Consider the following 72,089-nt stretch of genomic DNA (forward strand, 5'->3'; position numbering starts at 1 on the left):
TGAAAATAGTTTTTTAAAAACATTTTTAACATTTATTTTCTTCCACAATTGTCTTGCAGGCATTACATGTTTTGTTCATTGTAAAATGTAATGCAATTGTACAATTGTTTTCCCTCCCTCTCCCCTCAACCATCTTAACCGTTGGCTTCCCATTTTCTGGGTAGAAGACATTGCTACTTTAAATATTTATAACATATATCTTCCAAGATGACAATGCTAAGTTGAACCCTCTGGCTAAATGTTGTTTGTAAATATTTCTAATACAGAATTATTCCTCTTTCAAACTTATTTGAAGCGCTTGATCCAAAATTGTGTGCCTTTCTCTCTTTTTTAATAAAGTTCAGCAATGGTTCTCAGTCCTTTTGTATTCACTTTGATTTTTTCCCCTGAGCATCATTTGTCAGGGACAAATTGTTTTTAAGAAAATTTCTTTCGTAATAAAGAACATTATCCTTCTTTTGAAACAGAGCATATAGTTTGGTCTGTACATCAGGCATTTTCTATGTTCCCATATCTCATATAAATCTATCTATACTGCACTTTAAATGGCATGTGCACAGGTATCTTGAAATAGGCACTAGACTTGTGCATGTGGCTGAACCTTGATCCATTTCTGCTGGCCGTATTCCAGTAGACACCCCTCATCCATTTTCACATGCCTCCCAAAAATCAGTGGATAGCTGGATATCCTTTTTTGGTCTGTACCCCCCCCCCCCCCAAAAAAGATAAGATTCGGCCCACTGGCAGCATGGGGAACTTATGGGACCCTTTCCTTTTTTCCTTTCAAGGGAGCCTGGGTTTCAGCAATGAGGTTAAGGAAGCATCTTATCTGGCCCACTATGGGGAGAACTTCTCAGGCTTCCCTTCCTGTCATTGTAAGCATTTGTCTGCCAACCCACGAAGAAACACACGAGAATAAAAGACACAACACCAATGCGTTGGATTCAAATTGGGCAACTTTTATTTAACGTTACCTATTTAAGTTCTTAACTTAACTCAAGGGTGTAAGGAACTGGTGTCACCTAACCCAGGTAGTATCACTACCCGATAATAACAATTTCCGGGCGAAGCACCTGGGTTTCGGTAATCAAACCGTATCACCATCAAGGGAAAGGAATGAGGAGTCTCTTCCAGAGCTCTTGTATCGAGACTCCTTCCCATTAAAGGCCATTAACAACACCTCACCCCTTTAAACTGTAGGTGAGTGTTTAACTTAAGGGCCTTTCACCCCTTAAGGGGTGCCCTAGGTGCACACCGACTAAAGGAATTTCCCTATCTATTTACGCCTGGCCTATTTAAAGCGTAGCCCACTTCCTCTATCTAGCCCCTAAACAGTATAGGGTAGGCAACCCCCCCCCCCCCCTATAAAACAAGAAGAGGAAAAAATTCCTACCCGGTTCCGCAGGCAACCGCACGATATACTGTTAATGGGCGGGAGTGGTGGGCCAACTTCCAGGCACGGAATGAGCCTGGGAGGGCCTGGCCTGTGCTATCAGGCCACGCCCCCGGATGTTCTGGAGGGTTCCTCCAGAACTCCTCCCTGCCTCGTGTGAGGCAGACAAATGTTTTTTCTCTCCCCATTTCTTGGGGAGAGGAAAACTGTTGTCTGCCAACCCACGAAGAAACACACGAGAATAAAAGACACAACACCAATGCGTTGGATTCAAATTGGGCAACTTTTATTTAACGTTACCTATTTAAGTTCTTAACTTAACTCAAGGGTGTAAGGAACTGGTGTCACCTAACCCAGGTAGTATCACTACCCGATAATAACAATTTCCGGGCGAAGCACCTGGGTTTCGGTAATCAAACCGTATCACCATCAAGGGAAAGGAATGAGGAGTCTCTTCCAGAGCTCTTGTATCGAGACTCCTTCCCATTAAAGGCCATTAACAACACCTCACCCCTTTAAACTGTAGGTGAGTGTTTAACTTAAGGGCCTTTCACCCCTTAAGGGGTGCCCTAGGTGCACACCGACTAAAGGAATTTCCCTATCTATTTACGCCACGGATTGGGGGCAAATGTCCATTTCGCCCCCATCCCCCACCAATTCCTCTAACACCCCTAAAATACCTTCCTGTAAATCTAACCGAAATCGTTGGTTGCCCAATTCCGAAAGACGTACTCCAAAACCCCGATACAACCTCTCGTCGTCACGAGTGATGTTTGGGTGCTCAATGTAACGACCCCTCTGATGGATCCGAACAATCACATGGCCCGAGTCACTCGTATTCTGGCTTTCTCAAGCCTTCCCATGTCGCCTCTGCACTTGCGACGAGGTATGATAGCGGACAAACGACGTGCACCCTGGGCCATGACCAACAAATCCTTCGAATGTCCACCCGTGGATCAGAACAATCACATGGCCCGAGTCACTCGTTTTGTGGCTTTCTGAAGCCTTCCCACGTCGCCTCTGTACTTGCGACGAGGTATGATAGCAGACCAAACGACGTGCACCCTGGGCCATGACCAACAAATCCTTAGAATGTCCGCCTGTGGCTCAGAACAATCACATGGCCCGAGTCACTCGTTTTCTGGCTTTCTGAAGCCTTCCCACGTCGCCTCTGTACTTGCGACGAGGTATGATAGCAGACCAAACGACGTGCACCCTGGGCCATGACCAACGGTGGATAACCAACACATCAGGAGAAACACCCACTCCTGGTAACAAACAACAAAGGGAACACAAACCGTCCCAATGCAATGCAGTCAACGCCGCTGCATGATATAACACCTGCTCATAAACTGATGTGTGCTAAAGCCGCCAGCCAGTAATTTGCTGCAGCTCTGTAAGGCTAACTTTCCAGCCAGCAACTAAGCGGACCCGCCTTGATTGGGCTGGGGCCCTTTTGGAACAGTAACCTGTCCAGGATTCCTTCTATTGAACTGGGCACCTCTTGGCCCACTTCTTGTGGGTTTTCCCTTGTAACAACTATTGGTTGCGTGGTTACCCTGGCATATTGCACAGGCGTGCTGATATTTACAGTCCTCGCGGGCGCAAGCTCCCTGGGCCGCGTATTCCCAGCACATAGCCTTTTGCCTTTGCGGCTGTTGTGCTGGGCCTCCCTGCCGAAAGGGCTGACTCTCTTTAGTGTTCTGTATAGTATGGCCGCTATCGGCCTTCTCACCAGAAACTGCTCTGGTTGTATTCATTACCTCCATCCACAATTGACTGTCGATGAGGTCCCATCGCTTGTTAGGCATCGTGGCAGCCTCAGAACGAAAGCGGCTATCGTAAACAAGCCACGCCTGACCAGTGTAGTTGACATATGCCCCATATATTATATTTTGATATTTAAACAAGGCCTTGGCCCTGTAAGGATGAGCTTCCACTAGCAGGGATGCATATATGGTATAACAAGCTATCCAATTTTTCCAATTCCGCTCAACCCGCCTTTTCTTTAGCTTCTCTTTATGTTCTTCGTCCAAATCCTCTTTTTCCTTTTTATCTAACTCCCTAAAGTATAATGAAAACATATCTATATACTCATTCCTGAGTATCTTGTCTATGGTTTTCTGTGACAAATGAGCCCCCAAAGAGGCTGAGGCTGCCGTAGGTACTATCGGCAAAACCCATTTATCGGTTCCCCAATACTGGTTATCATCCCCCGTCCTAGCCATTTCTAAGGTTATGGGGGCAACCGTAGGGACTTGAGGGCCAGCCTTTGCGACCGAAGCTCCTGTTGCCACCAGGGCCGGACTTGGGAGAGTAGGTGTTGTGTTTTGCGCATGGCACAGGCCCCAAGGCCAGACCAGTGTGGTGTTATTACCTGCGGATGTCGAAGGCCCGTCCACGACGATGGCTTGTGTAGCAGGCTGACCAGGTGCCGCCCGCTCTGGCACAGCCGGTGACGCCGAAGGAGATGTCATGACCGGATCAGCCGGTGTGGTGGCCGATGGTGATGCTTTCTTCGCAGGCTGTACCTCCGCGCTAACTGGTTGAGACCAGGATACAGCCGGGGCCACGCTGGTCAGCGTTGTTGTTGCTGGGTTGTCAGCCGACACTTGACCCACGACCGTTTGCGGTGTCGGGGCCGGAGGATCTTGTTCCCTCTGATTGGGCTCCGGTTGGCTGTTGTGATCAACTTCTTGTGTCGCAGCTGCTCGGGCGGCCTCTAGAACAGACATGCGGGAGAGCAGATTTTTAAAAATTATCTTCCTGCTAGCCTGCCGCGCAGGGCGCGGCCCAGCCTCCCTCTTTGAAAGCCCCTTCTCCCTCTCAAATTTGTCCATCCTAGCCATAAGAGCATTCAATTCTTCGGCTGAAACGTCCTCCTCCTCCGATGATGATTCCCTAGGAGGGAGGGGACGCTTCGCCGGAGTCTTCTTGGCAGGTCCCTTTCCTTTAGGGCCGCCCACATTCTTCCTCGGCGTCATCCTGAAAGAAAAATTACCAGTGACTGTGTCAATAAGTATAAAGCGCCAGTAAAACAAGTTGACAATGACTTTATCACTATGTATATATATATATATATAGGGCAATGCAGAAATGCTTAAATTTATGCCTCGCCGACTGTTGTATAGTTATAACTTAAGTGACCTAAGGCTCACCTTAAGTTCCCCATGGAATAAACCACTGTTCAAGCAACTAATATGCTATTTACCAGCGTCCGCTTTGCCTAAAGGCGGAGCTCTCTAGTGCCTTCGTAAGGGAAGCCCAGGCTAGGCCGGGGCATATTGATCAACTCACATTTGCATTGAGTCTCGCTGTGAGGTTATCACAAGTTGGGGCTGACCCCAGAAGCTCACCCTGTACCCAAGTAGTCAGAGCCTACAGTTGGGCCTACTGATCAATTCTTATTTGCATTGAGTCTCACTGTGAGGCTATCACAAGTTGAGGCTGACCTCAGAGCTCGCCCGCACCCAAGTAAACAGAGTCTACCGTTGGGGCCTATGGATCTACTCACAATTGCATTTATTGCTGCTTAAGTGTTGATTTTTATTTTATATACATATGTATTGAGTCTCGCTGTGATGCTATCGCAAGTTGGGGCTGACATCAGGAGCTCTCCCGCACCCAAGCAGCCAGAGCCTACCGTTGGGGCCTATTGATCTACTCACATTTGCATTTATTGATGTTTAAGTGTTGGTTTTCATTCTATATATCTATGCATTGAGTCTCACTGTGAGGCTATCACAAGTTGGGGCTGACATCAGGAGCTCTCCCGCACTCAAGTAGACCGAGCCTACCGTTGGGCCTATTGACCTAATCACATTTGCATTTATTACTACTTAAGTGTTGATTTTTATTTTATATACATATGTCTTGAGTCCCACTGTGAGGCTATCACAAGTTGGGGCTGACATCAGGAGCTCTCCTGCACCCAAGCAGCCAGAGCCTACCGTCGGGGCCTATTGATCTACTCACATTTGCATTTATTGATGTTTAAGTGTTGGTTTCCATTCTATATACCTATGCATTGAGTCTCACTGTGAGGCTATCACAAGTTGGGGCTGACATCGGGAGCTCTCCCGCACTCAAGTAGACCGAGCCTACCGTTGAGTCTATTGATCTACTCACATTTGCATTTATTGCTGCTTTAATTGTTGGTTTTTATTTTATATACATATATATACACATACACATAGATATCCATATACATGGATACATACTTACAAACATATACATATATATATATACATATATATATATATATATATATATATATATATACACATATATACCTTTTTTTTGGTATCAGAAGCTGGATCAAACAGCAGGAGCTCCCCCTCTGATCCTATTTAAAATAATAATATTATTTGGGGTGTATCAGAAGCTGGATCTAGCAGCAGGAGCTCTCTCCCTGCTCCATTTTTTTTTTGCTATCAGAAGCTGGATCAAACAGCAGGAGTTCCCCCTCTGATCCTATTTAAAATAATATATATATATATATATATACATATATATATATATGTTGGTATCAGAAGCTGGATCTAACAGCAGGAGCTCTCTCCCTGATCCATTTTTTTTGGGAGCTGTGGCTAACATCGGGAGCTCGCTCCGCTCCCGAATAAGAACTATCGACCTTAGGTCAGCAACCTCTGTAGCCAAGGGTATAACTCCCCTATTACCTGTGTAACGTTGTATATTTAACATCATACTTACTACATATAACACGCATCCGGCCCAAAATAAAGTAATTGAAATACCTTTCACTTTCATTTTGCCCCATGTGGCAAACGAAATTGGGCCTATCCTAAAATGGCAGCCGCCCCATCTCCCACAATGGCCTCCATCAACGGCCCGGACGGCGACCAAAATTGACGCTGCGGGCCCCGGCAGTGACGGATGCCAATTCAACACGAACCCTATTGCCAGAACCCTCAGGTAGCTCGAGGCCGGGCCCAATCCTAGGCCACGGTGACCATGCGCCAGGGAATGTCGATGGCCGGCTAGCCGCCGGCCAAGTCGCCCAGCTCCAGGCCCCTGGCCACATGTGCCCTTGTTTGCCATAACCAAGGCCTCTGTGAAGGGCCCTGAAAGGCCCAGCCTTCGTCCGGGAGGGGGGTGGGTGGGTGAAGCCTCCCTCCCCCAGGACCCCTGTACAGACCTGTAGATGCTCTTCTTATCCCCTTAACCTCTTTTCTTCTCTTCTTTGCTGAACCTCTTCAGACTTCTTGTCTTCGCTCTTCTCTGCGACCTCTCTCCCCAACTTCCAGGCACGGAATGAGCCTGGGAGGGCCTGGCCTGTGCTATCAGGCCACGCCCCCGGATGTTCTGGAGGGTTCCTCCAGAACTCCTCCCTGCCTCGTGTGAGGCAGACAAATGTTTTTTCTCTCCCCATTTCTTGGGGAGAGGAAAACTGTTCTCATCCTTATATCCTTCATTAAGACCTGGATTAAAAGCATCAGAGTTAGATACCACTCTCTCTATAATCCTTTCCCTTCTGTCTGTAAAGGAGACTGCTTTTTATGCTTTGTTAAAGCTGTTTCTTTCTACTTTAGAGGAGATGGGTGCTACGGGCACTGTAGGTGTGGTGCTCTCACCCTGCGTGCAGCTTTCCAAGGCATTTAAAGGAAACTACCCACTTTCCATGGAAGAGAGCAATTGACCTGGAGCTATCTTCCTGGGCTTCCATTAAAAGGTTCTCTCCTTTCTCTTGATTTGCACTGCAGGCCTACATGGAGTGGTGCCTTTTCCCCCTCAAGCCTTTCTACTTCAGGTGTAATGCTTCCTTAAAGCTGTTTCTACTTTCTACTCTAGAGGAGAGGTAATTAGGTGGTATGTGAATGAGGCTTTACTTTGTGTTTGCTGGGATTACTATTATTAATTATTACTATTCTTTTAGAAGTATTTTCTGAAGGAGAGGTGAGGAGAAAAAGAAGCTAAAAAGGTGACTCTCCAAGCCTCCAAATGTGTTCACGCACCCCACCCACCCCACATATTCCCAACTCCCAGTCAGTCCCGCTAAATAAAAAAAATCAAGAAAATAAAGGAAAATCAAAAAGATCCACAAGAGAACCCAAGCCAGAAGCCAAGCCAGAAAATAAACTGAAGCCAATACACAACTGTGATGCCAAATAGGGGAAGAGGAGTTGTAATTGGCTGCCACATCATTTCTTTAGAGACGGGAATCTGTGACGGCTGTGCCCTTGCTGTTACAGCCACTGGGCCAAGCTGAAAAAGTCAGATTGGCTGAAGGAAAACAGCTAAAACGGATCCATACACAAGCCTAATAGGCATGTAAAAGTGGCACGGGGGCAAGAAGCATGTATTCCTCTAAGATTTCACTCTTGTGTGTATACATAGAGGGGGCAGAGAGGGAGAGGGAGAGGGGAGGGGGAGGGGAGGGGGAGGGGGAGGGGGGAGGGGGAGGGGGGGAGGAAAGGAAGATGTCACTCCTTTGCTTTTCTGACTCTGTTAACACCAAAGAAGGCAGTAGCAGCAGCTTAGTTCATTTGTTATCTGCAGTCATTCAGTGGCAGTCTAGTTTACTGTTATTTTATATTGGATTTGACATTAATATCTTTCACTTGTACTGGAAGAAATTTATTTCCCTCATGGAAACCAGAGCTGCTGTGCCATTAGCCTCAGGCTTGTAGAGTGCTACAACCAAACTGGTAGCAAAGGATAGGACTTGACTACACAATGCTGTTGCTGCTGTCTGCCGTATTGCACATTGAAAGGACATTTGGAAATGGAAGCCTGCCTCTCCTACATACTGAAGATCTTCAAACAGCAACTGCATTTTGGAGGGCTTCCCCATTTCATTCATTTGCTTTTTCTGCACCCACCCACCCCCCTTTCCCCTTTATAATGAAAATGTAATTTTGGGAGAAATAAGGGACGGGGGGGGGGGGGGGGGAGGGGAGCTCTCTTACCTTGCAGTGCTTTTATTTGTTGTGTTCCCTGTAATTCAAGTGCTGCTGGTGGCAAAAAAGGTGAGAATACTCGTTTCCCCTTAAAAGGATTATAAAATAAAATTATGGGCTAGATGTGAGTACTAAAAAGGCCCATTGGCTTTTATAACTAACAAGCTTTTTTACCAAAATAGGTTTCTTAACCAGCAATTCATCTCATTTCTTCATAACAAAAGCAAAAAAAAAATGCTTTGTGTCCTTTGCTGTCTGAGCCTCCTATTGCTGCCTATGCCACCTGAGAGTTAATTCTTATTTGTGAAGCAGGATATTCACCATTCATTTTGCTCTATCACCTTGACCTTTTATCCATGCAGATTGCACTGGATAAGTTGTATATCTATGCTCAGTATAAGTATGGCGTAAAACAGTGAGACAGGCCTAATGTGGGTCATAGGCTGCTTCCACAGCAATTTTGTGGATCTAAGAGGTCTTTGTGTAAAATAGACTGTGAACTGTTGATAAAATGGGGATTGGGTGGAGGGGTCTCCTACACCTGTGATTTAAATGAAAACCACTTGGATATGTCCCATGTGCCACATTAAGCACTACAGTTGACTAGCCACCTCTTCACATGGGCATTTTTGCCCTGTTTTCCTACTTTGCTTTGAGGTAAGGATGGGGCTGGTCATGCACCATCACATAACACACCGTAGGTTCCGCCCACTTTCCTCCCATAGTCAGGGGAAGCTCTGAAAGACACTTTTTCCATAACTATGGGGAGGAAAGTGTTTTTTGGATAACTCCAAGAGAGTTACCCACACTTTCCCTTCCATTTCCCCCATGTGATGGCAGAAAGGGCAGCAGGACAATGCACCTTGCAATGCATTGCTGCCCTTTCTGCCATCTAATGGGGGGGCGGGGGGAGAGATGCCAAAGCAATGGCACAGCCTGAAAGGGTCATGTGAAGAGGTCCTACTTCCAGTATTGGCATCTAATCCTAGTCCATGGATGTCCTGTATGAGCTAAATCCAAAATGATAGCCTTTTATTCATATGTCAGGTTTTGTTCCTTCTGCAATCCTTTGAAGCATCCAAAAACCCACTTTCCAGGTTTTGCCAGAAGAGAGGAACAGGCTTAATGGATGAAGCTAAAGAGAAAAAGGTGATCTCACACAAGCCTTCTGGTCATCAGTGACAAAACCCTACTACATCCTGGATCTATGCGACACATCTCATTCTCTGTCTGCTTGTGTGTGTGTGTCTATCCAGCCTTCATCAAAGCTCATCCTTCTGAAAGCAACATAAACTAGTTCTAACACTTGCTTTGAGTCTTCTTTGTGGACAGAAAAAGGGGGATATAAATTAACTATCAACTATCTTGTGGAATTAGTGAAAAGGAAGAAATAATTCTACAGTATTGCTAGCTGGAGCTAAAATAATGCTTTCTATGAAAGTACAATGCTCAAAAATCAAACTGGTAGTTTTTGTGGTTTGCTTGCTTGCTTGTTTTCCCAACTAACACTGAAGCTTTCATTAACTTCTCTACACAGAAGGATGAATTTTACACTTCAAGGGTGAAGTGGACATCTGAATTAATCCACTATAGCACCTATTTTTCTTTCTCTTCTTCTTTGAATTATGGAAGTAATTAGCTCTTTTGCCAAAGCAGATGAATCTGTTTGAGAAATGCAGCAATAAATGCTTTGCTTACAGCTTTAGTCAATTTCCCTGCATTACTGCTGCTAATTAAGCCACTGTTCTGCAGCACAACACCAGCATTTAGATTTCGAAGACTGGCACAGATGCGTCACTTCAGTTCATTTCAATGTGTTGCTTTTTTATTAAGAAACTGCAAAGAAGCCTAATTGCTTCATGGGGGAAACCAAAACCCGATGGAGAATCAGAAACATATGCACACAATGGGTATCTTAGAACCCAACTTGTAGATTGTACTACTTTAAAGTACTGCAGCCATATCGGGAGAATACCATGGGTTTAAACTTTTTTGAACTCAGCAAAGCCATCATCTTATGAATAAAAGGCTGGCTTCAAAAACACTGTCTGTGGGTTCTAAACATGTTCTGAGGCCAGAGCCTAAAAACATAACTTTGGGGGATTAAAGCTACCAAATTCCCTCAGGCACAATCTGGAGAGATAAAATTTTCCTTCAGTCTCAAATTTGTAGCAGCGCACTAACTTTAAACTCCAGTCTACTTCAGCATTTAGAAATTACGCTTTAGACATTCTGAGAAAAGAGGTAGGAGGAGTTACCAAGGGAATGTAAAACATCAGACAGATTTAGCAAATTTTTTGGAGACAATTTTCAGCCCCACTCTCTGCAATGCCAGAAATTTTAGGACTGAAGGAAAAATTGATCTGGTAGAGCCCAGACTTATAAATTTATGAACTTATAAACAAGGTAAAAGAAGAAAGTGCATAAGCTGAGTTACAGTTAAACATTTTAAAAAACCAAGATTGATAACTGGCAAATAGAGGGAGAAAACATGGAGGCAGTGACAGACTTTGTATTTCTAGGCTTGAAAATTACTGCAGATGCAAACTGCAGCCAGGAAATCAGAAGACATTTACTTCTTGGGAGAGCAATGACCAATCTCAATAAAATAGTGAAGAGTAGAGACATCACACTGGCAACGAAGATCCGCATAGTTAAAGCCAATATATTCCCCATCATAACCTATGGATGTGAGAGCTGGACCATAAGGAAGACTGAGCAAAGGAAGAGAGACACTTCTGAATTGTAGTGTTGGAGGAAAATTCTGAGAGTGCCTTGGATCGCAAGAAGATCAAACCAGTCCACACTCCAGGAAATAAAGCCCAACTGCTCACTGGAGGGAAGGATATTAGAGGCAAAGAAGGCTATTAGAGGCAAAGGATATTAGAGGCAATGATATGAGAGGCAAAGTACTTTGGTCATATAATTAGAAAACAGGAAAGCTTAAAGAAGACAATGATGCTGGAGAAAATGGCAAAAAAGGGAAGAGGGGCCGACCAAGGGATGGATGGATGTTATCCTTGAAGTGACTGGCTTGACCTTGAAGGAGTTGGAGGTGGCAACAGCCAATAGGTTGCTCTGCCATGGGCTGGTCCATGAGGTCACAAAGAGTCGGAAGAGACTGAACAAACAAACAAAAAAAGAACCCAATTTCCATTTGATAGGATGATATCCTCATTTTGGCTCCCATCACACCTGGAACTACATCTCTGATTGTGGAATTCTGGAAGGTCTAAAAAGTCACATTTCCAACTCTCCCTTTTCAGATTTCTTTCTCTGAAAAAGCCATTTTTTCCCAATGTTGAAAAGTGGGGGGAAATGGCAGAACAAACCACCCACAGAATGGTTGATGCAGCAAGAAGTGAAAGTTTTGGACTGGCAAGGGCAGCTTGCCCCATTCCTCTTCCAACCCTGTTGAAAATGGTTGCTAGCCTCACAAAACAACAGTTCCAGTGCATGTAATTAGCACAATGAAAAATAAAGCTATTCTATATATATATAATCCCATTCAAAGTAGACAATGTGGATTATCTGCTTTGATAATCTGGATTATATGGCAGTTTAGAAGAGGCCTAAATTGCATTGCAACTGTAGCACAAGGGACAACTCTACTCCTTTTGTGATCTAACTTATTCTAGCTAATTGAATAGTGAGAATGAGCATATGCATTATGCTTTGGATGTGTTTTGAACCATAAACCACATCATGTCTTAGAAAAAAACTAAAGCAAAATTATTTTGGTTGCTTTTTAGCAAGAATATAAATACTTCATTTCAAAAAGGATTTCTAACAATAATACATTATTTGGGGGAGTCTCACAGCTGCAACTGTACTTATTTTTAAAGTAACTTTCCACATTCTGTTTCATATCTCCCCAAAATATCCTTGAGTGACTTCCATACCATTCCCTGGTTTAAGAAAAACCAACTTAATATCCAGTAAGGAGAAGATGCAATCTGAAATTGTTAAAAAATAAATGTCACATTATAAATCCCACAATGCTCCAGATGTTACTGCTACTTCTACAGTGACAGCTGTCACAATTACAGTGATTTCAGACAATTACCTTTACTCCAAATAAATATAAAACAGCCAAATACATGTTTCAGCTTTGATGTGAAGTGAGACAGAACCACTGATAAATTGTTGCTCACAACTGCATGGCTAACGGGTGAATAACAAACCAATTCTAATATTTCTTTCTTTTTATGTTGCAAAGAGACTGATTTACTTTTGAAGATCTAAACACAGCCCAGCTTCTGCCCCTAGAGATAAGAAATGTCCTGGATACAATTATTATGAAGCTTAGTGAAACATCTAAAGGCAAGATATCTGCACCTAGATTTCTCAGTGCCTGGCATATTAAAAATACATAGATAAGAGTCTTCCCAATAGCCTTTTGCAGACCAATGTGCTATCTCATCTCCTAAGCTGATGCAAAACAACAACAGTCTTTACCTCTTAGAGAACATGTCCATAGGAGTCTGTCTTTATGAACTTAACAGACTGCCTGTGTTGCCTAGTACATATTTTGTCTGGTACATCAGACATTGGCCTGCGAACTAGGAGACTGCTGTCATTCTGTTCCTAGATTTTTTTCTTCCCCAATGGATGAATATAAGTGAGTTCACCTACCATGAGACCCAATCATTTTGACCATTTTTCCCTCTACCGGAACTGTGTACTTTGCATGAGAGCATACCAAACCTCCATATAGAGACACTCCCCTTATCTATCCATCTATCCATAATTTTAACTCATCTTTGGGGTCCACTACCATTAAATGGAGTTTCAAAAAGCTATCAGACATATAACATTGCTACTCTTGACCTTCAGGTAATCTACACCACGGCAATAGCTAGAAAACCTACTGAAGGGAGATGGGCAACAGAGGAAATTCTTTCCCTGCCTTCTCTGTTGAACTGGCTGGTCCACGACAACTGGAAGTTGTTTTGACCATCTTCTATACCTAGTCCAGATTCAAGAAACTTGAGTCTTCTTCTGGAATTCTTCTTGGTGGCTTGCTGCAATAGTGTTGTCCAATACCATAGTCAAGGAAATGCTGCAGAAGAAAGCAAAAAGTGATCATCCTTCCCCTGTTGCTGCAGCTATTAGCTGTCAGTGATTGGCTAATTTTCTCTGGCTTCTGGTATAATGGTTGTTGCCATCTAACAGCTAGGTAAGGGAGACTCCTGGAGAAGGTAGCTTATTAGCAGAACTGATAAAGCTCTTCTGTTCTTCACTTCCTTTGGCATATCCTAATGGAAAATAACACTTTTACAATGCCCATAGTGACTTTAATTAGTATTCTTAGAGAAATGCATCTTATGTTTTGTTCATGGTTTTGAAATACAGGAAAGGAGATTCTATCTGAACATTAGGAAAAACTGACCATAAGAGCTGTTCAGCAGTGGAACTCTCAGCCTTGGGGTGTGGTGGAAGTTCCTTCCTTGGAAGCTTTTAAGCAGAGGCTGGATGGCCATCTGTCAGAGGTACTTTGGTTGTGCTTTTCCTGCATGGCAGAGGGTTGGACTAGATGGCCCATGTGGTCTCTTCCAACTCTATGATTCTATGATTCTATGGTTTTACAGGATGCCATCACTTCCGGGAGCAAGACTGGCCCAGTTGTAAGATCACTGTGCAGTTGTAACTATGCGTGTAGATGTTGTTGTTCAGAACCATTTGTATGTCTTACCTGTGCTATTGTAGAAGGAAACAGATTCTTCTTACTGAAATCATACAGGAATCAAAGCAATGAGACTTGTTACCAGTTCCTCAAGCCTAGCCACTCTCATTTCCATAGTATAAGCTGCAAAGATCTTGGAAGATGCTCGCAAGCACAAGGCCAGCCTTGTCTGAGGCAACATATAGGGTAGAGTGTTGGAAGAGATATCCTTCATACTCAGATCCCAGAAAACAGCTCCCTGCAACTATGATCAGCCATGTTATCTGAACTTTCTCTCTCTCTCTCCCTCCCTCCCTCCCTCCCTGATAAGCTGATAAGCCCACTGCCTTGCTTTCCAACAAAATGAGATGCTATGGGAGAGGTGACCATAAAGACCACCTGTGCCACTGTCACCTGGTAATTCAAATAGATCTTGTAGCTATGCTCTGAGGGCTCTTTAAATTAGCTCTTAATATACAATGAAAAAAGAGCACACAAGGAGTGGGGGTGCTTTTGCACCAGTTCTGCTGTTTCATGGCCCTTTGAAGGTTACCAGCTACTTGTACAAAATAATATAAAGGCTCCATCTGAACATGTATATTTTATAATGCATCAATATGTTATATGCAAATGCATTTTAAAGAAAATACATTATTTACCTAATAGGCCATCATGATTCCTCCAAAACTGTTATGTTACATTATACATAATTTCTTCTGTCTTCATGGACCATTGGCATGATATATCCACTCCCTTCTCATTTTCCTGCAGGCTCCCATCTTCCATTATCAGTAATGAGAGTTACCCACACATGCCGAGAAGTGAATACATCTCTGCTGTCATATATTGTGCCATTACTCCAAAACATCCTTGGAAATACACCCCCCCTCCACCCCACCCCCCACCCCAAAAAAACCCCAGTCCCAAACTGATGTATTTGTAGGAGAACATAATCATGATAAATACTTATCAAAAATACAATCATGTCAAACAATATGATGAATTTGCATTTAATTATTGCATGGCTTCCTTTACCCCATCAGGTTACCTTTCTCTAAGTCATAGCTCAATATTAACCCTAAAGCAAAAATGCTACTGTTTATTAATCCTTCCTCTTCCTGAGATGGTAGGAGCAACAGAGAGGCAAGATCGGAAATGTGAAGTTTTCCTTTCCTTTCTCTGCAACCAAGTAACTGACAAAGGTATATATGATTCTCATACTGTGGTAAGTTCTTTTCAAGGAAATAAATAACCTCAAATAAATTGTTTTGGTCACAACTAAGTTTATAGTTAAGAAGTTTTTCCCCTTTATATTGTAGTTTTCCCTTACCTCAATACATTGATCATCTAACCCCAAAATCATTAACTAGAAGTCTGTCACTTGAAATTAATCGCAATGGAACAAGCAGTCAAGAGCAATGGGAACAAAAACCAATTTCTAATGGTCTGAGTTTCAGAGAATCAAGATGGCTTGTACACTACTAACCATAGCATGTGAGAGCGCTGAAACATAACTGCTCTCACATGGTCAGCTAATATCTATGCAACAGGCAACTTCTGACTCCCCAGGTGATGTTATACTACAATCCCAGCTCTAGCCAGCATAGCCAATGGAAATGAATGACTAGAACTGTTTTAAAATTGCATTTAGTTGTTTGCTAAGGAAAGCTAATGATATGAGTGAAAGTGAAGATCTATTTGCATCCATACATGCAAAGTCCTGATCTAGGTGTCAACAGTGCTGATCTGGGAAGCAGCAATGGTGGCATCTTTCTCATTAAGGAATGAGGCCCACCACGTCCATCCTAGACCCCTGCCCATCCTGGCTTCTGAAGGAGGCCGGAGGGGGATTGGCTGAGTGGGTAACGGTGGTGGTTAATGCCTCCCTTCGGGAAGGCAAGATTCCAGCAAGCCTAAAACAGGCTATTATAAAACCGCTGTTGAAGAAACCATCATTGGACCCCACCAAATTTGACAACTTTCGGCCTGTTTCCAATCTTCCCTTCTTGGGCAAAGTCATGGAAAGCGTGGTGGCCTCACAACTCCAGGTATTCTTGAGAGACATGGATTATCTGGATTCGGCACAGTCTGGTTTCAGACCGGGACATGGTACCGAGACGGTCTTGGTCGCCTTAGTGGATGATCTGCGCCGGGAGCTAGACAGGGGGAGTGTGTCCCTGTTGGTGCTCCTGGACCTCTCAGCGGCCTTCGATACCGTCGACCACGGTATTCTTCTGGGGCGCCTTGCAGAGATGGGTCTTGGGGGCACTGCTTTGCAGTGGCTCCAGTCATTTCTGGAGGGCCGTACCCAGAAGGTGTTATTGGGGGACTCCTGTTCAACACCACAGCCTTTGACCTGTGGGGTTCCTCAGGGCTCTATACTGTCCCCCATGCTGTTTAACATTTACATGAAGCCGCTGGGTGAGATCATCCGGAGTTTCGGGGTGCGGTGTCATCTGTACGCAGATGACGTCCAACTCTGTCACTCCTTTCCACCTGCTACTAAGGAGGCTGTCGAAGTCCTGAACCGGTGCTTGGCCGCTGTAATGGTCTGGATGAGGGCGAACAAACTGAAATTAAATCCAGACAAGACAGAGGTACTCCTGGTCAGTCGCAAGGCCGAGCAGGGTATAGGGTTACAGCCTGTGCTGGATGGGGTCGCACTCCCCTTGAAGGCGCAGGTTCGCAGCTTGGGTGTGACCCTGGATTCATCGCTGAGCCTGGATCCCCAGGTTTCAGCGGTGACCAGGGGAGCATTTGCACAGCTTAGGCTCGTGCGCCAGCTGCGCCCGTATCTTGGGAAGTCTGACTTGGCCACGGTGGTACACGCTTTGGTCACATCCCGCCTCGACTACTGCAACGCTCTCTACGTGGGGCTGCCCTTGAAGACGGCCCAGAAGCTTCAGCTAGTCCAGCGCGCGGCAGCCATGTTGTTAACAGGAGCAGGACGCAGGGAGCATACAACGCCCTTGCTGTCCCAGCTCCACTGGCTGCCGATTTGCTACCGGGCCCAATTTAAGGTGCTGGTGTTATCCTACAAAGCCCTAAACGGTTCCGGCCCAAAATACCTTGCGGACCGCATCTCGGCCTACCAGCCCACGAGGACCTTGAGATCATCTGGGGAGGCCCTTCTCTCGGTCCTGCCTGCCTCACAGGCACGCCTGGCGGGGACAAGAGAGCGGGCCTTCTCGGTGGTGGCCCCCCGGCTGTGGAACTCCCTCCCTGCTGAAATTAGACAGGCGCCCTCCCTTATGGCCTTTCGTAAGGGCCTGAAAACATGGCTTTTCGAGATGGCCTTCAACTGAGTGCTATGTTATTGGAAATGACGACCGGAATGAACTACGACTAGGAGATTGATTATGACCCCATGATAAGACGAAGCGGATTTTTAGTATAATTAGATGTTATGTATTAGTAAGATGTTGTTTTGTGGTCTTGACTTATTGTAAACTGTTTTTCTATGTTTTGTACACCGCCACGAGTCGCCCTAGGGCTGAGAGCGGCGGTTAATAAGTGCAAGTAATAAATAAATAAATAAATAAATAATTAACAGTTTTAGCAAGGCAAAGTTCAAGTTTGCATAGATCTAAGACATACCTTTACCAGGCTTGTGACTTGGAGCTTCCAGATCATATCTTCTTGTGGTTTCAAACCATAAAATATTTCTGTCAGCAGACCAACTGGAATGGAAACCTCTTGTAAACAGTACGCTAGAAGAGGAAAATTCAGTGTCTGCACCAGAGGATAAAATGAGAGACAGGGTAATGCTATTGATCAAAAATAAAGAGTGAACTGGAATTTGGAAACTATCACATAATGCCCCTTGGTGCTATCAGGCCTGAATTCCAAGATGGGAAGAATAGTGCCCAAGAAGGCAGCAATGGATTTGATCCCTTAAACCACCCTTAACCTATGAGAAAACACTTACCAATCAGAAAACAGAAAAAGGAGAGAGCTTGTGAACTAACTCCGACATACACAGAACATACCTAAGAAAATCTATCGAACCTGAATGGGACCTCATAAAACAGAAAGGGGGAACATGTGGTCCTCTATAAACTGTTAGATTACAATTCCTATCTCACCACTCATTATGCTACATATGGCTGATGGGAGTTATGATTCTACATGTAAAAGGCCATATCTGTGGCATATAACATGCTATGGTGCTGTCTCAAATGTAAAGTGGCCTCGGACAAGGCCTCAGATATCTTTTAGTGAATGTGAAGTGATATAAAAAGACTTCCAAAGTTTTTTGGGGTTTTTTTACCCTTTGGTGAGTCATCCATGCCACTTAATAATACTTGTGCCACATTACTGTGCATGTTGCAAAAGCAATGGATTAGAGAGCACCTGTTTAGCACTCATTACTCTTTGAACTTTGTCAACAATACTCTCCCCGCTCTCCTCCCACTACCAGTTACCCGCAATATAGCTTCCGAATACTGAGCTGGTGCCCCAAAGCAGGGATAAGTAAAGGCTAAGCTTGTCTTCTGGATGAATAATTAATTTATGGTTATCTAAATTAGAACTGGTGGATATGTGTCTCATAAGGGCTTAAACAGCTTCTGAGGGAGAAAATGGACTGATGCACACAGCATGCTAGGCTGAGTCTGGATTTGACGTGGAGAGACATTGTCTTTGTCAAACATTCTCAAGTCACCCATAGGGAAGGAAAATAGCCATTGCCCACATTGATCCATTATCTGCATGTAAATCTAATGAGAAAGTAGCACAATTTTTCTAATTTCAATTCTTCCTGAATTAAGGTGTAGAAAAGATAGACTAGCTGAATGATAATAAATTTGCTGTTTCTGCATTTGGTGCATTTTAACAATCCTGAGGTACTCTGGTAGTTGGATTATGTTGTAATATACTTGGTGAAGTCTGTCTGATTTTTCCCTCCCTCCCTCTTCCAGCCATCAGCAGATCTTTTCTGTTTAATTCATATTAACTGGATCAAAATTGGGCGGGGGCTCTTAGAGTTAAAAAAATACAAAGTTTAGATCAATTAAAATTGCACTACATGTGAATCATATGTGTTTTATGACCAATTATGTTTTCATTCCTGAATTACAAAGGTATTTACCTCCTATTATTTGTTTTCCTATCAGTGAAATCACAAGACAACACGACAGTGTGGGTTAACTATGGGCAACTTTTATTATATGTTACTAATCAATCTCTGTGAGATCTGCCAATTATTTAGTGGATGCTGCCCTAAAGACTCAGCCACTGCAACCCATTGTCTAGACCTTATGGGAATTTTAGCCAATTCTGCTGGAAGTGTGCAGATGGACCATATTAGTTAGCTGTATGGAAAAGCCATGCAGAGAACCCATCAATAGCACACCAAAGCAAACACAATACAGGTAGCAATACAGATTGTTAATGTCAATGAGGTTGCATGTCGCTGGATGCAATTTTAATGTTCACTTCATAATTTTAATGATAGATGCTGTAAGCAAAGCCCACTGTAAGAGATATTCTAAACCAACCATCTCTAATCTGGTACTTTTTGAATGTGGATGATTAAATTTCCATAAATCATTAATTTTATGTTTGGTATTTTGGAATTTGCATTCCTGTTTCAGAATTATGGGAGCTGTTGTTCAACACATCTGGTGAACAACAGGCTGAGAAAAGCTACCCTAAACTATAGATACTGCATACAAAGGAAGCATCCATCATGTGTAAATTATTCCAGGAGCAATTATTCCATTGTTCTTTCAAACTTGATAGAGGAATCTAATATTTCTTCTTTATAAATTTACTACAAAATAGATTTATTTATGGTGTGTAGAAAATTGCTGAATCCATGATTTCCACATTGGGGACATATTTTATCTACTATTTTGTAAAGTAAGCAGGTTCTAAGAATCCCACAGCTTCCAAAGACCATGACAATACTTCCCTGAGGAAAACTGTGGTCATTTTCTACCTGCAGACGCAAACACAAATGCCAGCACTCTTCCCAAGGTTGTCCTTCTACCACAAACATAGACTTCAGCTCTCCAGGTGTTTTGGACTTCAGCCCCCAGAAATCCCAGTCAGTTTACTGGCTTTTAGGAATTATGGGAGTTGAAGCCCAAAGCACCCGGAGGACTGAAGTTTGCCCATGCCTGTTCTATCATAATCTTTCCTACATCCATTTCCACTAGTGTGTGGTGGGGGAGGGTAGAGGGTTTTCTTCCGAGTTACTTTGGGCCCTTCCACACAACCCTATATCCCAAAATATCAAGGCAGAAAATCCCACTGTCAGCTCACGACAGCTGGGCTCAATGATGACACGAGACTTCCATCGTAATCAAACAAAGAACTTTACTATCAGATACTCAGACACAGAAAAAGCCGGGATTGCCTGGTCGCAGCAGGTAACCCCTTATATACACTCCCACTTGTTCGAAAGGTAGATTCCCACCAAACCCAGAACCCCGCGCAAAAGTTTCCCGCCACCAAACAACTGCCTTCCTTCAAGGCCACCAGCTGCAGGATCCTTATCAGGGTAATACGTCAGGAGTCTAGTTTTCGCCGCCAAAGTCTGGGCTCCGGAAACCGGATCCTGACACCCACATTATCTGAGTGTGGACTCAGATAACTCAGTTCAAAGTAGATATTATGGGATTTTCTGTCTTGATATTCTGGGATATAGGGTTGTGTGGAAGGGTCCTAAAATACACTTCAGAATAGCTCTGATAAGTACCAAGAAGTTAGTATGCATATGACTGCTAACAAATATATTTTTCTGAATACTATTTATTTATTTTTTAAAAATTCTGGACTTCACTTTTTCCAGACTCCTTCTGGAAAAAGTGGCCTTCCAGCCATTTTCACTTTTGAACTTATTTTTCAGCATTTTTCCTTATCTATGTGGGCCACAGAGGGTCCCAGAGGCAGGTACCATTGCTATATGGTGGGAGGAAAGGCACCCAAACTCTACTGCACAAGCCCTTGAATCTCTGAACTGGATTGTCTTCAAAAGCAATAGTGGGAGGGGGGGGGGACCTCATTCAGTCCTGCTCTAGAGTGTTGTTGGACTTCACAGATGGGACAAAGTCCTCAGTTCACAAGAATATATGTTAGAAATCTTAAAATACAATTGCCTTTTAAAAAAACAAGGATTAAACTGCAGTGCACTGAATTCTGCCCTTTTTTCTCCTTTCAGTTTAGCTAAGATGTTTGATACTTTGAGCTGCAAAAGAAAGAAAGAAAATGTGAAGGCATATTTTCTTGTCTAAAATGAGCAAGAAAGCTTCAGTATAGTTGATAATGAGCAGGAGCTCATCTCTGAAATATTTGTCACAAACAGTGTTTGACAGTGTGAAGCTGAATAGCACATCCACAAACTAAAAGCACATGAAATGTGATATAGAGTCTCACCTGAGCAACAACCTTGCTGCTTGCAAGATCAATCACAGTAGCATTCAGCATGAAAAAGAAAGGGAAGGATGGGGAAGTACCAGACCAGTTCTTTGCTTATAATCATGTTTAGGTGTGCTCGAGTAAGATTATAAACAGGCAAAAATTGAAACAGGTCTGGATCAAGGAACTTTTCTCTCCAATTTCCCTCCTCTCCAAACAAGGACATTTTGCTGCCTGGCATGGACTAAAAATCGGTGCTCCATCTATATCAAAGCCAGATATATTGTGTAAGACCAAAAGTATGAATATCAACTCAGTTATTTTGGCACCTAGGGTAGGGAACTGTAGTATTTCTCCTTGACATGTGTGTAAAAATGGAACAATGGTGCATGCATACTAGGGGTGGACTTCTGATGTGAGCAAACCTCCAGATATTTTTTTTTCATGTTAGAAGCAACTTGAAAAACTGCAAGTCGCTTCTGGTGTGAGAGAATTGGCCGTCTGCAAAGACATTGCTCAGGGGATGCCTGGATGTTTTTTGATGTTTTTACCATCCTTGTGGGAAGCTTCTCTCATGTCCCCGCATGGAGCTGATAGAGGGAGCTTATCTGCATAGGCCTGGGTAACAATGGAAAAAATTGTTTCTTGGGGTTTTTTGCGTTTCGTTATTTAAAATAATTACAAAATTTTCCTTAAAAAAAAGCCTTATATGTCAAAAACTCTTATGCTGCAGAAGAGATTCAAGACAGCAATCTGGGAAACCAGCTTGAAATCATCTGGATAAGAATCAAGGGAACTGGGACTCAAAAAGATGTCGTTGTAGGCGTCTACTACAGACCCCCAAGCCAGGAGGAAGAACTTGATGAAGTCTTCTGCCAACAGTTGACCAAACAGGCACAGAAAAGAGATGTAGTAGTCATGGGCGATTTCAACTATCCCGATATTTGCTGGAAAACAAACTCGGCCAAGAGTACAAGGTCCAACAAATTCCTCGCTTGCCTTGCAGACAATTTCATGGTCCAGAAGGTAGAAGAGGCAACAAGGGGATTGGCTACTCTTGATCTCATCCTAACAAATGCGGAGGACCTGATCGATGCGGTCGAAGTGGTAGGATCCTTAGGGGCAAGTGACCATGTGCTCCTGCAATTTGAGGTACAAAGGAAGGCCGAAACTAAGACAAGTCAAACCCGCATTTTGGACTTTAGGAGAGCTGATTTCCAAAAAATGAAGGAAACGCTGAGCAGCATTCCGTGGACACAGATACTAAAAGACAAGGGAGTTACGGATGGATGGGAATTTCTCAAGAGTGAAATACTCAAGACGCAATTGCAAACCGTGCCAACAAAAAGAAAAAATAGGACAAGTGCAAAGAAGCCAGAATGGATGTCCAAAGAACTTCTAACTGTGCTAAGACACAAAAGAGACATGCACAAGAAGTGGAAAAAGGGAGAAATCACCAAAGAAGAATTCAAACAAATAGCCAACACCTGTAGGGAAAAGGTCCGCAAGGCTAAAGCAAAAAATGAACTCAGGCTTGCCAGGGACATTAAAAACAATAAAAAGGGCTTCTATTCTTATGTCAGTAGAAAAAGGAAAAACAAGGAGGCGATAGGACCTCTTCGCGGAGGAGATGGGGCAATGCTGACAGGGGATAGGGAAAAGGCAGAACTACTTAATGCCTTCTTTGCCTCGGTCTTCTCACAAAAAGAGAGTCTTCAACCTCAGCAAGATGGAGTGGATGAGGGATTGGAGGACATCCAACCCCAAATTGGGAAAGAAGTCGTCCAGGAATACCTGGCCGCTCTTAATGAGTTCAAGTCCCCAGGGCCAGATCAACTACACCCCAGAGTATTGAAGGAACTAGCGGAAGTCATTTCGGAACCATTGGCAACCATCTTTGAGAGTTCTTGGAGAACGGGAGAAGTTCCAGCAGATTGGAGGAGGGCCAATGTGGTCCCAATCTTCAAGAAGGGAAAAAAGGATGACCCAAACAACTACCGTCCGGTCAGCCTCACGTCGATACCGGGCAAGATTCTGGAAAAGATTGTTAAGGAAGCGGTCTGCAAACACTTAGAAACAAATGCAGTCATCGCTAATAGTCAACATGGATTTATCAAAAACAAGTCATGCCAGACTAATCTGATCTCTTTCTTCGATAGAGCTACAAGCTGGGTAGATGCGGGGAATGCCGTGGATGTAGCGTACCTGGATTTCAGTAAGGCCTTCGACAAGGTCCCCCATGACCTTCTGGCAAGGAAACTAGTCCAATGTGGGCTAGGCAAAACTACGGTGAGGTGGATCTGTAATTGGTTAAGTGGACGAACACAGAGAGTGCTCACTAATGCTTCCTCTTCATCTTGGAAAGAAGTGACAAGTGGAGTGCCTCAGGGTTCCGTCCTGGGCCCGGTCCTGTTCAACATCTTTATTAATGACTTAGATGAAGGGCTAGAAGGCATGATCATCAAGTTTGCAGACGACACCAAATTGGGAGGGATAGCCAATAGTCCAGAGGACAGGAGCAGAATTCAAAACGATCTTGACAGATTAGAGAGATGGGCCAAAACTAACAAAATGAAGTTCAACAGTGACAAATGCAAGATACTCCACTTTGGCAGAAAAAATGAAATGCAAAGATACAGAATGGGTGACGCCTGGCTCGAGAGCAGTACGTGTGAAAAAGATCTTGGAGTCCTCGTGGACAACAAGCTAAACATGAGCCAACAATGTGATGTGGTGGCAAAAAAAGCCAATGGGATTTTGGCCTGCATCAATAGGAGCATAGTGTCTAGATCTAAGGAAGTAATGCTACCCCTCTATTCTGCTTTGGTTAGACCACATCTGGAATATTGTGTCCAATTCTGGGCACCACAATTCAAGAGAGATATTGACAAGCTGGAATGTGTCCAGAGGAGGGCGACTAAAATGATCAAGGGTCTGGAGAACAAGCCCTATGAGGAGCGGCTTAGGGAACTGGGCATGTTTAGCCTGAAGAAGAGAAGGCTGAGAGGAGATATGATAGCCATGTATAAATATGTGAGAGGAAGCCGCAGGGAGGAGGGAGCAAGCTTGTTTTCTGCTTCCTTGGAGACTAGGACGCGGAACAATGGCTTCAAACTACAAGAGAAGTTCCATCTGAACATTAGGAAGAACTTCCTGACTGTGAGAGCCGTTCAGCAGTGGAACCCTCTGCCTCAGAGTGTGGTAGAGGCTCCTTCTTTGGAAGCTTTTAAACAGAGGCTGGATGGCCATCTGTCAGGGGTGATTTGAATGCAATATTCCTGCTTCTTGGCAGGGGGTTGGACTGGATGGCCCATGAGGTCTCTTCCAACTCTTTGATTCTATGATTCTATGATTCTATGATTTACGAAATTTCGTAAATGGTAAAAAAATTACAAAACAATAACGAAACAATAACGAATCGATTCATTAATGGCGGCCGCAATCGCGCAATACGCTAAAAAAACTTCTGAAGCTTCCCTCTCCCTCTGTTGTTGACTGTTGGTGTGATATTATATATTTTTTTCACTAATTAAACAAAAAACAACTATAAAACTTGCCCCAGACATGCGGAAATAATAACGAAACGACCTCAAACCAATAACGAAACGAATACATAACGAAATACGAAGCATTTACAAAATGTATTTAAAAATTCGTTTCGTTTTTAAGTTGCTCCAGAATGGTTCGTTATCGCTTCGTTATTAAAAAATTAACGAATTTTTAACGTATTATGAATTAACGAAACGAAACCGCCCAGCCCTACATCCGCACTCTCTCCAGGTTGGATTTGATCCGGCAACCTTCAGGTCAGCAACTCAATCTTCAAGTCATCAGTCCTGTCAGCACAAGAGTTCAACCCACTGCACCACCTGGGCCTCCCAACCTCCAGATGAATGAGGCTGATTCAGATGACCTTTTTTCATACAGGTAACAGGCACTCTGTGTCAAAATACTGTTTATGTTCTTGATTGTGTATCAGTGTTCAGACAGGGTTATTCTCCTGAATGTAACTGTGCTGTTGATAAAAGTCTTCACCACAAGGAAACTGCATGTCATGAATATATATATAAGTCCCCATGGGAAGATAGGCCAGGATACAAATAAAGTTGGTTATTATTATTATTATTATTATTATTATTATTATTATTATTGAAACATATGTGTTATTTCTTAAGTTTAGTCAATCGTATAAATTTTAACTATAGGTTGAATCCAAATCAGTGCTTGGAAAAGTTACTTTTTAGACTACACTTCCTAGAATCGCCCAGCCAACATAATCACTGACTGTGATACCTGGATAATTTAGAGATGTGTGGCCTAAAAAGTAACTTCTCTATGCAGTAAATAATATTTAGTTTTTAGTTATACTTCATCTAACTCTGTTGGAATCAATAGGATTAGACAGTTGTAACTAACTGAAGTGCCATTGATTGCAGAGAAGTCTGCTCTAATCTGACTCCATCCTTATATGCAATAAATCAATATGTAGAATTGCTTTTCAAGAAGATTATGTACAATTGCTCTACCCACTACAGATTCAGAGTTTCCCCCCTGTCATGTCAGGTATGTTTCCCATTCTCATGAGAGTTACAGATGTCACACTCAACTCCTGGGACAATTCCATCAGCATTACCTCCGAAAAATCCTACAAATCTCTTGGGAAGACAGGCGGACCAATTTCAGCATGTTGGAAGATGCAAAGACCACCAGAATTGAAGCATTGCTCCTGTGCCATCAACTTCACTGTACTGGCCGCCTTGTTTGAATGCCCAATCATCGTCTCCCAAAGCAGTTACTATTCTCCCAACTCAAGAATGGAAAACTGAATATTAGTGGACAGGAAAAGAGATTTAAAGATGGGCTTAAAGCCCACCTTAAAAACTGTGGCATAGACACCGAGAACTGGGAAGCCCCGATCCTTGAGTATGCTAACTGGAGGTCAGCTGGGACCAGCAGTGATGCAGAATTCAAAGAGGCATGAATGGAGGGCAAAAGGGAGAGTCGTGCCAAGAGGAAGGTGCATCAGACCATTTTTGACAGAAACATTCTTTCACCTGGAAACCAATGGCCTCACTGTGGAAGAACATGCAGATCAAGAATAGGGCTTCACAGTCACCTACAGATCCACCACCAAGACACTACACTTGGAAGACCATCATATTCGGACACAATGGATTGCCTAAATAAGTAAGTATAAACATACCTTTTAGGTTTTATAACTAATGCGGTGCCAATTTCATTTTTCTAATATAGTTTCTGAGGGGAAAATAGACAGATTTCATCAACATTCTAAAAATGTACTTCTACAAACAATGAACATTTGATGGGAATAGCAAAAGACAGTGAAAATCTCACAATGAGAATAGAATTCTGAAGAAATTTCAGACCAGTATGTAAAACATTGTTTGCTAGTTTTTACCTGTTATTTGTGAGCAATAATCCACAGGAGCTGCCACTAGAACTACAATTAGTTACTGACATTGAAAGCTGCTTGACATGTGTTCCATAGGGCAAAGTCACATCCCTCATCTGTTCAGCTCATTCTTTTCATAAACTAGTAGGTGGACAAACTAACTGCTGCTTTCTTTTTTGCTGTCATCATTTCATCTGGCTTATTTACTGCATGCCCAACAGTAAGGTTTTTCTTGACCTCAGTTCAACACTTCCACAGGAATACTTCAGTGATCCTGTAGCTGCAAGTTTCATTGTGGAAATGATGGCCAACCCCATTCAAAGCAAACACTCAAAGTGAATGGCAACTTTCTTGAGAAAACAGTCTTTGTAATCAGAAGACCTAAAGTTCTGGATATCTTTGTTGACAAAGACAGAAAGCACAAACATTCAGGTGAAAAAGGTAAGAACATTGAAATGATTACTATGTAATCTGTATTTATTTATCATTCTGGTGATGGAGAACATGGAGACCTTTCAGACAACACAGTTATAGAACTTTAAGTGCCATGGACACATCCTTGAGAACCCTGTGTTTCTTGTTTGTACGCTGGCACATTTTTAAAATTTTATTTATTAAAATAAGCATTCAATGCAATGTTTGTGGCATACAGTGATAATATTGGAACTTCTATTATATTTTCAAACTGCTGAGTTTGTTAACATTTCTTAAATATTATCTATATTTAAGGACTCTCTGGCATCTGTGTGAGTAAGACAGATAAGAGATTTAGATTTCTGGACTCTGATCTCGGTTTCCTGTACTTTTGTTTCTGGCCCTGTTTGTATTCCATAATTCCTGGCATTGACTTTTGGACTGTGACAACTAAATCCCTGACCTTTGATTTATGGACATTTAATTAGCTTGTATTTCCGATTTCCTGGCTTGACTTCTGAACTCTGACTTTGGTTTGTATTCCTGGATTTTTTTTTCTTTGATTTATGAACCCTGAGAATTGAACTCCTGGCATCTGATTACTAGACTGTGACCTTGGCTATTGTTTATTGTTGTTTCTGACCTGGTTTGGTACTCCTTAGCTTATCTTCACTATAGGAGCCCCGGTGACACAGTGTGCCAGCAGGACTGAAGACCGACAGGTCACAGGTTCGAATTCAGAGAGAGCGCAGATGAGCTCCCTTTGTCAGCTCCAGTTCCCCATGCAGGGACATGAGAGAAACCTCCCACAAGGATGGTAAAACATCAAAACATCCTGGTGTCCCCTGGGCAACGTCCTTGCAGATGGCCAATTCTATCACACTAGTAGCAATTTGCAGTTTCTTAAGCCGCTCCTGACACGAAAAAAAAACTTCACTAATTGTACTTTTTACTTTGGTGATTGGATTGTGTTTCGCAATTCTCTTATCCTGGCCAGATCTTGAGACTTTTCTTTATAAATGAAGTATGGTCTTTGGCTTATCTTACCTCAGCCCTAATACCAAGACCCTCTTTGCAGACAAAACTCATGTTACTTGATTTTACTTGTTGGTAGAAGAAAGAGACACAGAAGATGCCCCTAAAACATTCCTTTACAAATGGTTCATCATTTCATTATTCACAAGTCTTCCTCCCAAGTCATAGAACTGACAAAGCTTCCAACATTTATGACTTATTTATTCCTCTGGATTTTTTCAGTAATACTAACCATAATCCAGCATTGGCCCCACAAGTGGAGGCCTTTCAATAGAATTCACTAGACCAAAATTAGCAATTTGCCTAATTCACATGTTTAATAGACTGTTACCAGGAGGTTTTTGATTTTCAACCTGGCCCACCATTTCTATTGGATTGCAGCTGTTCACTCAGTAGAGAACCAAAATAAAATTTAGGTGAAAGCTACAAGGCTGCGGAGTTCATAGAAAGAGCCACTGAATCGGTTCTGGGAAAATAGTGACTACAGTAGGGACTAGGGGCACAGTACTCCCATGAAAGCAGGAAAACTTCAAATGAAAAACCCTTTTTTACCTGAGAGAACAGGGTAAGCAATTTCCACTAGATGAAGTTTACTACAGAATCACCCCAAGGGACCTAGAACTTCCCAGGAAGAGCATATTAATTTAATATGTGAATAATCAAATTCACAAAAGTTAAACCTACAAATGTGGAGAGTTGAGTATACTGTTTTCCCAAAGCTCCTTGGGTATTGCATTTACAGCATGCACAGAAATTACCACTTTCTAACAAAGCTAGGAAGCAGCTATTGCCCTCCAAATGTTGTGAGATTTCAGTTCCCATCATCCTCTGTCCCTGTAACCATGATAGTTAAAGTGGAATTTTAATGGTCTAACTGTGTAGTGTGCTCTAGAAAGGTTGAACTGACAGTCATCATGGTATGTCCACAGGGATGGAGAAGTTGTCTTGACTCTCAGGGATAAAATGTATTGAGTTGCCCGGTTTGCCCATTCTTCTTGCAAGAAACTCAGAATGGTGCCCATGTAACTATATAATATTTATCCTCATAACCACTGTGGGAGTGTAGTCAAGCAGAGAAAAAGAATGAGAATGAAGAGGTTGCAAATAAAATTGCCATATCAAACATTGATAGTTTACTTGAATTAATGATGATAACAGGACTTGGCTAAACTGACATCTGAATGCCTTTGGCTTTCTAAAACCTACGCACTCTCATCAGCAAATGCCAGCCCAGCACCTTGCTCATTTTGTCCCTCTGCAATTTTAGATGTATTTGTGCTCTCGGCCAGAATAATGACTATGTGACCCACAGGACTGGCTGCTTGAATGACTGCTCTTTGAAGGAAATAACAGGTTTGGAACCTATTTGTTCCTTCTTTATGGCACAGGAACAAATATCAATAGTGCCCATTTGATACTGTCACTCAGATCAAAAGCAGCTTGGGAGCAAATGTGAAAGAGAGAGGGGAGAGAGAAAAAAGAGGGAAAGACAGGTCAATACTTCTTCATCATTTAACAAGGATGTGTAGAAAAGAACTTGGACCTGAGCCTGACAAGTACAGGTCAATGACAGAAATTTGTCATGCTGTCTTCAATCACATGACTGTGGACCATCAGGTGTTGATCTCAAGCTCCCATCAACCAATGGTCAGGGAGTGTGGGAGTCATCCTTGGAAAAACTAGATTATTATTGCTATTATTCATAATTATTTATTTATTTTTATCCCACTTTTCTCCCATGGGTGGGATTTAAAGCAGTGTATATCTATATCTTGGCCTTCTTCCAATGACTTCAGAACAGCATGCATGGTTCTCCTTCTCCTCACAAAATCCTATCAGGTAGGTTAGAACAAAGTGAACGTCATGGATCAATTGAGACCTGGATTGAATTTCTTAAGTTCCTTATTAAATATTCTTAGGACCATATCACATTGGCATATCGATTTGCCACACATTGTAGCAAATCTGTGGGGTGCTGGTAGGGGCATGGAGAACATTGCCCAACTTACAGCTGCCTTCATCCCATGGGTAGAAACATCTGCCACCCAGCTTTCCCCCATTGTTTGAAAGGCAAGCCTCCCATGTTGCTGCTGTGGTGTTATACATTGCTTGCTCTCCCCTTTTGCCATGGAGCCCGAATCAAAGTAGATGTGCATGTTGTAATGGCCTCCATGGCAAAAGGGGAAAGCATGCGGCATACAATGGGAAAATTGCCCCATCCAATGAGATCATTAAACATTACACTGCACTGGTTATACTAATATTTGTGCTCATCAGATCTCAGGTTTCATATAGCCAGAATTCTTCTGCATTTAATTAATAGATTCCCTTACCTAACTGATTTCTAAAATCAATGCCCATCAGCTGAAGTTATCCAACCAAAGAAGCTTAGTCTGTAAGTTCCAGTATTAATTCTGTTATTGCACTGTACTGTAAAGTGACAGTGATTGGTGAATTTGTCTGCCACAGTGGTCCTGCTTTTTCAAACTAAGGATCCTCGGATCTTTGGGGGAAATCCAGCTGAGTAAACTTTATCATACAATCTCTGCAGCACAAAATACTAACTTGTTAAAGTTTTGCCTGACCCAAAGTTCCTGAAAGCGCCAAAGCCTTGTTAGATAAAAAGGCTGCAGCAATCTTGGTTGTGTCTGGCAATTATATGCCACTGAATCAAAGTGATATTATCCTTTAACAACTACAAAAAAATCTGTGATGCTTTCAGAAAGGCTTATCAAAATATCAAGTCTAAAGGCTTGGCTCTGCCTTTGAGACTTTAAGTGGTGACTTAGATTAGGACCAGCTTTTAGGCTGAAATAACAAGCAGGGAGGCACACTAAGGAGCATTGCCATGTCAACAGAAAAAAAGGTAAGAATGTGTTGTGTTCATAATCAATTACTTTAAGAAACCAGTTTTAATAAAGTAATTATTTTAACACCTCCTTACAGGAAGGCAAGATTCCAGCCAGCTTAAGAGAAGCTGTAATAAAACCACTGTTGAGAAAAACATCATTAGATCCCACCCAATTGAACATCTTTTGGCCAGGTTCCAAACTTCTCTTTTTGGGCAAAGTCCTGGAACTCCAGTGGTTCTTGAAAGACACTAATTATCTAAACCCGGCAAAGTCTGGCTTTAGACTGGAACATGGTACTGAAACAGCCTTGGTCATCTTAGTAGATGGTCTATGCTGGGAGCTGGATGGGGAGAGTGTGTCCCTATTGGTTCTGCTGGACCTCTCAGTAGCCTTTGATACCGTTGACCACGGTATCCTTTTGGAACACCTCACAGATATGGGACTTGGATGTACTGTTTTGCAGTGACTCTGGCCCTTCCTTGAGGACCATTCCCAGAAGGTGTTGCTGGGGAACACCTGCTCAACCTCACAACCATTGACTTGTGGCGTCCTGCAGGGATCAGTATTATCCCCTATGTTGTTTAACATTTACATGAAGCTGCTGAGAGAGATTATACGGAGTTTTGCAGTGAGATGAGGGTGAACAAATTGAAATTGAATCCAGACAAGACAGAGGTACTCCTGATCAGTTGTAAGACCAAACAGGGCAAAGCAGGCCTGTAGCCAGGATTTTGTTTTGGGGGGAGCTGAGTTTGATTTGGGGGGGGGGGCTGAGTCTGAGTGAAAGAGGGTCTACCCTAGCAAACCTTTTGTATCATTACCCCAATACCCCCATGCATATGGGATATATTGAGCATGGTAATCAGATCATGATATGAATAAATATAACAGTTTAAATAATGTACCAGTAAGGCCTTCTCGCGGACTACCGACTACATGCCTGGGGCAAAGAGTTACAGCCTGTGCTGGACGGGGTCACACTACCCCTGAAGACACAGGTTCGCATCTTGGGAGTGATACTTGACTCATTGCTGAGCCTGGAAGCCCAGGTCTCAGCAGTTGCTAGGGGAGCTTTTGCACAATTAAAACATGTGGACCAGTTGCACCTGTATTTTGGGAAGTCACAGTGGTCCATGCTCTCATTACATCCCGAATAGATTACTGTAATGTGGAGCTGCCTTTGAAGACTGTTCGGAAGCTCCAACTAGTCCAACAGATGGCAGCCAAGTTGCTCACGGGAGCAGCATACAGAGAGCATACAACCCCTCTGTTACACCAGCTTCAGTGGTTGCCAATCTGCTACCGAGCACAATTCGAAGTGCTGGCTTTAACCTATAAAGCCCTGAACAGTTCTGGCCCAGCTTACCTGTCTGAATGTATCTCCTCTTTTGAACCTTTGCAAAGTATAAGATTGACGGTAGAGGCCCTGCTCTTGGTTCCACCATCCTCGTAAACGCAACTGGTGGAGACAGGACCTTCTCAGTGGTGGCCCCTCACCTGTGGAACTCTCTACCCAGTGACATTAGATTGGCTCCCTCCCTCTTATCCTTTAGATGAAACTCAAAACCTGGCTATGGGACTAAGTGTTCGAACACTAGAGGCAGCAATTTAGAATGAGACCCAATTTGTGTGAATGACAATGGACTGATCTGGACTATGATTTCAAACCTGCATGATTTAAATGTTTTAGTAATTTCAAAACATTAACAAATTATTTTAATTGCTTTTATTATTTATTACTGTTGTTGGCATTGAATGAATGCCTGTTGTGAAGCTTCCCTGAGTCCCCCTTCGGGGGTGAGAAGGACAGAATACAAACATGAGAAATAAATAAACAAATAAATATTTTCAGTTGTGTTAAATGCCTATTCCCTCAGCACATGTTAAGAATTCCAGTTACTTTGCCGAGAACTGAGAGATTTTGGGAACTGAAGCAATTGGATGAAATCTAGTCAGAACAATTCAGATGGATAAAGCTTGTGTGTTTTTCCTTGTCTGTCTGTAGATAACAAAGAGGAAGAAAATATTGTGTGTGTAAGCATGAGTCTAGCGTGTGAGAGAGATACTTAAACTGTATCAAGCAGGGATGAAGAAACACATTTGAGTAACCAGAGGTTATGTCATGCCACTCCCAGTTTGGGGAAATTGAGGGTGGAAGTGGGAGAACATGATCTAAATTGACCAAATTGCTATAGTTTGAGGTAATTTAAGGCACTGGGGACATTTATGCATCTTTTAACAGAAAAGGGTACCTGGAAACTCAAGAGTGTCCTGGAGAACTTGGAAGCTGTGAAAAGAGGTTGAGTCTTCAGGCCACACTTTTCCCACTCTGGCTGTAAATGAAAGTTGAATGTTTTGGGAGGAGGGGGAAAGACTGAGAGAGAGAGATTTGGAGTGTCTTTGAAAGGGAGTTACCATACTTATTGCAGTTATGGTCAATAGAAGCAAAACTAGATTAATAGGAAGCAGTTTTCAACATATTTATTAGGCCTGGGCGGTTTCGTTCATTAATTTTGTAATTCGTTAAATATTTGTTAATTTTAGCAATTACAAAACGATTACAAAACTTATTTTTAAACCCGGAAGTGTTTTTAAATATCGAAACGGCAGGCGCCAAAAAATTTTGTATTTCCATCCATTTCGGAAATACGTAAGATGGCCTGGCGATGCTTGCTGGGAGCTCTCCTCTCTCTCCTCTCTTAGCCAGTCAGAGGCAGAGCCTGAAAGAGGAGGAGGAGGAGGAGGAGGAGAGGGCGGGGAAGGCGCCGGCTGAGCAAGCGAGCGAGAGGGCGAGCGAGAGGGCGAGCGAGAGGGCGAGCGACCCTCAGTGGGAAGGCGGCCCGTCCCTCCTTCCTCACCTTTGCGGTGGGTGTGCTTCATTCTCCCAATTCCTTAGCGGAGGGCTGTGCTTCGTTCTCCCAATTCCTTAGCGGAGGGCTGGGCTAGATGGCCTTTGGGGAGCCCTTCTCCCAATTTCGCATTGCTTCGGAGGAGCCGGGCCCGACTCGGCGGCAGCGCTTGAGGGCCCGCCAGAGTGAGTGCCTGCCTTCCCTCCTTAATAATAATTTCTCCTCCCTATTCTACTAAATTAATAATTAAATTAAAAAATATTTTAAAAATATTGGAAAAAAAGGGCGCCATCTTTACAAAATGTTTTGTAAATATTAACGAAATTTTGTAAATACCGAACTTTTTTAAGGGGAAATTTTGTAATTATTTTAAATATCGAAACAAAAAAAAAAACCCCAAATACAAATCGATTTTAGAAACAAATTTTTGCGTTGTTACCCAGGCCTAATATTTATCCATCTAGTCTATAGCAGCTAGGCATGGGCAATCCATGGTTTTAAATGGTTCTAAAGTTCTTACAAAAGTAGGGGGCGCTGGTGCTTTGCTTCTAAAGTGTTGCTAAAGTTCTGGTGGTGAAAATTTCAATACTGTAACAAAACTTTCAAAATTTAAAACTTTCAGAACTCTAAAACAACTTTCAAAATTTCATTATAAATGGCAGTTCCTAATTGGTTCTGTCATAAAAATCATGAATAATGAAATAACAATTAAATTTTGAAAGTTTTGTTACAGTATTGATATTTTCACCACCAGAACTTTAGCAACACTTTAGAAGCAAAGAACCAGTGCCCTATAGTTTTGTAAGTACTTTAGAACCATTTAGAACCATGGATTGCCCATGCCTAATAGCAGAAGACATGTGACCCTTGAGATATTATTTGAGCACAACTCAAATCACTCAAAGGATAATAGGAATTCAAGTAAGGCATATATCTCTCTGATAGTTTTATTCTCAAATGCAAGAGTGAGAAACTACCAAAAGAATTTCCTCAGCTATGAGATAGCAGAATAGTTTTTTCCCCAACAGAGCTTTTGTATTTGGGTGAACTATTTTTAATGCAAATTACATCAACTGTGTAACTGAACTGTAGTAGATGCAGATTTGTTGCATGGACTTTTAAAGATTAGAAGCTTCAAATGGATTGTGCACTCAAGCCTTCTGGACTTGCTATGTGCGTATTCTTTACTTCGCAGGTAGAAAATTCAGCCAATTTGTGCACAGGCATTTTGTGAACATTGTGGAAAATTCAACTGGAAAAAAAAAGCTTATTGTGAGAAATCTAGCAAGGCAAAACAAATGCTCAAAAGACTGTCTCTATGTGACAAGGCAGTCTGACCTGTCAAGAACAAGTAATATAACAAGATTTCTTTGTTGCAGTGTACAAAGATGCAATGCAACTTATACTCAATTTGACCAATACTAGGAGTTGCTCATTTCATTTATCCCACTTCTTGTCAGGTTTCTCTTACTCATCCAGGGAGCAGGAGACATCCTTACTTACTTGTAGTTAGTTTAGTTAAAACTAGATAAAACTAGACCTGCCTTACTTGCAATTTCAATGTATTTCCCATGATAAACATCAACTTCCTTTTGGTCACCCAGCATTTTCGGATCTTTTTTCTTTATGGTGTTGTAAAATACCTCCCTCACTTGTTTTAGCGGTACCTAATTTCTCTAATTGCAGCACAAGCTGTTTTTGAACTGTTTAGGTCAACAGTAAGCTGGGCTTGACAGTCGGCAGCTCATGCCGACCCAGGGCTTTGAACTGGCAAGCTTTTGGTTGGTAGATCTTTTCATTGCTGGTGATTTACCAGCTGTGCTAAACCCCGGCCCTGTACATTATAATTCAATAAACATCCATTTGAGGACCATGGGATTTTTTGAGGCCTAGTACAGATTGCTCCTTCTTGAAATTGACTAGTGTCTGAAAGCAAAATGTTCATTGACTACTGTTTGAATGCAGAACGTACATTCAGATGCTGCAAAACTGTAATAAAATAGATTGGACATGCCAGAGCTGGCCTGAGACATTTTGTTGCAAAGCATTGGTGATGCTAAGAGACATGACACATGCAGTGGAAGAAAGTATGTCCTTTCCCACATTTTACATGGGCATCATGTCCCCTGCAAAATCTTCTCCTCATGCGGAGGCACTCTTAATATTCTCGGAGCGTTCCACATTAAGAGAGAAATGAAAGTGGAGGCAAAAAAGGGAAATAATATCCGCCCATCAATTTCTTCCTATTGATTTTAGTAACACTTCTTGCATCTCTAGTATGGATTTTCTCAGTATGTAATATACTCTCAATATATTCATGACCTCATGCACTTCAAGGCTGCTTCTTAAAGATCAGCAAATGTGTGCGGTCTATTAGGACACACTTTCCAAATGACACCTTCAACAGACTGAGCTGTTCTTTACTGCTACTAAATTAACAAGAACATTGCCTTTGCAAGAAAAGGAAGTCTCAGTTTTTCTTCTCATCGGAAGACCAGTTAAGACGTTATATGGCAGATGTAGGTAAAAGGCAGCCAGCTTCTTTAAAATTAATATTATTTAAGCTGAGGAAAATCACCCATGAGAATTGCTGGTTTGAATGGAAGGAGGATTTTTAAATTCTTTTCCTGCCAACTTCCTACAACTCACAAAACATCCACAACCACCTGGCTAATGATAGAGCTAAAGCCATGATCATGGATAGAGTTGCAGAAGTAGAAATAAGGACAGAGGCGTTGAAGCTGTTGGAACCATTGCTTACCCCTGCTAAGGAAAAAGGATCTCTTGTCCTCACTTCTTTCCTCACACAGAAAGTCAGAAGTACTAAGTCACTGGAGAAGAGGATGAGTTAACCACAGCTTTCCTGTCACCATAAAGCTCCCTGAGTAAGCTTTTTCAGTAATGAGAATAATTTGAAAAATACATTTAGGGCTACAATGTCCAGAACGTTCTTACAGACATGCTTGCTCTGCACTGCAGTTCAAAATGTCTTTTTAATAAATTATGTTAATGTCAGCAGCAAAGTATTGGATTTGGGCTATTGTGGCGTGTCATCCCTTCTACATCAGTAATGGCCACAGATTTGGTGGAGGAGGCTGAACCTCCTCCGGGCAACTACTAAGTAACTCCTTCAGACTTGTACAGGCAGTCCCAGAGTTACAAACATCCAACTTACAAATAGTTAAGAATAGAGGTGAATCAAGAGGAAGAGAGAGAAATCTACCCCTAGGAAGGAAAACTCACTGAAAAGTTGTCATGGAAAAAATGTGTACCTACTGGGACAGAGGGGAATCAACACATTAAGAGAGAACACCCCATGATTTGTGGGGTGCCATCATAAGGAACAATGGAAGAGAAGCCCATGCTTCTTAATCAAATGCTAAAAGTCTGTGTCCTGGGATCATATATGACACAACACTGCTCTTGCTTCTCTCTCTCCAGCAAGGCTAATGCTGGGCAGTGAGTGAAACTTCCATCTCACAATGGCCTGCTGTCACAAGATTTGCATGGATTTGGTAAGTTCCTGTGAGATTTGAAACCTTCTGGAATCTGATATACCCCAGAAAACCTGTCAACACTACCTATGTGTGCAAGGAAGCATGGATATATACAGCTCTTCCCAAACAATACGTACTGTAGCTAAAGAGTAAAAAAAAATGTGGACCTCTGCTATACACTAACAGGGAGTGTGAACCTTTAGGCAGTCTGAAAGATATCATCCATGGAACACAGTATCTTAGAGAAGGCTGACCTGCTGAAATCCCAAGCAGGAGCATTCCATTAGGCAATACTTTTGATGGGCTTTCTTGACTAAGAAAAAAAATAACCAAAATGCCAGTGAAAACGAAATCTTCAAACTGGCAGAATGACAAATCTGCTGAATTTTAATCTGAATTTTTAAAGAGCTATCCAAGGTGCTAATACCCATTTTTAGAATAGAGTCCAGGGTGAACCAGCTGCCTCTTAAACATAGGAGCCACTAACGTCAGAAGTTACTGCAACATGCCCCAGTGCTGCTTTGATTACAGGAACAAGGGTTGGCTGCCATGCATGGGTTCTGGATCATGATCGGTCAGCCCACTGCTGACTGATACCACTATAAACACCAGACTGCCACTGGAACAATACTGAGCTAACATTACTCAGCACTTCTGGTAACTACCAGATGTTTCCCCCCTTCCACTAGGGAGGGGGGGAAGAAAGTCAGATCCAGGACCCATGCCCCACGCCAACCAAAGTTGTGACGAGCTAACAATAACCAAATGTATTGCAACAATAACTGAAGACATAATAGGCATGCAGAGCAAGTGGGATGGACAAGCTAAAGTAAGCACATTGCCTGTGAAGGCCCGGGGCAGTCCTATAAGGACTGCAGCACAAAGGAAATAGCTAGCCTTGGCCAATCCAGGGGCAGGGCAAGGCCAGCTGCTGATTGGCTAGCTGACCAAGCAGCAGGAAACTTCCTGCCATGCAGGGGGCTTCTGGGAAGAACAAGCCTCCTGCATGCAGTATGGCCAGTGGAAGGTCACCCGCTGCTGCAACCGCCCTTGCCTGGTAAGTCAGGCAAGGCATTTTTCAAAATAGAGTCGAGGGTGGACCAGCTGCCTCTTTGACATAGGAGCCACTTATGTCAGAAGTCACTGCAACATGCCCCAATGCTGCTTTGCTCTAATGGAGATTCCCAACATACAGTTGGGTAAAAGAGTTCAACTTTTTTCAGACAGCATATAAAAGGGTAGCTGAAAAGAAACCCTTTGAAGGCCTTTCAAACTCCCAACACTTCACATTTCTTGCCACAGAAACGCAGGCAGCCAGAGTTATTTGTCAAGTCATCAATCAGAATGGCATGAACAAACCTTGCATTCTTCCCATACTTAAAAATTCCAAGGTGCTTGTTCATTATGTTTTGCCACCAGTGAGAAGAAAAGTCGTTTTATTCTAATGGATGTACAGTATGCAGACAGGTTCATTAGTGGGAAAAACTGTTCGTACAAGACATTATTCCAAAATGTAATTGGAACAGCATGTTTGGCAGATTATTAAGACCACTTATTATCCTTTGAAAAACAAAAAGCTGGGAAGGAGAAATGTTTATACATGTCTGGTTTTTATTTTTATTTTTTTCCAAGGAGCTTGTTGCTGCTTTTATCTGTATCAGACAAGACACGTTCACAGGTGTTCTGATGCAGGTTGAATTTTAAGCAGCCTCGCTTTATGGAAGGCTAGGCTGCCAGAAGACTATATCATTGTGTCAAGAAATGGATAGAGAAGCACATTTCCCTGGGTACTTGCAAAGCTCAATTGGAAAATAATGACATGATTAAGATATTTTTTTTAATGATCTGGAACACCAGTTCTTCTTTTTAAATATTTTTTTACAGTTCGGATACGTTATATCTCACTCACTTGTTAATACATTTGCACAAGTCATCTATGTTTTTCCCCAACAGATAGAAATGAAAGCATACTTGATTAAAATTGATCTTTTTTTAAAAAAAGTTGACATCAAAAGTTATATTGACATTATATTTTCTTTTTTAAAAACCTAACTATAAAGCTACTGCTGCAATCTTATGCAAACGTTTCTGAACATAATGCCTCCAGAAAATAATGCAGAGAATTTCAACTTGAAGCCATATTTTCCAAATAATATTATCTGTAAAGGTGTAATCACAAAAGATTTTTTTGCTAGTGATGAAAAAGTGCTGGTGTTCTCAGTGCTAGATAGAATTGAAAAATTGGTGAATGGTGGCAATTGTAATGTGGAGTCTTAACCCACTGAGACATCTGTAAGAGTGTGTGGAAGGCAGTGGGACCTGCTATTGGAGTAAAGAAAGCATACTCCCTTAATCCAATAGGAAGATATATGAGGGGTATTTTTAAAGTAAGGTCCATTTTATTGTAGACACTAGTAGTTCGTGCGCATACCGCAACGAGCTCCGGTCGCCCTTCTAAGTCTAAGGAGTCTAAAGCGATATTCACAGCAAATGAGAGCAGAGGAGTGGTAAAATTCTTGTTTCTGCAAGGAAAGTCCACGAAGGATATTCATGGTGATATGTTGCAGACATTGAGGGATCAATGCCCTTCATATTCTATAGTTAAGAACTGGTGGAGCTAGGCTTCCATCTGGTTGACCACCCACCTTATTCACCAGATCTAGCTCCCTTTGACTATCATCTGTTTCCAAACCTGAAGAAACACCTCAAGGGTATCAAATTTCACACCATTGCTGATGCCATGGCTGCTACGGATGACTAGTTTGAGGCACAATCAAAATCCTTCTTTTTGCAATGCTTACAGAACTTGGAATACTGATGTAAGAAGGTTATTGATATCAGTGGAGAGTATGTGGAATAAATGTAAAGTTTCATCTACCTATCTTGTTTCTTTCTGGGTAAAGCCAAAGACTTATCAGCAGCCCCTCGTATTACCCACACAGAAGAGGAAAAGCTTTAGACATGACTGCCAAAGCTTATACCATTCCTCTTCACATGGAATAGGTAAAAACTACCACAACATTTGAGTTCTCATTGGGCTTGAGAAAGATAAATGTACAGGTTTTCCCTTGACATTAAGTCCAGTCGTGTCAAACTCTGAGGGTTGGTGCTCATCTCCATTTCTACGCCAAAGAGTCGGCGTTGTCCATAGACGCCTCCAAGGTCATGTAGCCAGAATGACTGCATGGAGTGCTGTTACCGTTCCACCGGACCGGTACCTATTGATCTACTCACATTTGCATGCTTTCGAACTGTTCGGTTGGCAGAAGCTGTGGCTGACAGCGGGAGCTCACGCCACTCCCAGATTCGAACCTGCAACCTTTTGGTCAACAAGTTTAGCAGCTAAGTGGTTTAAACCCACTGTGCCACCGGGGGCCCTCTTAGGGTTGACTAAACTGGTGAGTATTTTTTAGATCCCTAGCTAATCCTCTTGCACAATAGAGATTACTGATTATGCATAATTCTATGTTTGATTCGATAAGCATCTTCATTTCAGATGTGAAATTATTTTATCAGGTGAAGCCATCAACATATTAAGAGCTAGGAAAGATTCTTTCTTTCTTTCCTCATTTTTTCCTTGTACAGAACCCATCAGCATAATCATAATCCCAGTGTTTGCAAATGAATGCACTGGGATTGCTGCCCTCATATCCTTACTGAGACTACTGTCCTAATATCCTGTTTGTTGACCTCCATGTTTATATCAGTTGGACACTGTGGGAAAAAGGAGTTTCACTCAGACCAGTCCTTTCCCGTTTTGTCTGGGACACTGCCTTTTGTTCTCTTTGGTTGAGTATGTGTCGTCTGAGACAATCAAAAACATTGCTGCAGTAAAAGATTGTTTTATGTTGAACTAGAAGTTCTCTTGTTCCAGTCAGATGTCTTCCAGAGAGCCCCAGGAAAGCTGCTCTGTGGCCTTTTTAATATATTGTGCCAGTTTTCTGGCCTCATTGTAGTTTTATTTCAATAAAACCTACTTCTTTGGATAGGTCTATCTGGTACCAAGACATTCTGCAGTGTGCAATGCATTGAAACCCTTCTAATGTCACTTGGTGTGATGAACACCCTCTGCACACCACCCCCAATGATGCCACTGAACAGCTTTTGTGCTTTTATACTGAAAATCCTTGCAAACTTGCCTCACTTTTGATACTCCTGAACAGTTTCCTCCAGCCTCTCTTGTAGCCTCTTATATCAAAAGAGTATTATGTAAAAGTGTGTAGGAGTACTCCCTCAATTCTATCAGCATGTTAAGTGTGGCACCAGGGGAGCTAACACACTGGATAAAATTTATACCAACATTAACAAGGGCTACAGGGTCATAATATTACCACACATGGAGCAGTTAAATAATTTGTCATTGTTCTTGGCACTGGCATATATTCCTCTCAGGAAACAGGCCCTGCCTAAAACAAAGACTGTGAAATCATGGCCTGAAGATGCCTTCCAAGAGCTTCAGGATTGCTTTGAGGGGGCAAACTGGGACATTTTCTATCACCCAGACTTGGAAAAGCATACTGCTGTTGTTCTGCGATACATCAAATACTGCACAGATAATGTCACTGTGGATAAACACATCCAGATTTATCCCAACCAGAAACTCAAGATGACGAAGGAAGTCCAGTAACTTTTGTGCAACATAAACAATGCTTTCAAATCTGGTGATGGGGTGAATGAACTACAGGGTTGCCAGAGCAACTCTCAAGAAAGGCATTCGACAGGCCAAGATGAAGTATAAGAGGAAGGGTGAGGATCATTTCCACAGTAACAAAGCAAGGTAGGTGTGACAGGGGATTCAACAAATTACTAAGTGTAAATCAAACAATGTCATTCCTGCTTAGGGGGACACCTCATTGGTGGAGGAGCTGAATCACTTTTTTGCATGCTTTGAAGTAAATCCACCAGAGGAAAATCCTTTGGTGAGCTTGTGAGTCCTGCATTATAACTTAGCATAGAAGACAACACACGACAGTATTGCAAACAATTGATTTACACTTGTTCCTGGGTTAAATAGGAAAAGCACTTAAAAGGAGAAGAACCTTGGGGCTCCATATGAGGTTGCTGAAAAGTGTTCATTAATGTCTAGTAATAAATGTCAAGAATAATTGTGGCTAAATACTTCCCAAATGCTACAGTGCTGATTTCCTGTTGCACATGCCAATTAAGGTTTTTAAAATAATCGCCTTCTTCTATTAGCAAAGAGGCAGATTTGGGAAGTTGGAAAAGTTACCCCTGCCTTTCCTGCATGCAAAGGTAGATTTCTGCAGCTTTTTCTAAACTTTGGTTCCTCCTTTTGAGATACTTCCAGGAAACAATTCCCATTATCTAAGAACTATAATTCAACAACATCAAGTTACCAAAGAAAATCTACATGAAATTATAAAAAAAATACAGTATTTTGGTATTCATGGCAACTCACCTAGTACCACATCTGCTTTACTTAACTGTTGGATTTTTGCTTGAGGAAAGAGTTTTCCCAGTTGGGGATCCTTTGCTTCTGTTTTAAAGATGTACGGGAAAACTAACAGGTCCAAGAAAACAGATTCATCGCCAATGTGATATAGTCTTCATGATATAGCATGCCTGAGTATTGGCTTCAATCGCCTTGTCCATTGTGGCAGCAGGGAAAAAGTAATCTATAGCTGTCTGTTTTACTTACTGAGAGTGTTCTAGCTCATGTGCCCCTTCTACTGGGATTAATACAGTGTTTAATTCTCAGGACTACACTTTGCCCCGGTCTAATGTTATATCAAAAGAAGAGCCTAAAGTAGATAGATGAGATAAGATAGTACCAAGTGAATGTGAGATCAGACAGTACCAAGTGAATGTGAGGTTTCATCCAAAACTCTGATTTTACCCTTTTTCAACCATTCTGCTGCCTCAACTTCATCTTGTCCTACACTGTCTTTTGGCCCTGTCAACAAAGAAACATTTAAAATATTGAGCTTATCATTATCCAAAAGATGTAACTCTGGAATTATGCTGTTGTGTCTTACAATTGCATGTATTGAGATGTGTGAGTGTGTAATTTTGTAAGGATTTAGCTAGGACCACAGATACAGATTCAGGACAGAGAAACCAACTCACCAGGTTGAAGACAAACCACAGTGGTTTAATATGATTTGGCCAAAAAGGATGAAAGTACAAGCAAAAGGTACAAGCATAAACATACAGAGAAATGCATTTTATACAGTTCTGACAGCCATTCAAAATTCCCTCTCCATCTCCTGATTGGCTATGAAAAGGGCTGGCTAGGATCTCCACCGAGACTGGCTGGAGATTCCTTTGACATCACTGCCTGCAGACAGGAATTTCCTGGGTGGCAGAAACAGCAGCTGGGGATTGGTTTGTGCAAGGACCTAATCAGCTGCAGAGAAGCCCCCTGGAAGGGCATAATCCATAGGGAAACAATGGCACAGATATGCTGATAAGATTTTAATTAGCTTAAACGTTCAGTTTTGTGCGAAACAAAGATATGGAATTTAGAAGATTCAAGAGACAAAGGTGCTGATCTTCGGCAATCAAAGTCTTGGCTAACAATATAGAAAGTTAATGTGTGCACATACTCTAAGCTCCCTCTTCCATGAGGAACTGCAGACTCTCAGTCTCAGGTTAAGTACACAAACAGTTTATCTGGCTGGCAAGGAAGATCACCTATCTTTGCATACAAACAAAAAATCTGATGAGTATCTGGCTTGGGAAACAGCTAGAAGGATTTGCTCAACTTTTCCATGCGCAAGTGATTATCTAAACAGGATCACAGAGAGGTGGCTGTTTCTAGGTTACATTTTGACACATTTTAAAGAAACAGTTTATCAACTTTTTATAAGAAATAGATACAGCACACAGTTTGAAAGTTATAAGTTACACAGAAACCATCAAATTGATACAATTTATTAAAGGGTTATTCACAAGATGGGGGTCTAGCCCTCCCCCTTCCTAGGGTACAACTGCTGCTATGTCTGTTCCCAGTTTTCTAAATCTTTGGAACTTTGCAACTCTGGACATCCAGAAAAAGGTTTTAATAAAAAGGAAAACTTTAAAAGTATATGTTTATTTGTGGTCTCTTAGTGAATTATAAACCTTTTGGGGGAAGGGTGTCACTGTGGCTCGACAACAATTTAGCATAACTCGTGCAATGTAGTGGTCAGAACTGCAACTCTGTAGATCAGGATTTGAATCCCAACTCAGGCTATGTAAACCCGCTGGATGATCTCACTCTTTCTCTTAGCCTCAGAGGAAGTTAAAAGGCAAACCCCCTCGAAATAAATCTTGCCAAGAAAACTCTATGATAAGTTTGTCTTAAGGTGGTTATGAGTCAGAAATAATAACAACAAAATTTAGTATTACTTCATTTTGTAAATGTTTGAAGAATAATATTCAACATTATTCCACTATTGCCTGAAATATTATATTATGATATTTTCTCCCCAAATGCAGCTTTTTTGGTACATTATAGTCATGGCACTTTCACTAGGAATTTAATCCAGTCCAAAGTCATCAGAAATAGTTGAAGATAGGCCAAACATTAACTACAATAGACTGTGTCAGACCTAGCTGTCAGTAAGCCTAACTGAAGATGAAGCATTGCATTAAAGAGAACATTGGATCTGTGTCACATGAATCAAAGAGGAGTTAATAAAATGTCCAGTTCAGGAAATGGAGAACAAAGATGAAAGGCTCTTCATTTTTTTTTAAAAAAAATATGCCTCAAAAGTCACCAAAGTTAATAGAAATGGCAACACTGGGTGAAGTATAGGCTTTATATAAAATATACTAAACAAATATCATTAATATGATCAGAGTGAAAACAGTAGAAGGCCCCTGCATCTTTAAAAATTGCATAGAACAGGGAATTCCTGCAGGTGTTGCTTGCTGCCTGGTTGCATGGCAAACAATACCTGCTGAAATGGCCTCTTCCACACAATCATTAAAATATAGGTCAAATTTCAGACAATGTGAGCTATCTTAGCCTGGGAAATTGTATGTTGATATTATCGTAATGCTGATAGCAAGGTCTTTTTGTAAAACAAGTAGGATCCTGCTGAGTTGTACCTAAAGTTTTTAAACCCAAGGCTGTGCAGACATGGGTGCTGTGGGTGAGGACCACCCTGTATAGAAAGGAATTAAAATTAGCTAGGTGTGCACACTGGGGCTAGCCACATGTGAAGGGCAGAGTCAGAGGATATACAGCCTTCACATGGACATTCTTTGAATCACATGATCCACCCTCAGTACAGTATGAGTTTATCTGGTTGCCTATTGGAGCTGAAGTGCCCCCTGGTGGCACAGCAGGTTAAACCGCTGAGCTGCTGAACTTGCTGACGAAAAGGTCAGTGGTTCAAATCCGGGAAGCGGGGTGAACTCCCACTGTTAGCCCAGCTCCTGCCAACCTAGCAGTTCGAAAATCATGCAAATGGGAGTAGATCGATAGGTATTTATTTATTTACAACATTTATATGCCGCCCTTCTCACCCCGAAGGGGACTCAGAGCAGCTTACACAATATATATACATGTTGTTGTTGTTGTTGTTGTTGATTCATTCAGTCGTCTCCGACTCTTCGTGACCTCATGGATCAGCCCACGCCAGAGCTCCCTGTCAGCCGTCACCACCCCCAGCTCCTTCAAGGTCAGTCCAGTCACTTTAAGGATGCCATCCATCCATCTTGCCCTTGGTCGGACCCTCTTCCTTTTGCCTTCCACTTTCCCCAGCATAACTGTCTTCTCTAGGCTTTGCTGTCTCCTCATGATGTGGCCAAAGTATTTCAACTTTGTCTCTAGTATCCTTCCCTCCAATGAGCAGTCGGGCCTTATTTCCTGGAGGATGGACTGGTTGGATCTTCTCGCAGTCCAAGGCACTCTCAGAACTTTCCTCCAACACCACATACATATTATATTATTAGCATAATACAATATAAGTATTATATATTACTATATTGTACTATACCATTATATTGTAATATTAGTAGAAATATTACATGTATTATAAAATATATAATTATAATATCATATTATTAGTAGTAGTAGTGGTAGTACTAGTAGTAGTATATTGTATTACATTATAATATTATAAATGTACCACTTTTGTGGGAATGTAAAGGTGCAACATGACCTAATGACTCTGTCATTATTATATCTTTAGTTGTCCAGCATAACATTATGCGTATACATATATCCATATATGATTATAGTTATTCTAGAGTGGGAGGACAGAAAATTGTGGCTTTTTTTAGTAAGTGGTTGAAACACAGGGGTTTAATAATTTTGGCTTGTCTCAAATTTAAAAAAAACTTATGCTGTCCATAAAGAAGAAATGTGAACATAGCAAATGGGTTGATTTGGATGGGAACCATGTATCTCACCATTTGTTATTGGATCATATTTCCCTGATGTCTTAGCCAGTAAAGCCAATGGTGAAGTATGCTGGGAACTGCAGCCGAAGAATACCTGGAAGGCAACATGATTTCCACTCCTGGGATAGATTAATGAAGACGTTGTTTTCATTAGTATCAAGGTTTATATCTGATAAAGAAAGGGCTAATGCTAGATCTGAGTGGTATTGGAATGGCCAAGAGAGTCAAGTCAATACTTAAGTCACATTGAAAGAAGCTGGCTATGCCATAGGAGATCTCTCTGTTACTTGGCCTAGCATCTGCCATAATAGTAGCAGTTATGGGGGCAGAGTAGTGGCATGTCTTGCTGGGGGCCTGGCATTTGCCTAACTACGCTATGCTCTGGTGCCACAGATGTCTCCTAAAAACAAAGAAAGACTGTGGCAATTCAAAACGGAGTGGCAGGTCTCTCAATAGGCATACCTGTCCACTGCTATCATCCTCCACAGTGAGTTAGATGGAAAAGTAAGAATTAGCAAACAAACAAACCAAGTAAATTAGGGAAGTCAGCAAAGGCAAGGGAGGGATGTCTCAGAAAATCAAATATTGGCAGTATCCACCAAACTAAATAGAAGCTATTGGTAGGGAGAGTATTTCCCAATTTGCTGTTTCTTTATAAGGGGCTCCTGGGAAAGTGGAGCAAAAGAAAGTAGGGTGGCCTCATGTGATCTACTTTTCTAAGGCCCCATCTACACTACCATATAAAATCAAGATTTTCTGCTTTGAACTGGATTATATTAGTCCACACTGCCATATATTCAAGTTGAAAGCAGATAATCTGGATTTTATATGGTAGTATAGATGGGGCCTAAGACATGCCAGGGCTCAGTGTTTTTTCTTGTCATTTGGTTCAAATGAATGTCAAGGCTAATGCTTTCCTAGGTTTTGAATACCTAAGGAATAGAATACCATTGGCTGCGCTGTTTAATGTAAGTGGTGTCAGAACTCCTCGTGAATTTAATTAGATACAGGATTTCATTCTTGTTCTTTTTCTTCTCATATATATGTCCTAATATTTATTATGTATGGTTTGCAATGCTTGAGATTTTCATACAAGTAACCATGCAATTCCCTCTGATGTCAAGTAAAAGATTAGTAAATCCCTTACGCAAGCCTCTTCTCTCCATCTCTCAAAACACCATGAAAAAACAGCATAAAAATACAATAAGGATTGCTGGCTAATGTGTTGCACCTAAAGCAATGACTGAGTAAAATTCAATTTATAAAACACCTTGTTCCTTGATTCATTATCAAATTCAACATGGTCACAACAATTCAAATTGCATTGTTTTATGCAAATCAGCTCTTTTTTAAAAAAAATCTCTAATCTGCAGAGCTATTAAATATAATAGGATTTTCTGCAAGAAATGATAGCATTATGAAGGAAAGTACATCTTGTAAATCATATCACAAGGAAGGAGATGAGTTGCTTACTCTTGTTTGTTTATTAATTTGCCACTGGCAAAGGACTTGTGTGTAATTATTATCTTGATTTACTTTCTGATATGCTACAATATTATTAAAGCAGGCAAATCCTGGCTAATATCTGCTTTTAATTGCTTAATATTTGCTGAGAGTCTGTGAGAAAAAAAAACAGGGGAGTGCATATTACATACATATATCTTCATTTCAGATTTCTCATACTGATCAATCTGTACATTTCTGTTCAGAGAGTGTGTTAAAATCAGTTGTCCTGTCTGTTAAAAATCAGGCTCATCTCCATTAAAGAATAGATTGCCAATGGGACTGCTTGCTATTCTATTCCCACAGAAGTATTCAAAAACATTGGTCTCAGAAGAGGAGAAAGATGTACAACCTTGGGAAATGAATCAAATGTGGGTTATTACAATGTCAAATCGAAGCAGCACTACAGATGGATGAAGGTGGGTTTTGATGTTTCTGAAGTAGCATCTCAAGTGATGTTCACTGAAGTGAAATAGAAGCAGCCCAAGAAGAACAAAAGAAAAACAGCCCATCTTCAAATTCTTAGCCACAGTTATTAGTGACTCTGGTGCATTCTTTTTTGTTCTGTGAGGGACACTGCATTTGCCAATGGAAAACAGATGAACAAATGAAGGAAGAGAAAAATCCTGTCAGTTGTAACGCTGGAAAAATGAGTTCTCCAAAACTCTCAATTCACTGCCAAAGCCTCACATCCCAAACTCAATAGAAAGTGACACTCAATTTGGCAGCTTCTGGTGTGAGAATCCCCAGAGAATAAAACTACTGAGGTAACATCAGATGTACAATTCAAGTTCTGTCAAGGTGGAATTCACTTTGTTGACAAGTTGTGAGCAGTGTAGGCTTGGGACGGAGGATACAATCACCACTTGCCAATTTGCTGTTATTATCCAGCAAAGATATACTACTCGATACCATTTGCTGAATTAGGCTAATGTACCTGAAAGCATTATTCCAAATTGTCAGAGACAGAAGGATATCAAGCAAAAAAAGTGTTACTGCCTGTTTATGAACTCCTGAGATTTGATGTGATGCTGAAAATGGAAAGGTGTGTGACCAGTTTTATCATGTTATCGTAGTTTGGAAATACAACACAGGAGCGAACTTCTGAGGCATGCTACTGTTCTCACACAACAAGATGAATATTTTTCAAGTGCATATTTACAATAGCATGAAAGAAGAGAAAGAATACCAAAAAGTTAGCAACATTGCACCTAGTCTTGCAGAATTTTATAATATCACACAAGATATGGACTTCAGCATATTGATCCCCACCCTGTTTAGTTCTGTTTTGCCAGCAATTGCTAGTAAAACATAAGGCATGCATGGTGCCTCACAGCAACCCATGCACACTCCCTCCTCCCCCATCACATGGGGGCATCAGAGCAAGGCACGTTGGTGCCCTGTCCCTGCCCCCGCCCCCATCAGATGGAGGAAAGGGTAGGAACACATGTTGCTGAGTTGCCCTTTTCCCCATCAAATGGGGGAAAGGCCCAAAAATTGCTGATAGCTCCATCGGAGCTACCCAAAAGTCAACTTACCTTCTGTTGTTGGGGAGGAAGTTTCTTGAGATGCTTCTTCTCCACTTTGGCCATCAATGGGTCAGGGTCATGGCCTGAGTCATATGATGGAGCTTTGCAGACCTCGTCCCCAAAGAGGAGCAAGGAGCCCAAAAACCCCAGTATGATGAGGTGTTAAGTCCTTTTATCTGCAAATTAAGGCATTTTATGTACTTAACAGAAAGCAAAGGAATTATATGACAACATTCCTTGTTGTCTTTGGGAGATGGTTCATTTTAAGAATTATGGGAATGCAGAAAGATGGTAGAGGGAAGTAACTGACAAAACCAAGTGGGAATTACAGGGACATAAAGGGGATTGGCCCAAACACATTGTCTCGCCATATAGGTCAGGCAGAGGCAAACTTCTGCCCTCCAGGTGTTTTGGACTTCCACAATTCCCAACAACCAGTAAGCTGGCTAGGATTTCTGGGAGTTGAGGTCCAAAACACCTGGAGGGCTGAAGTTTTCCCATGCCTGATATAGACTGATAGTGATACATACATATACCACTTTAAGATATATAATGCTTATTTGTTCAGATCATGAGATGACTTTTTAGAATATATCTAGGTGGTGTAAAAAAATAAAAGTAGTAAACCCCAGTGTACTCTACTGGTCAGAATCCTAGATCAGGACAGGGAAGACATAGGATTAAAATCCCAATAATCTCCAAAGGTCATTTGGGCCAGTCACTCTTTCATTCCAATTGCAACACAGGGCTTTTGTGTAGTTAAAAAAAAAGAGTGAAGAGGAAAACTGCTGACAATAAGATGAAAATAAAGGAGCACAAAAAATGAAAACTCAACATACAGATTAGCATCAAGATGGAACTTCACACTCACTCACTTGTTCTCCCATACACATATTCCTCTTAAAAGTTATTTTATATATCACCTTTCCTCCAATGATCTTTATGATACTCCTCCTGATTTTTCTTCACAGCTACCTGTGAAATAGGTTAGGCAAGGATTGCTCAATGAACATTATGTTCAGATTACAACTTGTGTCTCCTCAGTTCTATTCCAGTATTCTAAATGCTTCACCATGCTGGCTCTTAGATTCCGTGTAGTCTGGAATGAGAAGAGGTCTATGGGGATGACACTATGAGTTACTGCATTGGGTGACAACAACCCTAGTGACACCATTCAACTACAAACAATTTCTACAGTCTTATGCTGTGTACCTGGACATTCTTGTTTGGAAGTAAGTATCATTGAAAACAGCGAGATTTCACTTCCAAACAAATAATATTTTGAATCAGGAAGCAGGCAAGTTGTTATTGTTATAAGCAGAAATGCATTTAGGAATTCAATTGTTACCACAGTATTGCTCACATTTATAGGGTACTAACTTTGCTTGCAATAAAGGGAAATATCTCCCTGTTGGATGAGTTGTAATCCTTGGTCAGTAATGAAAGACTATTGAAATGAAAGCTGTATTACTGCGGTCAGTTATTAGAAGACAGGATCTAGAGGGTAAGCATCCTGAATTGAGAGGAATCTCTGGGAGAAAGCTAAGACACAAAGAGAACATTTGGGCAAAATTGCATACAGATAATGCAACACCCCCAAGCCTTTCAAGTATTCACAATTACATCCTTGTACAGTAATTAGCCTTCTGTATTTGGTTAATTGTGACATTAGCAGAATGAAGCAGTGGGTTTCTACTGGAGTAAAGTAACTGTTAACCTATGAGTCATTCCTGAGTGGGTTTCACCACAAGATGGTAATGTCAGAAGAAAGCAGCATGAATTCATGCCATTTATTCACCCCAAAGAGAATTTCTTAACACATGTTTTTAAGATTTTACAAATTTGCCCTTTCTGTTTTCTGCCCTGTTACAGAGAACCAAATGTTATCCCATCTCAGTGATGTGAGAGAAGTCTTCTGGCTTTATCTTCTCATTACTACAATACTTTTCCGTTGAACCTCCAAAATATCTGATATGATGTTTCATATGTGCCTAATTTTGCATAACCATATTTTACTTTAAAGCAATGGCGGTTTTTTTGGTTGGGTTTTGTATGATGTCAAAAAGGTATAGATGCAGGAAATGCAGTAGAAAGCCCCTAAGGCATGACTGTCATTTGGAAGAAGGGCAAACTTACAAATCTGACAGCAGCTTCTTATCACATGAATACCAAAAGAATTAATAAAACAAATGGTCAGGACATAGGATTGTTAGCAGATAAGTACCATTTCAATCAATATGGTGAACTGGCTGTTCACTTTCTTAAAAAAAATAAATCTAAATTCATGATCCTTAATTGCTCAAAAGCTAATTACGACAAACTCATTCCTTTTAGAATCTACCACATATCTTATTTGACTCTTAGTACAAGGTCATTTTATTCCAAATAAGGGTGAAAGGCTGCTAGTTTCACCTGGAAATTACATTGCATTCTCAAAGAGATCTGTGGCATGGTTCATAGATATGATTCAGGTCCAAGAGACAGAATACCAATCAGTGTCCCAGATAAGACCCTCAAGTAGAAAGCCTATCTATCTCAGCAACAATCAACAGGGCTCAGCAGATATTAACAACTTTACCTTGCTTTACTTTCAGAGGTTTATAATACTTTCTTATCTGACAAGACAATGGCCAATATCTTGTTTCACGCAGGAAGAAAATAAAGTTCTGCCAGTCTCAGGTTGTTATATTCCAGTCACTCAAAGCTGGTTATCAAATGTGCGTGTTATGCAAATTATTGCAATTATGCATAATATTATCATTTTATTATGCAAATTTTACAGATTTATAATTGCATTTTTTTCTACCACTGTGTTTCAGCCTTTCTAGCAACTGCTCTTTGGAGAGAACTAGAGTAATATTTAAAGTAGTGGATGTGGAACAGGGAAACCTATGTAGTCTTGGCCCAACAGCACCGCTCCAAAATTTGTCTTGTCAAATTGCTGTAGGCATTGACAACAAGATAGGAACCATCTGTTTCTGTTTGTTTCATTTGTAAGGCACCATTTTTGTTTTCAAGTGCCTCTCCCAAAAATGGGCACCTTTCTGAATGAGCTTTTCCATCCCAGGTCTGGAAAATAATGAATATTTTTGTCCCTTTGGTGGCAATGGGTGAGCTTCCCATGCTCCCTTTCCACTCAGTTTTAGGCATTAGCACTCAGCTGCACATACAGCGGTCAGCTGCAGGCCCTGGCAGACCTGGGCACTTTGGGCCTACAAGTCACACATGCACTCTCCTTGGAAATTGTGTGTGTGTGTGGCTTGCAGGCCCCAAAGCGCCTGTGCGTCCCTGGGCATGCAACTGAACGCCGAAAATCAGGTGAACAAACTGTTACCGTTCCCACTTTCCTTTCATTTCACTGAGGCAAAGAGTCCATTGCTGAATAGTCTTCAGTGATTCTGTTGCTTGTTCTACAATCAATACAAGGAGATCAGAAAAACAAAGACATTTGTAAGACTTCCTTTTAAAAGGTGTTTTTTTTTCTGAGAGTCATAATATTAACCTAGGGAACTGAAACTTGGTATTGGGAGACAGTGGGTTATGTTCACCATTATAACTCTATTACTCTATTGAATGTAATTCAGGTATAAACACGAGGCTTCACTTATTGGCTAAACACACTTGAAGACAAGGACAGGCTTGTTTCTCATGAAAGAATTTGAGAGAAAATGACTCCACAGCTTAAAATCTGGGAAAGCTGGTGACCCCAACAGACACTGAAAGGCATAGCTATAAACTAGGTGAAAAAGAGACAACTGTGTTGTATAGCAACCTTATGCTGTGTACTTATGCATCAGAATAATGTAGAGTGTGTCTCAGTAGGCACTCTGGATGCAGTTCTGCTGTTGAGCATAAGGGGGTTCTGTATACCACCTTATGAAGTTTTTGAAAAGTCCAGTCCCTGACCTAGCCTGCAATTTTTAATAATGTCTTAATAGGACTGCAGGTTGTATATGCTGCTACCTGCTAGTAGTACCTCTTTGTTGCTTCCATAGATCAATTTCTATGCAAAGAATTCATGGGCATAAATTTTAAATCAAGTACAGCACCATTTACAAAACAGTGGGGGAATGTTTCATCTCCCAGGAGGAGATTGCAGAAACTTTTCTGTTCAGAAGCATTCTTCAGCAAAGTCACTTCAAACTAAAACTCCAGCATCAAGTTGCTGAAATATTGAGAGGTTTTTGGTCTGATTTGAAAGAGTGATTTTATTCCTACAAAGCAAAGCATTATCTGACAAAGTTATGATAACTGGATTATCAATAATCAATTCTTTCAGACCGGATCCAGTGGTGTATAACCTCTGACAGAATCAAACTCCACCAGTAGAAACAGGAGGAAGTGATTTCTTCTCTCTCCATGAGTTGGTGAACATTCATATACTTGCTTTGAAGGAATGAGAAAAACTCCAGAGGTTTGGATAGTACTGAAGTCAAGGAGGAGTGTTGAAATGGGGAACATCGTGTTATGGCCAAGATGAGGGAAGGGCAACAGAAGAATAATATGTGGCACAGAACCTCCTTTTTGCACCCCTCCAATTTTAAGAACAAATATCACCCTCAAAGTACCCTAAATATCAATTATAGTAGAGCATAAATCCCAGCCAACCAAACTCACCCTAATCCTAAACACTGATTGAAATTTCTGTTGTGAAATGTACAAAACTTTATTATTATTATTATTATTATTATTATTATTATTATTATTTACCTGCCTCTCCTCTCAACTTGAGGCAAACATCTCAAAATGTGGCTCACTCCATGGGATAAATAAAGTTAAAGATTTTCCCCTGACATTAAGTTGAGTCGAGTCCAACACTGGGGGGTGTTGTGCATCTCCATTTTGAAGCCAAAGAGCCAGCATTATCTGTAGACACCTTCTAGGTCATGTGGCCAGCATGACTGCATGGAGCACTGTTACCTTCCTGCTGAAGCAGTACCTATTGATCTACTCACATTAGCATGTTTTTGAAATGCTAGGTTGGCAGTAGCTGGGGGTAACAACAGGAGCTCTCCTTTCGGCTTGAGGAAAACATCTCAAAATGTGGCTCACTCCATGGAGATACAGAGGCAAAACTAGGGCCTAGCTCAGCCACAATTACCTTCTTCTGAGTTAGGGGCATGCATGGGAGAAAGAATTAAATTGTGGTCTATCACAAATGTAATTATGCTTCTCTGGTATAAGGTTTTACATAAAATTGTTAGATCTTGTTGTACCATTTATTTTCATTCCTTTCAACACACATCCCAACCATGGACAGTATTTTGTGCATTTAATGAAATGAGTTATACTGTCTACCAGTCCAACATGAGGTTACAATGCGTGAATATTCGTGACAAATAACATGTGTCTTTAAGGCAACAAACTAACATGGCCTTGGCCATGTCTTGTAAACTAATTCAATTTCTGAAGTCTCTAATGATTAACAAAACCAATTAAGCTTTTTAAAAAACTAACATTCTAAACTGTGTATAAAGTGGTCCTGGAGCAGATTTTTCCACAATCACTCATGTGATATGTCATTTTTAAAAAATGGCATAAATCTAATTAAGATATCCCACTGTGAAATTGCAGGACACATCCTATGGTAAGTTGCCACAATGAACCCATTATAAATGTCAGTGTGAGTGCAACTATGTGGGAGGGGAAAATACAGGATGTTGTGCAGCTGAATGAATAGCCAAGCAGCCACACTACAGCAGGTGTGGGCTTGTTTCAGCATCAGGAACACACAGAGCTTTTATCAACAGCAGAAACACAAAGGTTGGAGCAGCAAATTGTTCTTTTCTGTTTTGGTATTACTCACAGAACAGACGTGTATAATGGGCTTTATTACAATGTTTAGCAATGAGCCATGTTTAAATGGACTTTAAGATTTATTTCTGCATTACTTTCAAACATCTTAATGTAAGGTAAGCTCACAAACTCACAGCAGCCCTTATAAAAGCACCAGCTGGGTTGAATAATTTTCCTTCACCATGACCATGTGTTTCCTTGCACCTAATTGATGAATGTTTCTGCATTCAGAAATTAGTGACTTGCTTTTATACCTAAACTATCTACAACATGGAAGAACAATAGCACCTTACGACTATGAATATATTAAGATACAGAAAAAAATGCAGACATCTTCAGTGCAGAGTAGCAGGACAAATGGAGAACAATCCAAAGAAACTGGAAATATTGGTCTGGCTTTTAAATAGAGATGGAAAGAGTAGGATTTTTAAAATATATATATTAAAAAAGCATCTTGTTCTTTATTTGCTTTGAAACTGATGGGACCCAGAAATTGACATGATACTCATGTTTAAATATTTGAAATGATGCATTGTTGACAGGTTTCATGGCTGGAATCACTGAGTTGTTGTTAGTTTTTTGAGCTGTATGGCCATGTGCCAAAAGTAATATCAGAAGAGAATGCTTCTGGAATATAGCCATACAGCCCGAAAAACTTACAACAATCCATTTGAAAGGATGTCTTAAGGAAGAGGGAGCAGGCTTGCTTTCTGCTGTTTTCTTTCCCAAAAGTATTATAGAATGTCTTTCTCCACACCAGGGAAGAGGGACTTGTATCCACTAATATCTGAAAGATTACAATTCCCATTAACCCCAATTGGCAAAGCCAGTGGGGAATGGGCACAGCTGATACTCTACAGTAAAATTAGTGCCACACATTATTCAGACCTGATCCAAAAAGATAGGAAAGATCGGTTGTAGGCCAACAATTTAGCATGATTTTTAAACACACACACCCAAATGTCTCCACCCAAATCTTCTTGGCTACTAAATTCAATTTCGTTGTAACCTTTCATTCTAATGTTTCTGCTGAAGTGATTTACCCCCACCCACCAACTTAGATTTGATAGCCATGGTCGCCCTACCATGTTAATATAGACCCAGTCACAATTTCTCCAGTCCTCTCATGATAGTAATAGGGATGCTTTTGCAATTTTCCAACCTGTTAAGATCACCATCAGTCCTGCTGCCATACTCCTTCTTACTCGATTTCTTTTTATTTGCCCACATGGAGGTTTCAGATTAATTGGAGAGGGGTTGTTTTGTTGAGTTTTATTTGGTCTCCCAATCTAAACAGAGCCTTTCATAATATGGGCAATTAAACACCACTTGAAGACTTGATTCCTGCTGTTGGCCTTCTAAGTAATCACTCCTGAGTTTGATGTAGTACATAAAAACCTTCCATTTGGTCAGCGCAATGCCTTTGACTTCTGTCAAAGCAAGGTGAAAGTAGAATGTCCTAGGAAATGAGAAATAGTGATATAAAAACAGATCTAAAATATTTTACATATCATGAGCTAGAGTGTGTATACTTGAAGTGATTCCTATTTAAATTGCTGGTGTGTCTGAGCAGTTTATATATATACTTTTCTTTATTGAAATCAATATGACATTTTTAATATTGATTGGTAAATGTTTTCATCCTTTAGGTCGAGTGGTTAAAACTAATTACAGCACAGATGGGATAAACTCCCTCCCCAACAGTGTTACTGGACACGAATTCAGATCAAGTTACTTTGACTAATTAACAGGGATAATGGAAGTCATAATATAACAACACTGAAACATTACAAGTTTCCCACCTCCAGCTCAAAGAAAGAAGTACTGTACTTTTCTTTGCTTGTGGACCAAAATGAAATCATGCTCCATATTACTTGTTATGTATATTTGACAAGATGAAAGTAACTATCATGAAGTTCAAAGTAATGAAAATATATTACTGTTTACTCAAGCCCAGCAGAAATGGACTTTTACTCATGGTCTCTCTGTCAAGATGATTTAGCCTTTTATAGCAATAAAGAGAAACTACAGTTCTGCAGTTGTTATTGAACAGAAACTCAAATAACCCCACCCTAGACACTTAGGGCACTTCCAGACAACTCCAAAATCCATGCCAAATCAAGTTATAAAAATCTGCTTTGGCGCAGATTCCCATCTCAACTCCCCCTAAAAACCCAGGCTTTCCGGGGGGTGGAGGCTATATGCCATCCAATTTAAAATGGGATGGCATGCAGCCACCCTGAAACCCCCCAATTCCCCCCCCCAAATAAAATAACATGTATCTGACCACCTGGCATGAGGAAATGATGTACCAAGAGACTGGGGGGGGGGGGACAAGGAGCAGGGAAATCCCTCCTCACCTTCCCCCCCCCCCCTTCCATCTTCTGGCGCATCATTTCCTCATGCCAGGAGGGCTCAAGGAGTTAGTTATATAATTTTTAGGGGAAGAAATTGGAGGTTGAGGGGAGGGGTGGGTGTCCTCTTGGTATTTCTGGCTCTGGGAGCCCAAAAAGCTGAGATGGCTAGGCCCAGCACATGATGTGGTCCGCAAGTCCAATCTTCACACAGTCCACACCTGGTAAGACCCGGATCTTACCTTAACATCCAGATCTTATCAGATATTTAATTAAACCCTGGTTTGTTCCGAATTAATTTGTTTTTACTGGAGGGATCTGGGCCTCTCTGGATGGGCCCCTAGTAAAGTTTCTGATACTTCTGTGCAGCCCTGGAAAAGCTCATTGACTTCTCACACTTGTTACTTGCTTAAGATAATTGTTTAGTCCCTTAGGGGAGATAGGACGAGGTACACATTTATTATTATTATTATTATTATTATTATTATTATTTCTCAAGTTGCTCCTAAGATCAAAAAAAAATTTATATAGTCTGCTCGGAAAGGGATATACAACAATCTTAGGAGGCTTCAACCAATATGGAGATTTTAGGAGATAGGATTAACCTTTTTAATATGCATTCTTTTTATCATGGGCCTTATTTCTTTCTACAAGATGCATTTTCTTATTATAATGAAATCATCTTCTAATTCTACTGTATTTTTCCAAATCATGGTATTTAGAACACAGTAATTCCGAACAGCTTCAAGCTCCACAAATTTCACACGTTTAGTAATTCAAAGTATTTTTAAAATAAATTAATCTAATAGATAGTTGGAAATACATCACAGGTCTAGTCTGTAATCATACTTGAATCCAGATGCTCATACATTTTGGCAGAAATAAATATAAATGTAGGGCTAGGCTGAAGCCATTCATAATAGTGACATCAAGAGAAACATACTTTTGTTTTGTTTTTTAAAAAATCTTCCTTTAAATGATTTGAGTAGGTTTGATGTTAATGCAGCAGAGATAGTTCTAGTAATTCATTCTTAAGCATAAATCACAATGGATAAAAGTCTCAGTGTATCATTTTTTGCTTTGTCTATTATTCCATGAAGCATGTTTATTAGTCTGCACTGTAATAATGCAAGGACTCCTTAAAAAGCATTTCACCTTTCAAAACTTAGTATGTTGTCTCCACCCAGTGGCAAATGTTTAAATTGCACTTGTGTTCACATTTTTACAGATAAAACTACAGCTTCTATATCGTCCAGCCATGAGAGTTAAAGTAGTATCACAATAATTTAATTCTATGGTGTAGATCAGGCAAGGGCAAACCTTGGCCCTCCAGGTGTTTTGGATATCACTTTGGAGGTCAAAATTCCTCGCCTTCTTATGCATACCTTGTTATTATCTATAATAAATATAACCAACTACTTATGGGGTGGAAAGATGTCATTCCAACAAAAGGAGGGAAGTAATGCTCTTCAGAGAGCAACCATTCTAGTTATATAGGGCAGACAGAGAAATAGAAACAGTTGTACTATCCTATGGGTCGAGTTAACAACAGGGTGTTGGTTTTTATTTTTAATCATGTCAGAAGTGACTTGAGAAACTGCAAGTCGCTTCTGGTGAGAGAGAATTGGCCATCTGCAGAGACATTGCTCAGGGGATGATCGGATGTGTTACCATCCTGTGAGAGGTTTCTGCCATGTCCCTGCATGGGAAGCTGGAGCTGACAGACGGGAGCACACCCCACCTTGCGGATTTGAACTATCGACCTTCATGTCAGCAGTTCAGCTGGCACAATGGTTTGACCCATTGTGCCACCGCAGCCCCATCCAAAATTGTCTTCCATCCCAAATAATCTAGATAGCCATGGTATCAACCCTTTTAGTTGTAATTGAGGCTGCCTAATGTCAGGTTGGTAAATAATAAAAAGCTGCAATACTGGACTTGATTCTGTATGGGTGTGCTAACCTGGCATGTGTTACTGAAACTTGTCTGGATGAGACTCGGGAGGTTAATCTCTCTCAGTTCTGTCTCACCAGGATTCTCTGTGCAGTAGCAGACAAGGCCGGTGCAGGGGGGGGGGGGGCAGTGGAGTTGCAGTGGTCTATAGGGAAAACATCCCCCTGTCCAGGTACCCTATCCCTCAGTCTACAGTAGACCTGCACAACCTGAGGCCCTCCAGCTGTTTTGGCCTTCAACTCCCAGAATTCCTGACCATTTGAAATTGACATGCTGGATAGGGTGTAGGCCTGGTTTATGGGATTTGAGTGTGTGTACCTAAAGGTAGGAAGCTGGGATAGAATAGCGATTCTGTTGCTGTACCAACCACCCCGCTGCTCAAAAGTCTCCCTAGCTGGGGTTGGTGTTGCAGTCTCTGTGACTAGTGGTACTAGGGGACTTCAACATCCATGCTATTGCTGAGGTAACTCTGTGAGAGTGGCTCAGAACTTCATGTCTGTCATGACAACCATGGGTATGTCCCAGTTGGTATCTAGCTTCACACATGCTGGTGGACACATTCTAGACCAAGGCTTTCCGAACTATGTGTTCGGACACACTGGAACATCGCCTGTAGTTCCTAGGTGTGTTGTGTAAAAAAATGCACCCCACACGCACAAACAATAGCTGGTCCTTTTCAGGTGTAGGTACTGTTATAACTTTTATAATTTACACAATGGTCTGATTGAGTTGTAGTAAATACCACTAAAATGGATATGTTTCTAATTAAGAAAAGAAATCTGTTGACAATATTTCTGATGAACCACACAGAATGACTATGGAGGAAAGTACACAAGAATCTACTGTAGTATCATAAGTATAAAGTAAAACATTCCAACCTTGTATATACAGTAAAGATTGTGTGTGTGTGTGTGTGTATGTATGTATGTATACACACACACACACACACACAATATTACCTTTTCCACTGAATTCCAAGGAAATTGTTCCTGTACTAAACCAATGTCTGGTAGCTGTAATGGACTGAATGACGACAAACAAACTGAAGTTTCATCCAGACAAAACAGAGGTCCTCCTAGTCAGTTGAAAGACAGAGCTGGAAATGGGGAACCTGTGTTAGATGGGATTACACTTCTGCTGAAAATGCAGGCTCATAGTTTGGGGTTACTTCTGGACACATCTCTGAACCTGAGGAACAGGTTTCAGTGGTGACCAGGAGTGCTTTTGCACAATTAAAGCTAGTGCACAATTGCACCAATTCCTGGAGAAACCTGTTCTGGTCATGGCAGTAAATGCTTTGGTTGCATTCTATATATATTACTGTAATCAGTTTTACATGAGGCTACTTTTTAAAAGTGCACAGATATTTCAGACAGTCCAAAGAGCAGCAGCAAGGTTATTAACTGGAGCTGGGGTTATTAACAGAAAGTACACAGTTCCTCTATTGCAAAAGATCAATTAGGTGCCAATCTGTTTCTGAGAACAATTCAAAGTTCTGGTTTTGATCTAAAAAGCCATATCCATTTGAAGACCATATTCCACTTTATGAACTTATCAGAACACTATGGACCTCATCACATTTGCTGCTAGAATCGCCATGGATCATGGCAAATCCAGTGGTGCCCAGTAGGAGATAGAGGGATGCAACACCCATGCCCCGCATCACCCGACTTCCCCCTTATCTCATCCCACGGAAGGGGGGGGGGGAGAGTGTCCACCACTCCCTCCTCTTCAGTTGAGCTTTCTGCCATATGGGAAGCTTTCCGTGTTGCCTTGGTGATGAGGTATTCTAATGCCACTTCAGTTTTGCCACAGAGCCCCACCAGAAGCAGATGTATGTTGTGGGATGGAAGCTGGTGGGCTCTGTGACAAAACTGAAGAGGAACCTGCATACGGCGCTGAATTTCAGCCTGTCTGATGAGGTCGTATGTTTATCTGGAGAGGGAGTTTTCTGTCTCACTATTCTCTAAAGCTCGTTTGGTGGAAACAAAGGAGAGAGACGTTTGGTAGCTGCTTCCAGACTCTATGGAACCCTCTCCATAGAGAGGGAGAGGGTTCTATGGAACCCTCTCCATAGAGACACCAGGGTGGTCCCTCCTTGCTTTCCTTTTGTAAGCAGGTAAAAACATTCTTCTACCAGTGGAGCATTTATGGACCGATGGGCAACTGGGGTTTTGGAGTGGGTGTGAAGTTTTAATACATTTAAATATTTTAAATGTTTAATTGGTGAATGACTAATGAGTTTAGTAACACTGAATCTCAAAGTCTGACCTTTTACTTTACTTCTTTAGTGGAAACATGGAAATATACTCAATTACTCATAAAAGCCGAGAGATCTCATAGGACTACCCATTGTTTTCTCAAAAGGATACATGGTACATGCTGGCAAAACAAAATAATAAATAAGGTTGCAATTTGGCAATGCTACCATATTTACAGGAGTAACTTCTTAAATAATTTGCTGGACATTAAAAATGAAAACATTTAAAGAAATGAATAAGCTGATTTGGAGAAGCATTGTTCAGATTGTTCAGATGATCAAGAAATACTTGAAGAAATGTATAAGAAGGTAAAACTGCTGGGACATCAGGTCAACAACATGGTCATAAAGCAGTTGTAGTGGAACTTTAGAAAAAATGGCAACATAAACCATTTGACAGTTCAGCCAGACAGAAGAATTTGAGATGGACTGGAAAGGCCAGGTACTTTCAGACAAAGAAGATGAATAGTTTGTGATTGGGGAGAGGCGGGAAAAGGAGCAGCCTACTCCGATCAAAGAATTTAATATTAGTGAGGAAAGTATTTCTGAAAATTTCTGACAAGACCACTGGTTTTTATGTCAGAGAGAAAAGTACCCTTTTCGAGGTTAGCAAAATAAAGGAGAAGAATGGAGAAGGAGGCATTCTGCTGAGAAAATGGAACAACACATGAAGCACTCAGACTGTTCAACACTGGAATTACATGGATTATGGGATAATCTATTTAGCTCAAGTCTTTTTAATACAATGACAAATTTGGAAGAAAACCGCACATGAGATTTTAATATGTATAAGAGATAAATTTAAAGGATCAGACTCTACTGATTTGTTATTTTGACATATAATGAGGAATATTAGATTTACCACAGGAAACACTTATACAATAAGGTTTTTATTATATCTAATGTAAAGGGGGGGGGGAGTTAATATGTGATAAGTTACATATATGTGATATAAGCCAGAATGATAATATGAAAATAAATTAAGGGTTCTTTTGTAAAGATGTGGTTGGTAGTCATACTAGAATTGTACATAATGAGAAGAGGTATTAGGTAGGTTAGAAAAAGGTGGCTGCCTTATATGAGATTTTTAATTAGGATAGATTACTTGTAAAAACAGATGTGGAAAGTTAGAATAAGCCTTTGATTCAGTATGTGGGTTGATAAAGGTTAAGTTTAACAATGGGATTTGATAAAATTGCTAAACATTTTTTACTTTTTTTGTAGAAAATAGCAAGATATTTTAAGAAGTTTCAATGTTCATTATTAGTAGAAAAATTTTATAGAGAGGTGGGCATAAGCTAATAGTTGATAGAGGTATACATTGAATATATGTTTAAAGACAAGTCTCATCTTTCTGCCTTTTCTCTCTATTTTTCATTCCTTCATTGGGGGGGGGGGGATTATTCTGTCTCCTCTTTCTTTTACTTTTCTTTCATTTTATGTATATGTTTTAATGTGTTTAAAAATCTTCAATGAAAATGTATGTTTGTGTAGAAAAGGCACAGAAAAAAAGGTGTCCTTCTCGAGATAGAAAGCAGTAGACACAGCTCATTATTTCTATGGAAAATCTGCATCCATTGTTTGCATACCCCCGCAAAAAAAGATATTGAATGTGCACATTTATTTCCCTGAAGCAATGTATTTACATAGACACAGAAACAAATCATTGCAGCATGTGTAGGAAAGATTTGTTACAAAGAGACATAAACACATGATTACAACTTTGAAGTTGATTAAGTGAACAGGCTGCATATGCATTTTGGCCACTAACTCATATACATTAAATTGAGAGTCTGTGGAGACTAAAATCTATTGAATAAAACTATTGAAGAAAATCTTTAAAATTTCTTTCTTATTCAAGACGTTTAAAGAGCTTCAAAGAAGATGAGCAACCTAAAACAAAGCTCTTTTTGGGGACAGAGAACAAAAGACTCACTTCAAAGGATGCACATGAATGTATATCAGTGTTTACCAGGTGTCAGCTTTCTTCCTAGTGTTTGAATGATTCATATTTGCAGCATAAAGTTTAGTAAATAAAATGTAAGAAAATGAGACAATTTAAGAAATGGGAACAAAGTTATACATAACAAAAATTTGAAAAAAGTCTAGACTGCATCTAATCTTTACTCTGGCTTTGGACATGTAGAAAGAAATACTGGGTACCATGGTGTTGCCGCTACATAATGGGATTACATGCTCCCATGAAGCAAGGGGTTTATGCTAATGATAGCAGTGCTATTGGTAGGGCAACTTAGCTTTACTAAAGAAGCAGATGAAATCTACCAAACAGCTATTAAGAAGCAACAATACAGAGGGTTTTGAGGTATGCTGACACTGGCAGTGGATCTCTCAGGGCCCTTCCAGACAGGCAAAAAATCCAAGCGAAATTGGGATTTTAAATTCCATTTCTTCTTGGGTTGTAGGCCACACAGCTGGCCTAAACCCTGGGATTTCACAGGGGTGATATCCAGATACGTACCCCTGCTGATCCGAGATCAGCGGGGATGGGCATTGGCACTGCCAGCCTTCCCCTCCCTTCCCCCATTTTCCCCTGCACTTATGAGGAGAAGACTCTGACAAGACCTGAAACTTCCCTCCTGCCCTCCCCGTCTTCTGGTGCATCATATCTATGTGGCAGGAGAACTGCCAGAGCAGCATAATTGTGGCCCAGTAAGTTTTTGTTTAATTTTAAGGCTTTTGGGAGAGCTGATGTATGGATGCCTTCTTGTTCCTCCAGGCTTTTGGTAGCCCAAAAAGCCTGGAGGGCAATGGGGACTGACCCTCAGGTAGTCCCAGGACTACCCAAAGGCGATGTCAGTATATTAGATAGATGAATGTGCAAGTTAGTTAAAAACTTGAATCAGTGTCTTGGTTCAGGCCCAGGCTACTTAACCAACTGCATGTCCACACATAAACCAACATGGGCACTGTGGCTGGCGGAGGAGACCCTGCTCTCACTCCCACTCCCATCTCAAGTGTGGTTGGTGGGGATGAGAGAAAGGGCCTTCCTTCCCTCTGGAACTCTCTGCCTATTGAAATTAAAACAGCCTTCTTCACACGCTCTTTTCAGTTTGCTCAAAATATAAACCTGTGAAACATTTATGTGAAGTTTGCTCTTCAGCATGCAATGTGAGCAAAGCAGAAGGTTGCTTGCAAAGATGGAAAGAATCCTGGTGAACTCTACTGCTTTTAATAGTTCAGTTACTGCATTTGCAATACTGCACATTTGTCTAAAAGCTCCCCCCACCCCACCCAAAGGAAAGACATTGAGGAAATTTTCTTAGAGCTATCCTCCCGCTAGCCTATTCTATCACTGTGGCTAGTGGCAAAGATAATATTTTTTAAAGTTTTCGTATTAATTGTCCAATGGAGAAGTAAGTGGGAAAGCTGGGTATTGAATTAGGAAGGCAGTGGGAGGATTTGTTTTCTCCCAGATAAACATCTAGGTATCTAGATACAATTTCCTGCTGAGAAATAAATTAGTTAGCATGAAAAACTAGCTTGCATGTTACAGCAACATGGAACTATTATTGAAATCTGGTTCTTCCTAAAATATATAATTGTCTCCCTTTGGTTTTATATGGTGCCCATTAACTGGTTCATATTTAATTTTTCCTTCTAATGCTATGCACAGCTCTGCTCTCAAAGGCCCATGCTCTTAGAAAATTAAACATGCCTCCTGAACATTCACCAGCAGTATAACCAGCTTAAATTGGAAAAAAATCAGTACAACAGTAATTCATGCAATAGCTCAAGTCAAAAGCAGTATTGTAATTTCATTTTTAAATGGCAATAAATGCTTACATTAAAATCAGGAAACTAGATGTGCCACAATAAGAACATTAAAACATAAGACCAATTTAAAGAACTGGCAACATAATTGGCTCATCGTTCTTTACACATGTGATGAAGAGCAAACCCTGGAACATTGATATATTTTAATTCCATTTCTTTCCTTCCAAGCAATTTAGTACTTATTTCCAAAGCACCAATTGAATGTAGATGATTACCTAAAATTAATAGATTGACTTTTTCTATTTTAAGTTTAGCTTCATTTATTTTAGATGTACAATTACCAAGCCTTAATCCTTAAATAAGAGAACCAAGAGAAATATTAAATCCAAGAAGAAGAGGTTGACTTGAACCACAGTAATAAAGCATGAATGTGCTCTTTTGTATAACTTTCATAATATGGTGTAAAGCAATGAACTCCTTGCACTAGATCAGTTTTCAAATGCATCAGCTGATGCAAAAAATAATGAATTACAGTTCTATTTCATGCAGGTCTGGTTAATCTGCATTCAGGTTCAGCATCTATACTGCTTATGGGTCAAGATTCAAGGATTTGTTTTGTCATGTCAGGAGTGACTTGAGAAACTGCAAGTCACTTCTGGTGTGAGAGAATTGGCAGTCTGCAAGGACATTGCCCAGGGGATGCCCGGATGTTTTGATGTGTTACCATCCTTGTGGAAGGCTTCTCTCATGTCCCTGCATGAGGAGTTGGAATTGATAGAGGAAGCTCATTCATACTCTCCCCAGATTCGAACCTGTGACCTATTGGTCTTCAGTCCTGCTGGCACAGGGGTTTAACCCACTGCGCCACCGGGGGCTCCTTAAGGATAAAGAAATAGGATTATCATGGATGTTATGACTATACATGGTTATTAGTTATGACAACTATATGCTACCTCTAGGGCCACAAGTCTGGGGCTGCTATAGTATTGGACTCAAGTCCTGCTTACAGATTTATCATAAACAATTAATTGACCAATACATGTTTGTCCAATTCAGCTGTCCACTTTTTAGAGTCTTAAAGGTGACTAGGCCATTTACACATTTGAGCACATCTCTTGTCTATTTAATTAGAACTGAAACTGGCAGCTAAATGCATTACCAGGCTGTCAAAAAGTACTCCAGTTTGTATAAGGAGATGTTAATATTAACAACATATTGTTATATCTCCCATGGTTTAGTTACACTTATGTGATGAGGATATGTGTATCAGTCAGTCTCAGAATCCTCCCTCCACATTCACTGGAGTTAGGATCACAGGGCACACAGGAAAGTAATTATTGTCATCACCATCAGATTATGCAGAGCTTGCTCTGAAGCCTATCAGTAACACATGCACAACTGGAAGGTTTAGACTTCTGAGGTCTCCTGGGGGGGGGGGGGGGGAGGCAATGCAGCCTCCTGGTCTTCCACATTTCCCACTTCTGTTCATAATCTTGATTGCCATCCTCAGGATGAGTTATGACAATGTAAGTCAGACTTGCAATGGAAACCCATTAGGTGACCTTGTGCAAGTCACATTCTCCACCTCAGAGGATGGCAAAGGCAAACCTCCTCTGAACAAATCTTGCCAAGAAACCCCCATGATAAGTTTGCCTTAGAATTTCCAAAAGTCAAAAACACTGTAACTCACTTAGTTGTTGTGGAGATCAGAATTCTCTACCAACCATGCAATACAATAATAATAATAATAATAACAACAACAACAATAATAACAACAACAACAACAATAACAACAACAACAACATTTTTATACTTCGCCTCCATCTCCCCGAAGGGACTCGGGACAACTTACAAAGGGACAAGCCCAAGGATTACAAATAAAACAGACACAGTAAAAACAATCAATAACAACAAATAATAAAACATTAAAATCAATTAACATCATAAAAACAATATCCTGGTTGGCCATTTTGAAACTGGGTTCAGGCTCAGAGTAAGTGCAATGATTCCTTGGGAGAGCCGAGGGAAAGTGCAATAGTCAGAGGGCTGGCTTGACAAGGTAATGCCCTTGGCCATTAAAGTGTCATAAGTACAGGAACAACTCCATTTCCTCTTGAAACTCCTTTTCTCATCTGCAGCCCCTTGAACACAACCATTTCCTGATGAGTAGACTGTGAGTGGAACATCTTATTTTCCTAAAAGAGGGTTCAGAGCAATGACATCATTTGAAGGTCTCCCTAGAACCCCTTGTAGATGTCTACCAGTATACATCCATCTATAGAAAAACAGTGTGATATTGGATAATTGTCTGCTGCTCCCTTCCTTTTCCACCAATCTGAAAACAGCTAGGTTATGCAGGCTGCTGGTGAGAAAAGGTGAGCAAGGGGGGAGGGGGGAGGGAAATGGAAAAAAAGATTATCATAGAAATATCTTGTAAAATTGCAGCACCCAATATAGGACCACTGTCTCCATTTATTTAAAGTTCAGGAATCACTTCTGTTTTCTTTTCTTCCAATTCGTGGTTTGTTAATCTTTAAATTTGCAGGCCTTTCTATCAGATATTTGAATGATTCTTCCTAAGCAGAGTATTTTTTTTACTAACATTTTGTGATATGAAACATGCAATTGTAGAATAGCTTGGAACATACCTTTACAGGTCATATGTTCCAACCTACCAGCCACTAGGCTGATTCCTCATCCTTTGCAATGGATTGAGTAGCTTTCCAATACTGTTCAATCATCTATTGAGAAACTACAGGTAAATTTCTATTCCAAACTGTTGCATTATTGAAGTATCTTCACACTGAAAACCAAAAGCATACTAAAATACCCGTCTTAAAATATTATTTATTGCCCTGCGTATAAATGATTCTTATTGTGATTGCCTTCTTTCACCACTAGATGCTGACAGTTGACTGTGAAGTAATCATAAAGTTGCTGAATTCTTCCTTTACCCACTTTTTTTTATTTATCTATTCAGTAGCTTTAATTCCAATTTTCCACTCATTCGTTCTGCAAGACTTTTTAATCTGTTCAATTAATTGCCCACATATGGTCAATTTTGTGGTAAAAATTTGCAAAAGAGCACAGTTTTAGGAACACAGATGTCAGATAGCGGTCAATCTAACCCAAGCAGGAGAAATGTTGAGCCTTCCAATTCTGACGGTGCAATTTCTTCTTGAAAGTAGCAATGAGTAATTTCAACAATTTTCTTCCCACTGACAAAATGTCTTCGAATACCACACAGGTATTCTCAAACTGGAACTGCATGGGAAAAAAATCTGCCCCAGAAAATGTTATTTTCCTATGCAGATAAACCATGTGTGAAATTTCCAAATAAAGCTTTTTTCTTCAGAAACAGCAACATTGTCTATTGAAATATTTTTATACAAAATGCTATTTTATGCACAAAAACCACATGATACTTCTCTGCAGAATAAGTCATGGACTGCAATGATTCTCAGCAATTTTTTCTTTGGCAGAAAAAATGAAATGCAAAGATCCAGAATGGGTGACGCCTGGCTCGAGAGCAGTACGTGTGAAAAAGATCTTGGAGTCCTCGTGGACAACAAGTTAAACATGAGCCAACAATGTGATGTGGCGGCAAAAAAAGCCAATGGGATTTTGGCCTGCATCAATAGGAGCATAGTGTCTAGATCTAAGGAAGTAATGCTACCCCTCTATTCTGCTTTAGTTAGACCACATCTGGAATATTGTGTCCAATTCTGGGCACCACAGTTCAAGAGAGATATTGACAAGCTGGAATGTGTCCAGAGGAGGGCGACTAAAATGATCAAGGGTCTGGAGAACAAGCCCTATGAGGAGCGGCTTGGGGAACTGGGCATGTTTAGCCTGAAGAAGAGAAGGCTGAGAGGAGATATGATAGCCATGTATAAATATGTGAGAGGAAGCCACAGGGAGGAGGGAGCAAGCTTGTTTTCTGCTTCCTTGGAGACTAGGACGCGGAACAATGGCTTCAAACTACAAGAGAGGAGATTCCATCTGAACATTAGGAAGAACTTCCTGACTGTGAGAGCTGTTCAGCAGTGGAACTCTCTGCCCCGGAGTGTGGTGGAGGCTCCCTCTTTGGAAGCTTTTAAGCAGAGGCTGGATGGCCATCTGTCAGGGGTGATTTGAATGCAATATTCCTGCTTCTTGGCAGGGGGTTGGACTGGATGGCCCATGAGGTCTCTTCCAACTCTTTGATTCTATGATTCTATGATTCTATGATTCTATGATTCTATGAGAGCAGTACGTGTGAAAAAGATCTTGGAGTCCTTGTGGTCAACAAGTTAAACATGAGCCAACAATGTGATGTGGCGGCAAAAAAAGCCAATGGGATTTTGGCCTGCATCAATAGGAGCATAGTGTCTAGATCTAAGGAAGTAATGCTACCCCTCTATTCTGCTTTGGTTAGACCACATCTGGAATATTGTGTCCAATTCTGGGCACCACAATACAAGAGAGATATTGACAAGCTGGAATGTGCCCAGAGGAGGGCGACTAAAATGATCAAGGGTCTGGAGAACAAGCCCTATGAGGAGCGGCTTAGGGAACTGGGCATGTTTAGCCTGAAGAAGAGAAGGCTGAGAGGAGATATGATAGCCATGTATAAATATGTGAGAGGAAGCCACAGGGAGGAGGGAGCAAGCTTGTTTTCTGCTTCCTTGGAGACTAGGACGCGGAACAATGGTTTCAAACTACAAGAGAGGAGATTCCATCTGAACATTAGGAAGAACTTCCTGACTGTGAGAGCTGTTCAGCAGTGGAACTCTCTGCCCCGGAGTGTGGTGGAGGCTCCCTCTTTGGAAGCTTTTAAGCAGAGGCTGGATGGCCATCTGTCAGGGGTGATTTGAATGCAATATTCCTGCTTCTTGGCAGGGGGTTGGACTGGATGGCCCATGAGGTCTCTTCCAACTCTTTGATTCTATGATTCTATGATTCTATGATTCTATGATTCTATGAGAGCAGTACGTGTGAAAAAGATCTTGGAGTCCTCGTGGACAACAAGTTAAACATGAGCCAACAATGTGATGTGGCGGCAAAAAAAGCCAATGGGATTTTGGACTGCATCAATAGGAGCATAGTGTCTAGATCTAAGGAAGTAATGCTACCCCTCTATTCTGCTTTGGTTAGACCACATCTGGAATATTGTGTCCAATTCTGGGCACCACAATACAAGAGAGATATTGACAAGCTGGAATGTGCCCAGAGGAGGGCGACTAAAATGATCAAGGGTCTGGAGAACAAGCCCTATGAGGAGCGGCTTAGGGAACTGGGCATGTTTAGCCTGAAGAAGAGAAGGCTGAGAGGAGATATGATAGCCATGTATAAATATGTGAGGGGAAGCCACAGGGAGAAGGGAGCAAGCTTGTTTTCTGCTTCCTTGGAGACTAGGACGTGGAACAATGGCTTCAAACTACAAGAGAGGAGATTCCATCTGAACATTAGGAAGAACTTCCTGACTGTGAGAGCCGTTTAGCAGTGGAACTCTCTGCCCCGGAGTGTGGTGGAGGCTCCTTCATTGGAAGCTTTTAAGCAGAGGCTGGATGGCCATCTGTCAGGGGTGATTTGAATGCAATATTCCTGCTTCTTGGCAGGGGGTTGGACTGGATGGCCCATGAGGTCTCTTCCAACTCTTTGATTCTATGATTCTATGATTCTATAATCCAGGATTCATCTTATTAGGGTTTCTCACCCCTAAATAAAAACATATTCTTGTCCATATTCTGAATATTTTCAAATGTTCTTTCTATCCTTATATATATATTGCTGGATTGCAACTCATATCTTCCTTTCTCACTGGCTAAGACTGATTTTCTTTGCTTTTCTTCAGTTATTATTCACACTGGGGAAAAAATCTAATTGGAAATTCTAAATTATCAATTTTGCTGAATTCCTTGCAGCACTTTCTCCCTGCAGCATGCAGCTTTCCAAGGCATTTTAAGGAGGCTTCCCCACTTTCCAGGAAAGGAAGAGTGATCAACCTGGAGCTCTGTTACCCTGGGCTTACTTTAAAATGTCCTCTCTTTTCTCTTGATTTGCAGGTCCTGAAGTGGTGTTTTTTTCCCACTTGTGCTTTTCCTTCTAGTGGCTGCCTACCTCCCTCATTCCACTTGTAAACAAAGGCAGCTGGTTTTCAATAGCCACTGTTCTGTTGCAACCAAAAAAATGGAGGCTGAGCCCTTGCCATTATGGCCACCCA

General features: G+C 41.2%; 1 protein-coding gene across 1 annotated transcript; it reads right to left on the minus strand.

The window, feature by feature from the left end:
• Positions 1–1,657: 1,657 nt before the first annotated feature.
• On the minus strand, positions 1,658–6,804 carry LOC137097188 (uncharacterized). Its single transcript, XM_067469077.1, has 2 exons — positions 6,552–6,804; positions 1,658–4,378 (listed from the first exon to the last, which is right to left on the minus strand). The coding sequence occupies exon 2, from the start codon at positions 4,375–4,377 to the stop codon at positions 2,815–2,817; it is 1,563 nt and encodes a 520-aa protein (XP_067325178.1). The 5' UTR covers position 4,378; positions 6,552–6,804; the 3' UTR covers positions 1,658–2,814.
• Positions 6,805–72,089: the final 65,285 nt, after the last annotated feature.

The sequence above is a fragment of the Anolis sagrei genome, chromosome 5, assembly GCF_037176765.1.
Source record: "Anolis sagrei isolate rAnoSag1 chromosome 5, rAnoSag1.mat, whole genome shotgun sequence".
Lineage (NCBI taxonomy): Eukaryota > Metazoa > Chordata > Lepidosauria > Squamata > Dactyloidae > Anolis > Anolis sagrei.

Coding starts and splice junctions, on each gene's coding strand:
- LOC137097188 (XM_067469077.1), bottom strand. CDS start 4,377: ATGACGCCGAGGAAGAATGTGGGCGGCCCTAAAGGAAAGGGACCTGCC.